Raw genomic sequence first — 61462 nt, forward strand, 5'->3', positions numbered from 1 at the left:
TCGCCCAGTCTGGACTCAAACTCCCGGCCTCAAGTGATCCTGCCTCAGCCTCGCAAAGTGCTGAGATTACAGGCATGAATTGCCACACCTGGACCTTTTTTTCTCTTTTAAACTAGAGCTGTTTCAGCAGGATACAGACTAAAATTAAAAATCAGCCCGGCACAGTGGTTCACACCTGTAATTCCAACACTTAGGCAGGCCGAGGGTGTTGGATCACTTGAGGTCAGTAGTTCAAGACCAGCCTGGCCAACATGGTGAAACACTGTCTCTACTAAAAATACAAAAGTTAGCCAGGCATGGTGCTGGGCATCTATAATCCTCAGCTACTAGGGAGTGTGAGGCAGAAGAATCTCTTGAACCTGGGAGGTGAAGGTTGCAGTGAGCTGAGATCACACCACTGCACTTCAGCCTGGGTGACAGAGCAAGACTGTCTCAAAAAAATATTCCAGAACTATTTATAACTTTTCTGTTTTAACATCTGACCATCCAGCCAATAATTTGGTCATCTTGTAGTTGTCTCTACCACATTATTTGAGATAACCACTTAGCCTTTGTTTGTTTGTTTGTTTTTGAGATGGAGTCTTGTTCTGTTTCCCAGGCTGGAGTGCAATGGCACAATCTCGGCTCACTGCAACCTCTGCCTCCCAGGTTCGAGCGATTCTTCTGCCTCAGCCTTCCGAGTAGCTGGGATTACAGGCATCTGCCACCATGCCTGGCTAATTTTTATATTTTTAGTAGAGAGAGGATTTCACCATGTTGTCCAGGCTGGTCTCGAACTCCTGACCTTGTGATCCACCCACCTCGGTCTCCCAAAGTGCTGGGATTGCAGGCGTGAGCCACCATGCCTGGCCTAGCCTTTTGACATTTAAAAATTCAACTTTGATTTGACTGGCCTGAGTTATGCCTGAGTTAATGTTTTTTATCTTAAAGAAAACTAACTCAGGAGGTCTTCATTAGCTATATACTCTATCACCAATAGTTCGTGTAATAATGCCACTGATTTCCAAAGAGCAATTCTTGTAAAATTTGTAAGTTTGGAGAAAACTTATTTTTGGAAAATACTCTAAAAATCCCTCAGTAGTGCTTTACCATAGAACACTCAGAACCTCTCAACCCTTTATTACCTGTCTGCCCCATAATTGGAACAAATAATAGTATCAGATATTGTAATGTTAGGCTGTTGCTTCTTGGATCCTGTGATTCCCTAGCGACCCATCCTGGATGTCCTTTAGGTGCACAGTGCTACTACTGTGTGCCATGGACAGTGTCAGGATGCATTCTAAGCTTCCTGAGTGCATCACCATGAGGCCAAATAGACTCTTCTCTCTCCAGTGAAATTCCTTCCTGTCTGTCTTTAGGCAGTCATCTTCATCTATGCATCAGTGGTGTCTCTGTTCACCAGGCTTCATAGAAACTAAAGTACAGCCTGATCTTCCGAAAAAATACTCTTTTGTGGACTCAAGTATAAAATCAATATTTAATTTAGTGACTAAACCTTTTTTTATGGTGGTGGTTTTTTGTTTTTTGAGACTGAGTTTTGCTCTTGTTGCCAGGCTGGAGTGCAGTGGTATGATCTAGGCTCACCACAACCTCCACCTCCAAGGTTTAAGCGATTCTCCTGTCTCAGCCTCCCAAGTAACTGGGATTACAGATGCCCACCACCACGCCTGGCTAATTTTGTATTTGTAGTAGAGACAGGGTTTCTCCATGTTGGTCAGGCTGGTCTTGAACTCCCAACTTCACGTGATCTGCAGGCCTTGGCCTCCCAAAGTGCTGGGATTACCAGCATGAGCCACCGCACCTGGCCAATTAAACCTTTTTAAAACCAACTGAAAAATGTTGAAAATTCACTTCCTTGTGAATTGTCATTGGTGAATAGTGGTTTCAAGGTTTGGGGAATGAATTTTAAAAAGCCACTTTCCTCAAACCTTTAGGGCTCAGTAAGGCTAAAACAAAAACAGGTGCATCCAAGATCTGATTTCAAGGCAAGATTTACTGCTTTACAAACATTATACTTGGTCTTAATAGAAAAATGACACCAGATACATCCAGAATACATTTCACATTGGGATAGCTGCCAGTTCAGCACAAAACATACATTATTAGGAGCAGGGAGGCATGAAAATAAACTATATCTTATTTTTTGGTACATCAGGAACACTTTTGCCTGAAGTAAGCCCTTTAGCACTATTTTTTATTTATTTTTTTAATCCACCCATCTGCACACTGGCCCTTTAGTACTCTTTAAGTGTAAAACTTTAATACTTGGCCTGGGCTTTGACCCTTGTGTTTGATCTAAATGACATTTCAAACTTCAATGTCTTTCGACTAGTGCGCTTACTGTTCTGTACAGAATTTAAAATGTGATAGTTTGAATATAAAATCTGGTTTGATACATGATATAAAAGTTGTATATTTAAATTCAAGAAAATGTTTTTGTGGACTATTTCTACTAAAGAATATTAAATTAAAATAATTTAAAAACGTATGAAGCAGTGATCTGTTAACTGGACAGGTCAATTCTCTGAGCTGTGTAAATCACTGGCACTACAGTTAAATAACCTTCACACTGAGCTCAGGAGCAGCCCACTTAAGAAGATCTTGTAAATAACAAAGTGACACCTTCGAGATTACAGTTGCAACTATGCAAGTCATTCACAGAGTAGCTGCGGCCTCTCTTCTAAAGGAGGACCCATTACATGAAGATAGACCTTTCATGTCTTGTTGCTGATGTCCAAGTCTCTTGTGGTCCAGAAATGCCAGGATGGTTGTTTCAAATGCATTGGTTATGAATTGCACCTTGAATTTGCCCTTCCCTTTTTCGGTTAAACCTTTTCACATAGCTGCTGCTGCTCCTCAGCAGTCCATCCCCTGGTCGGAGGTGGCCTCTCAGGACCTGGAGCAGAGCTGTAGGGAGCTGCCGTCTCTTATGGTAGATGTGGCCCATCACAATATACCTGCTGCCTGGACAAAATAACCAGAACATTAATTCATAGTGTCTTTTAAATGCCATGAAACAGAAAATGTAAGGCCTTTAAGAAATGCCTAAGCTGCAATCTATTATCTTGCTGCACAAGTTGAAATTGATACTGAGTCTACAGGCATCTGGTGGAAACAGCCTAGCGACCTTTAGAAGATAACCAACCAGGCCGGTGTGGTGGCTCACGCCTTTAATCCCAGCACTCCGGGAGGCCGAGGCGGGCAGATCTCTTGAGGTCAGGAGTTTGAGGCCAGCCTGGCCAACATGGTGAAACCCCATCTCTACCAAAAATACAAAAATTAGCAGGGCATGGTGGCGCATGCCTGTAATCCCAGCAACTTGGGAGGCTGAGGCGGGAGAATCGCTTGAACCCGGGAGGCGGAGGTTGCAGTGAGCTGAGATCGCACCCACTGCACTCCAGCCTGGGCGACAGGGCGGAACTCAATCTCAAAAAAAAAAAAAAAAAAAAAAAGCAATATGTAGCGGGACCACATTACAGAACAAAGGTCCTTATCCCAGAGCACATGCCTAGAAAGATGTGGGAGTGGGTATTCCTCCCACCAATCTCACATACACACCCAAAAAAGCAGCTTTTCTAAACTCAGTTCTGTACAGTCCATTCTGGCAATGAGGGTTGGTCGTCCACTCCATTTGTCAACATTTATTGACAGCCCGCTTTGTGCCAACCCCTGCTGTTCTCACCCTTGAGGGTGGGGACTGACAGGGCTTAAGTCACAGAGTGGCCGAAATAATACCTGTCGTCTAAAGCCTACTCATGTCACTGTCCCCCATCCCTCCCAAAAAAGGCTGGGCGACCCACAGCCCGGGCTGTGGCACCCACGTTACAAACGGTGGTATGAAGTACATAGGCAGCGTCATTCAGCTCAGTTTCAATACCAGGTTTAAACTCTGGACACGGCTTATTGCAGCTGGAGGAGTCCAGGGCTAACATGTGGACTCGGAAGAAGAAGCCGTCGGGGGTGAGGTACAGGCGGTTCATCTTGTACAGCCCGTCCCGATCCACCAGCAGGGTCACCAGCCGGATGCCCGCGCCCAGCACGTCCACGTCGTGCACGATCCCGTTCACCGCTGTTTCCAAAAAACAGTTTGGAGAAGAGCATTACCCCGAGCTCCTCTCCCAGTCCCCCGGGAGGTGGTTTTTAGCAACCGCGAAACGGCCCGCACGGGTCGGGCGCCCTGGGATCTCGCAGGCGGGCTTCTCTGGGGCTCGGAAACGCTCGCGGGGCGGCGGCGCGGCGGCCAGGCTCACCGAATTCGCTCTCGCAGAACGCCTCCCGTTCGTCCAGGTCGGATCGGCAGGCGCGCGCGCAGGGCTCGGCGCCGGGCTCCGCGTCCCTCTGCGGCGGGCTGAGGTCGAAGCTGAGGGTGAAGCGCGGCAGCGGCGCGGGCGCGGGCGCCGGGCCTGGGGCCAGCGCGGCGGCGCGCGGCCGGTTGGGATGGGCGTGGCCGGCGGAGCCCTCGGCGGCGCGCGCGGGCGGCCGGGCGGCGGGGAAGCGCAGAGCCCGTGAGCGCGCGCGTCGCGGGGCGTCCTCCAACGCGGGCCCGCGGCGCGGCGACGCGCGGTTCTCGGCTTGCGCGAGGCTCGGACCCGGCGGGCCGGCGGGCGCGCGTGCGGCCTCCCGGAAGCTGGCCTGGTTGTCGGCCGGCGGCGGGGGCTTCCGGCGCCGCGGGTCAGGCCAGGGGCGGGCGGCGGGGGCGTCCTCGGCCGCGCGCGGCCGCCGCGGGGCCTCAGGGAGTGGCTGCGCGCGGGGCCCCGGTGTCTCCTCCGCGCTCGGGAAGCCGCGGGAGTCTGGCTTTCTGCTGTGCGGCGGCGAGGCTGTGGGGAGAGAAGAGGAGAGGCGGGAAGGCGGTGGGGGAGGAGAAGCAGTGAGGGGAGGCCGTCGGGGAAAGCCGAGGAAGCCGAGAAGGGAGAAGAGGGAAGGGGAGGCTGAGACGGGAGGCCGAGAGGGGAAGGGAGGCCAGGAGGGGAGGAGGCCCCTAGTGGGGCAGGGGTGCTGCAGAAGAAGGGCTCTGGGAGGGGGAGAGAAGAGAGGGGACAAGGGAGGCTTCGCGGGCACCTGCAAGAGGAGAGATGGGAGGGAGGCCCGGAGGCCTGAAGTGAAGCCGGGAGAACCCGAACGCAGCGTCGCGGCCGAAGCGGGGCACGCGCTTCCCAGGCCCCAAAGGAAGAAGGATACGAGGGTCTTGCCCTTTAAGATTATAGCTTTTAAAATTACAACCCCCTATTTACTCTAAGACTAAACATGTCTGACAACACTGGTTAGATAACAATTTTTTTTGCCCTTCCTTTAATATATACGTATAAGTATGTGTGCATGTGTGTGTGTATATATATAAAATATATAAACATCCGCCTCTTTGCTATTTACAGTTTGTTGAGAAAGTACCAAGAGCAAACCCCAGGGGGAAAGGTCTCATATTACAGGTTCTCCTAATTGTTTAAGCGCCCCTGACAACAGAACTATTTGGTTTTCCCATCCGTGTTTACACTGTCATCTCGGTCCCTGCAGAATCGAATATTTGTGAGTGGATTTTTATCTGGCTTCTTGGACACCACTTACTGGTAAACCACAGCTAAGGAAGGTTTTGAAAGCTTGGCTGGGAGGCAGAGGCCCCTGGTTAAGTATAAAAGCACACATCGCTTCCATTTTTTTCCCCATTAGATGGTGGAGGAAAGACTCCTAAATGGTATGGCATGAAAACACATTTTTAAAATTATTAATGATTTTCCCTAGTTCTGCAGACAGGTTGGTGGGTAAACTTCAGCCAGCTTGGGAGCTGGGCACCTTTCCATACCAGTTACACAATTTCACCTCCTTGCTTGCCTGGGTCCCAGTGCCCTCCAAACAGGCAAGAATTCGCCTTTATTTTTCTCTCCCCTTTCTTTAAAGAGGTGGATCTGCCCATTTGCAGCTCTGGCAACACTTCATTTAGAGTGATTGGTCTTGCCAAATCGATAATCTGCTTTAAAATCAGCTTTCACCCAGCAATAATAGCTGGTTAGAGTTCATGTTTTTGCAAAGGGGTTGATTCTGACTCATTACGTTGTTAAACGGTTGTGCCATGCACAGCTGAATAAAGTTCTGGTGGATATCCAGTTCCTGACTGTCAACTGTTGACCTCACAACTGCTTCCCCATTGATATCACCATCTGTTGTCATGGGAAAGATTGTCTGATATTTGGGTTAAATGCCACTGAAGTCACTCAATTTCCATGTGGAAAAATAACCCAGAGTAAATTGCCCTGTGAGGTACGGAAACTGTTTTTCCCAGAGATAGCGAAGCCGACAGAACATCCAAATAAAAGCAAAACAAAAACACGATCCCCCAGAGAACCCCTCATTTCTTCATGGGCTGAGTAACTTAATTTCATTTAGTGCATGAATTATGAGTGTGTGCGTGTTAGTTAAATTCCGGCTCAGGTGTCCCAAGGTTGTGCGCTAGGGCTGCGGGGAGAGCAGAGAAGTGCCCGGGGCTGCCGGATTTCGACCCGGCTTCCCCCCAGCCCTCCCCAGCGCCCCCCGCAGCCTCTGCTCACCCAGCCGAGGGGGGCGGACCCCGCGGCGTCCTGCGATCCCGGCCCGGGCAAGGCTCCCGAAAGGCGCGCCACGACCCCTTTTGACACTTTCCCTCCTCTGTGATGGAGCAACTACTTAACATGCAAAGTTTTCCCCAGCCTGCCCGGCTCGCTCGGGATCATTTCAGTAGCTGAATTGGCTTCTTTCCGAAAAGGCTGCCAAGAGACACGAAACCTTGGGGATACACTTTGCTCCTTTCTAAGACTCTTGCGAGCTCTGACCCCCCTCCTCGTCCCGCGTTTCACTGAGCCTCCTTCCCAGCTCCCCACCAGATCCCCGCTCCGCTCCCAGGGCCCCGCACTACACGGATCTTACTTTTTCTCTCCGCCACCGGTGCTTCGGGGGATGATCCGACGATCAAACAGAGGAGCCAGAAAGCTCTAGCTGTCATTTTTGCAGACAGGGTTCCCAGGCTCTAAAAGTGAGCCTGGGCTTTTGCTTGCTTTCTCTCCCCCAACCCCTTCTCCACACCCCCACCCCCGTTCATGCTAATGAGGGGCAGCCTTTGGGGAAACGGGAATCACTCGCTGAGCAGACCATTGGAACAAAACCGAGCCGCAGGGATTTCTCCCTCTTCCTTCCTAAGGGGGACGAGCACATGGCCTGGCAAAGTTGTCCCCGAGAATGTCTGTCCTGCGATCTGCGGGCGAGGATAACATCACAGACTAAAGTTTAAACCTGTGTGCGTTTGCGCGCTGGGGTGGGGGCAGCAGAGGGTGGGGTGACAAGTGCGGAGAATAAGGGTGTTTCGGGACTGAGGGACTGGGTGGGGGAGAACGAATGACGGAAGCTTTTTTCTAGATTAGGTCAACAACAAATAGGAAAATAGTGCTTAAGACAGCGTGGGTTTGTGGAAGGGAGGATATTCCAGATGACAGAGAATGTATCCTGGAATGTGTGTGTTAGGCAATTTCTAGAGAAATCAAGTCACTGCTTCCTAAGTTTAGTAAAACTTTCATTACATATGACAGCTCACTGTAACCTCCGCCTCCCGGGTTCAAGGATTCTTGTGCCTCAGCCTCTCAAGTAGCTGGGATTACAGGCATATGCCACTATGCCAGGCTAATTTTTGTATTTTTAGCAGAGACTGGGTTTCACCGTGTTGGCCAGGCTGGTCTCAAACTCCTGACCTCAAGTGATCCACCCACCTTGGCCTCCCAAAGTGCTGGGATTACAGGTGTGAGCCACCACGCCCGGCCCAGTGGTCTTAATTATTAATCCCAAGGTTGCCTGTTGAGGCCAGGTAGGGTGGCTCATGCCTGTAATCCCAGTACTTTGGGAGCCTGAAACAGGAGGATCTCTTGAGTTCAGGAGTTCAAGACCAGCCTGAGCAACATGGAGAGAAACTGTCTCTACAAAAAACACAAAAATTAGCTAGGCATGGTGGCTCACGTCTATGGTCCTAGCCACTTGGGAGGCTGAGGTGGGAAGATCGCTTGAGCCTAGGAGGTGGAGGTTGCAGTGAGCCGAGATTGTGCCACTGCACTCCAGCCTGAGTGACAGAGTGACAGAGAGAGGCCCTATCTCAAAAAAAAGAAAAAAAAGAAGAAGGAAAAGAAAGAGGAGGAGCTGGGCGCAGTGGCTCATGCCTGTAATCCCAGCATTTTGGGAGGCCAAGGTGGGCGGATCTCGAGGTCAGGAGTTCAAGATCAGCCTGGCCAACATAGTGAAACCCCGTCTCTCCTAAAAATACAAAAAAATTAGTCACGTATGGTGGCACAAGCCTGTAGTCCCAGCTACTCAGGAGACTGAGGCAGGAGAATCGATTGAACCTGGGAGGCAGAAGTTGCAGTGAGCCGAGACTATGCCATTGCACTCCAGCCTGGGCGACACAGTGAGACTTTGTCTCAAGAAGAAAAAAGAAAAAGAGAAAAGAAAAAAAAAGAAAGAAAGAGGAGGAGGAGGAGAAGGAAGAAGAAGAGGAAGAAGAGGAAGAGGAAGAAGAAAAGAAGAAGAAGGAGAAGGAGGAGAAGGAAGGAGGAGGAGGAGAAGAAGAAGAAGAAGGAGGAGGAGGAGGAGGAAGAAGGAAGAAGGAAGAAGGAAGAAGAAGAAAAAGAAAAGAAGAAGAAGAGTGTAGTGGCTCACATCTGTAATCCCAAGGCCGAGGTGGGTGGATCACAAGGTTAGGAGATCCAGACCATCCTGGCTGACACGGTGAAACCTCATCTCCACTAAAAATACAAAAGATTAGCCGGGCATGGTGGCGAGCACCTATAGTCCCAGCTACTCGGGAAGCTGAGGCAGGAAAATGGTGTGAACCTGGAAGGCAGAGCTTACAGTGAGCTGAGATCGTGCCACTGCACTCCAGCCTGGGTGACAGAGTGAGAATGGGTCTCAAAAAAAAAAAAAAAAAAAGGAGAGGAGGAAGAGGAGGAGGAGGAGGAAATAAGTTTGCCTGTTGAGCATTAGATCAAAGAAAAGAAAGTTGCCCGCTGGGTGCTGTGGCTCACACCTGTAATCCCAGCACTTTGGGAGGCCGCAGTGGGCAGATCATGAGGTCAGGAGTTCGAGACCAGCCTGGCCAACATAGTAAAACCCCATCTCTACTAAAAATACAAAAATTAGCCAGTCATGGTGGCAGGCGCCTATAATCCTGGCTACTCGGGAGGCTGAGGAAGAAGAATCACTTGAACCCAGGAGGCAGAAGTTGCAGTGAGCCAAGACTGTGCCACTACACACTCCAGCCTGGACAATAGCACAGGACTCCGTCTCCAAAAAAAAAAAAAAAAAGAAAGAAAGAAAAAGAAAAAAGAAAAGAAAGAAATTTGCCTGTTGAGCATTAAATCAAATTGCAGCAGAAGGAGGTGAGCTAATCTTCCCTCATTCAGGTGTTAGAGGAGTGAATTATATTCTCCATCCAAAAGAGTAAACCTCTACAGCCACTGCAAAGCTCGGGTACACCAGAGTCAGGGTCTCCAGACCCTAGAGAAGACCAGATAAACACTAGTCAATTCATGCCCTTGGGCCCTGTTTATAGCTGTCCTCAGATCCCCTTCTTTCATGTGCTCTTTCTTTAAGTCAAGTGGAATGAAATTCACTAGGCTTAAGATTTCTCAGTTACAACCACATCTCTGACATACCTTCTTACGATTACATTCAGATCACCCAGAACCTACTGGGGGGTGTTCCCGAAACCCTTCTGTTGCAGGAATGTTGAGAATGCCCTGAAACCCACACCCTGAAATGTAGAGGCAGGGAGCAGGCCGGATGGCTCCCAGGGGCTCCCAGAGGTTCCTGGGGTGGCACCAGCTGGAAGAACTTGCCAGAGTCCAGTGCTGGGTCTTGGGCAGTGTCTGGCTTGCAGCCTTAGAAATCACACTAATGGGCCAGACACGTAGCTCACGTCTGTAATCCCAGCACTTTGGGAGGCTGAGGCGGGCAGATCACCTGAGGTCGAATTCGAGACCATCCTGGCCAACATGGTAAAACCCTGTCTCTACTAAAAATACAAAAATTAGCCAGTCGTGGTGGCGGGCGCCTGTAATCCCAGCTACTTGGAAGGCTGAGGCAGGAGAATCGCTTGAACCCGGGAGGCAGAGGTTGCAGTGAGCTGAGATTGCACCACTGCACTCCAGCCTGGGGGACAAGAGCGAGACTTCGTCTCAAAAAAAAAAAAAGAAATCACACTAACGGTGGAAGGTACAAAGAGTTCAAAGAGACTGATCTGTGTAGCCAGAATGCCAGTTTATTAATTTTCAATGAGAAATCATCTCAGAAATGCAAACTCATGTCAGCCTGGGTAGCATTCTCTTTCTATAAACAAGCCACACAGGAAGCCAAGTTATCCTCAGGGTGCTTGGTAATATAAACCAGAGCCTGGGGAGTTTGTCACCTGATTGGAATGTTTACCAGTATTGGTTTCTCACAGCCTAAGTGTTCGTCTCTGCAATAGGTGTGTATACCTGTCAGGAGGAAAAACCCAAGAGACCAACTGGCATTCCCTTCCTTGATAATTTCTGGTATTTTGAGTGTGTGTTTCTGCTTAGCAGGTATTTATTGAGCATCTACTCTGTGTTGTATGATAAAGAATTTGTAGTCCAGGCGCAGTGGCTCACACATGTAATCCCGGCACTTTGGAAGGCTGAGGCGGGCAGATCACTTGAGCTCAGGAATTCAAGACCACCCTGGGCAACATGGCAACATGATGAAACTCTGTCTCTACAAAAAAAAAAAAAAAAAAATTAGTCAGCTGAGGTGGTAATTCTAGAGAATTTGAATTCTCTAGAATGACTCACTGAACTCAGGATAGCATTTTACTTACAATGAGTTGTATTATTATTTTGTTGGTTTGTTCTTTTATGTTTATTTTATCTTATTTTAATAGAGATGGGGGTGGGGGCCAGGTGCAGTGGCTCACACCTGTAATCCCAACACTTTGGGAGGCTGAGGCGGGCAGATCATTTGAGGTTGGGAGTCCAAGACCAGCCTGGCCAACGTGGCAGAACCCCGTCTCTTACTGAAAATACAAAAATTAGCTGGGTGTAGTTGTGCGCACCTGTAATCCCAGCTATTCAAGAGGCTGAGGCAGGAGAATCACTTGAACCCAGGAGGCAGAGGTTGCAGTGAGCCAAGATTATGCCACTGCACTCCAGCCTGGGTGACAAAGCAAGACTCTGTCTCAAAAAAAGAAAAAAAGGATTTATCTTCGTTTTAATGCATATTTCTTTAATGGCTGGTGAAATTTTACATTTTTTTCATAGATTTATTTGCCATTTACATTTCTTCTTTTGTTAATTGGCTGTTCATATGGTTTGTCTATATGTGTTCCAAATATTTCCTGGCAGAATTTTGTTTGTTAAAACCTTTTAGTGATTTTTGCCATAGAACTTTAAAATTATGTATCATAAAGTCCATCAATTATTTTTTATTTTTATTTTTTTGAGGTGGAGTTTCGCTCTTGTTGCCCAGGCTGGAGTGCAATGGTGCCATCTCGGCTCACTGCAACCTCCACCTCTCGGGTTCAAGCGATTCTCCTGCCTCAGCCTTCCCAGTAGCTGGGATTACAGGCATGTTCCACCATGCCCGGCTAATTTTGTATTTTTAGTGGAGACGGGATTTCACCATGTTGGCCAGGCTGGTCTTGAACTCCTGACCTCATGGTCCACCCGACTGAGCCTCTCAAAGTGCTGGGATGACAGGTGTGAGCCACTGCATCCAGCCGAGAAAGACTTTTTTGAAATCAAAATTTTACATATATATGTATTATATCCCCATATTTTTATAATGCTTATATTTAAATCTTGATTCCATCTGGAATTTATTTTGGTATTATAGTCTGATGTAAGAATCTAATTTTATTTTTTTCTTCAGTAACAGACAGTTGTCTAATCCAATTGACAAATAAATCCATCCTTTCCTAAATCTGAAATCTGAGCTATCATCTTTAATATAGACAGTTTTTTTGTTTGTTTGTTTGTTTGTTTTGAGAGGGAGTCTGGTTCTGTAGCCCAGGCTGGATCTCGGCTCACTGCAACCTCCACCTCCCAGGTTCAATCGACTCTCCTGTCTCAGCCTCCCAAGTAGCTGGGATCATAGGTACACACCATCATGCCTGGCTAATTTCTATATTTTCAGTAGAGATGCAGTTTCGCCATGTTGGACAGGCTGATCTCAAATTCCTGGCCGCAAGTGATCCCCTGCCTTAGCCTCCCAAATGCTGGGATTACAGGCGTGACCCACCGCGCCCAGCTAGGGTATTATCGTCTTCTTTGTCTAAGCTCTAAACATTTCTTCTTAGATTTAATTCCCGGGTATTTTATATTTTTGGTGTAATGTGGATAGCATACTTTTTCTTTTTTTTTTTTTTTTTTTTTTTTTTGAGACGGAGTCTTGCTCTGTCACCCAGGCTGGAGTGCAGTGGCCGGATCTCAGCTCACTGCAAGCTCCGCCTCCCGGGTTTACGCCATTCTCCTGCCTCAGCCTCCCGAGTAGCTGGGACTACAGGCGCCCGCCACCGCGCCCGGCTAGTTTTTTGTATTTTTAGTAGAGACGGGGTTTCACCGTGTTAGCCAGGATGGTCTCGATCTCCTGACCTCGTGATCCGCCCGCCTCGGCCTCCCAAAGTGCTGGGATTACAGGCTTGAGCCACCGCGCCCGGCCTGGATAGCATACTTTTTCTTTTATATTTTCTTTTTTTTTTTTTTTTTTTGGAGACAGAGTCTTGCTCTGTCTTGACCTTGTGATCCGCCCACCTCGGCCTCCCAAAGTGCTGGGATTACAGGCATGAGCCACCGCGCCCGGCCTACATGAGTAAATTCTTTAGTGGTAATTTGTGAAATTTTGGTGCACACATCACCCGAGCAGTAAACACTGCACCTAATTAATAGCCTTTTATCCCTCACCCCCTTCCCACCCTTTCCCTCTGAGTCCCCAGATTCCACTGTGTCATTCTTACGCCTTTGCATCCTCATAGCTTAGCTCCCACTTATGACTGAGAACGTATGGTGTTTGGTTTTCCATTCCTGAGTCACTTCACTTGGAATAATAGTCTCCAATCCCATCCACGTTGCGGCAAAATGCCATTAATTCATTCCTTTTTATGGCTGAATAGTATTCCACTGTATATATATACCAGTTTCTTTATCCATTCATTGATTGATGGGCATTTGGGCTGGTTCCGCATTTTTGCAGTTGTGAATTGTGCTACTATAAACATGCATGTGCAAGTATCTTTTTCACATGACTTAGAAAGACTGAAATCTTATCTGGGGTGTGTGTGTTCTCGCCATCTCTCTTTTAGCTCATTCACTCTGGCTACGTGGGGAGGACATTCAAACAGTCTATGGAGAAGTCCACATAGCAAGCCAGTGACGTCTTCAACCAATATTCAGTAAGAAACTGCAGACTGCCAACAACCGATGAGTGACCTTGCATGCATATTTTCTCCCAGCTGAGTCTTCAGATAAGAGTGCAGCTCCAGGCCACTGCTTGATTGAAACATCCGGAGAGACCTGAGCAGAACCACCCAGCTAAGTCCCTCCCAGATACCTGGCCCACAGAAAGTGTGATGTAATAAATGGTTTCTGGCCGGGCGTGGTGGCTCACGCCTGTAATCCCAGCACTTTGGGAGGCCAAGGCGGGCGAATCGCCTGAGGTCAAGAATTCGAACCAGCCTGGCCAACATGGTGAAACCCCGTCTCTACTAAAAATACAAAAATTAGCCGGGCGTGGTGGCAGGTGCCTGTAATCCCAGCTACTTGGGAGGCTGAGGCAGGAGAATCGCTTGAACCTGGAGGCAGAGGTTGCAGTGAGCTGAGAGCATACCACTGCACTCCAGCCTGGGTGACAGAACAAGAGTCTAAAAAAAAAAAAAAAAGGGCAAGGTGGCTTGTGCCTGTAGTCCCAGCTACTCAGGAGGCTAAGGTAGGAGGATCGCTTAAGCCTGGGAGGTTGAGGCTGCAGTGAGACACGATTGCACCATTGCATTCCAGCCTAGGAAACAGAGTGAGATTCTGTCTCTAAATAAATAAACAAACAGGCCGGGCGCGGTGGCTCAAGCCTGTAATCCCAGCACTTTGGGAGGCCGAGACGGGCGGATCACGAGGTCAGGAGATCGAGACCATCCTGGCTGACACGGTGAAACCCCGTCTCTACTAAAAAATACAAAAAACTAGCCGGGCGAGGTGGCTGGCGCCTGTAGTCCCAGCTACTCAGGAGGCTGAGGCAGGAGAATGGCGTGAACCCGGGAGGCAGAGCTTGCAGTGAGCCGAGATCTGGCCACTGCACTCCAGCCTGGGCGGCAGAGCGAGACTCCGTCTCAAAAAATAAAAATAAATAAATAAATAAATAAACAAACAAACAATAAAATAAATGGCCACCCTCGGCTTCCAGTTGAATAAAACCACAATAGTGTTTCCTGGTCTACACATTCCTTCCTTTGGCACTAGGACCTCTGGACCCACTGAGTCCCGGGTCCCTGGCAAGGAAAGCAAAAATTCTTCGTGTGAATTCTTAGGGGCCACTGTGGGAGGAGCCACTCCCACTTCCTCTCCTCGCTTCCTGGACTCATTCTAACATTGTCTAAGTCTAGGAACGGCAGTGCTAGCAGAAGCCCCACAGGCAAGGGAGGAAAATCCACACCCAGAACACGGGTCTGCGGCCATAAGAGGCACTGTCCCCACACCCCAGTCTGGTCACTACAAAAAAGGATGGCCTCTCAAGGTGCGACCTTCATCTTGGAGCAGCGCCCTCTGCTGGTCACCCCTAAGATCTGTGGCCACGCCCATCCCGCTTCTAATCCTCGCCAACAGAGGTAGGGGTTGGTGTGTTTTGTTTGTTTGTTTATTTGTTTGTTTATTTGTGTTGAGACGGAGTCTCGCTCTGTCGCCCAGGCTGGAGGTTCAAGTGATTCTCCTGCCTCAGCCTCCCAAGTAGCTGGAATTACAGGCGCCCGCCACCATGCCTGGAGACTTTCTGTATTTTTAGTAGAGACAGGGTTTCACCGTGTTGGCCAGGCTGGTCTTAAACTCCCGACCTCAAAGGATCCGCCCGCCTCGGCCTCCCAAAGTGCTGGGATTACAGGCGTGAGCCACCGCGCCCAGCCTCTTCACTGTTTTTGTAGCCTTTTTCTCGTTTTATTTGAAGTTTCTAATATCCCCCAGTTTAACTGAAGTGGTCTTTGTGGTTCTGATTCTCATCCCTCTTGTTGTTTTTGTGGGATTTCCAAGAAGAGTAGGAAAAAAAAATGGCATCTTCACTGTCGTTTTAATGTTGGAAGCTGGTAAATGTTAAAAGTATTATAGTATTATAATTTCAAATACTGTGTTAAGGGCAGGCGCGGTCGGTTCATGCCTGTAATCCCAGCCGAGGCATGCGGATCGCTTGAATTCAGGAGTTCAAAACCAGCCTGGGAAACATGGTGAAACCCCATCTCTACAAAAAAAACAAAAATTAGCCAGGCGGAGTGGTGCACACCTGTAGTTCTAGTTACTTCGGAGGCTGAAGTGAGAGAATCACTTAAGCCCAGGAGGTGGAGGTAGCAGTGAACTGAGATCATGCCACTGCACTCCAATGTGGGCCACAGAGCAAGACCCTGTCTTAAAAAAAAAAAAAAAAAATCAATCAATTAATTGGTGACCCTAGTGAACACCTGATACTTTATCTGGCTCAATTAAAATAAAAAAGAGAATTTTATTCAAAAATTTCAGACCACTGAATTTTGCCAAATGATTCCATTTACTAAGGATTCCATCTTTGGTTCTAATGTAATGTATATTCCCTATATTCCCTGTGGAGAAAATGGATTTCTCCAAATAACTGGATCCACAGTCATGTAATGCTAGTGGGGAAAATCACCCCAGCTTAGATACTATCAAATGAATTCCAGCATATGTGGGCTCTCCCATTAGTTGTCTCCTCACCTGCCAGCCTGCCTCTCTTGGCAATGCTAGGGTTCCAGAATCAGGCCCTAAACTCAGCAAGGGCCTCCATGAGGGCCATATTACACCTTAAGCTTCCCAGATGTCTATTTGGAACCACCTTTGACTTACGCCCTTACTTTGCCGCTGAAACTGCATGGGAACAAAGAAGAAATCATAAAAACAGGGACAATTGATGTGGCTCTAAATATTTTAATGTGGCTTATCAATAATGTCGTCATACCATCCCTGTTTGCTAAGCCTTTATGGCAGTTTCTCCACCTTGATACTGTTGACATTTTGGGCTGGATCATCTTTTTTTTTTTTTTTTTTTTTTTGAGACATTGTCTTGCTCTGTCGCCTAGTCTGGAGTACAATGACATGATCTCGGCTCACTGCAACTTCTGCCTCCCAGGTTCAAGTGATCCTCCTGCCTCAGCCTCCCGAGTAGCTGGGATTACAGGCACCCACCACCACACCCGGCTACTTTTTGTATTTTTAGTAGAGATGGGATTTCATCATGTTGATCAGGCTGGTCTTGAACTCCTGATCTCAGGTGATCCACTCGCTTTGGCCTCCCAGAGTGCTGGGATTACAGGTATGAGCCACCATGCTCCGCCGGGATCATCACTTTTTGGGGGGAACTGTCCTGTGTGTTTTAAGATGTTAAGCAGCATCCCGACCTCTGCCCTCTAGATGTTAATAGCAACCCCTCCACTTCCATTGTGACAATTGCAAATCTCCAGATATTGCCAAATGTCACTTGGGGAGAAAAATTGGCCCAGTTGAGAACCACGGGACTAAAGTAAGCAGAATTATCAGTATAAAACAGAAAATTGACCTCTACCATAGCAGAGTTTTTTGTTTGTTTGCTTTTAGAGACAGGGTCTTGCTCTGTCACCCAGACAGGAGTGTGGTGGTGTGATAATAGCTTACTGCAGCCTCAAACTCCTGGGCTCTCAGGAGATTGAGAAGCAGTGAGTCACAATTGTGCCACTATATTCCAGCCTTGGCAACAGATGGAGAACCTGTCTCAGAAAATAAGAAGAAGCGGAAGAGGAAGAAGAGAAAGAGGAAGAGAAGGAAGGGGAGAGGGAGGGGGAGGGGAGGGAGAGGGCAAGGGAGAAGGGGACGGAGACTCTGGGGCTCAAGCCATTCTCCTGCCTGAGCCTCCCAAAGTACTGGGATTACAGGTGTGAGTCACTGAGTGAATTAGGGTTCTCTAGAGGGACAGAACCAATGGAAAAAAATATATATATATATAAATAAAATAATATAATAAACTCATATATGAGTTTATACATGTTATAATATAATAAACTCATATATACAAGTTTATATACGTTATAATAAACTCATATATACGAGTTTATATACGTTATAATAAACTCATATATACGAGTTTATATACGTTATAATAAACTCATATATATGAGTTTATATATGTTATAATAAACTCGTATATATGGGTTTATGTTATAATATAATAAACTCATATATGTGAGTTTATATATATGTTATATAAACTAGCTCACACGATCACAAGCTCCCACAAGAGGCCGTCTGCAGCCTGAGGAGCAAGGAGAGCCAGTCCAAGTTCCAAAACTGCAGAACTTGGAGTCTGATGTTCAAGGGCAGGAAGGATCCAGCATGGGAGAAAGCTGTAGGCTGGGAGGCTAGGCCAGTCTCTCTTCTCACATTTTTCTGCCTGCTTATATTCTAGCTGTGCTGGCAGCTGATTAGCTTGCGCCCCCTGAGGTTAAGGGTGGCTCTGCCTTTCCCGGCCCACTGACTCAAGTGTTGATCTCCTTTGGCAACACCCTTACAGACACACCCAGGATCAACACTTAGTATCCTTCAATCCAATCAAGTTGACACTCAGTATTAACCATCACACTGAGCTGGGCCAAAGCTGAACTACTCGTTAAGCTTTTGTCTGGAACCTTGATTCAGGAGCAAGTGGCCCAAGGACAATGAAAACCATCAGACATGGCCAGGCATGGTGGCTTATGCCTGTAATCCCAGCACTTTGGGAGGCCGAGGAGGACAGATCACTTGAGGTTAGGAATTTGAGACCAGCCTGGCCAACATGGCAAAACCCCATCTTTGCTAAAAATATAAAAATTGGCCGGGCATGGTGGCTCACACCTGTAATCCCAGCACTTTGGGAGGCCAAGGCAAGTGGATCAACTGAAGTCAGGAGTTCGAGACCAGCCTGACCAACATGGTAAAATCCCATCTCTACTAAAAATATAAAAAATTAGTTGGGGATGGTGGTGGGAGCCTGTAGTCTCAGTTACTTGGGAGGCTGAGGCAGGAGAATTGCTTGAACCCAGGAGGTGAAGGTTGCAGTGAGCCAAGATCGTGCCACTGCATTCCAGCCTGGGCAACAGAGCAAGAGTCCATCTCAAACAAACAATCGGAGGCGCTGGCTACAGTGACGGCCATCTGGCTCTGACATTTGCTGTGCTTCCAGCTTCTTGCTTTTCAGGGGCTCTGGTCTTTATTCTTGCAGGTTCCCAAACCTGGTCCTACAGCTCCCCACCTCCTGTCTCTTTAGTGATTTAGTGAGCGCTCTCTCCCCTCTAGCTTTCCAGTGAGTTATAACGTGCTTTGCTTAGGTAGGGCTGGTTTGTTTCCATTATTGACAACAAGAGGGAATTGGTCAAGGAGTCTAAGGAGTTGTCTGGAGAACCAAGAAAAGGATTTCCTGGAAGCCCAGAAAAAGTGTGTTTCCAGAAGAAAGATTCAACAGGAATTTCTAATGTCAGGGCCAACTTAAGCAAGACATGGACTGAAAGGTGTTCCTTAAATTTGTCTATGAAGAGGCCACTGCTGGGGAGGAGTGTGTCAGGTGGCAGCGGAGGGAGGACAGCAAGTGGGGACTCTGGACACGTAGACACCACTCATGATGCAGCCTGGCTGCCCGGAGAGAGGGCAAACAGGAATTGTGAGAAGCACCATAGGCCCGGGGCTGAGCTTGAAGGGGTGGAGAACCTGCAACCTGCAGAATGTTTTTTTTGTTGTTGTTTTTGTGTGTGTGTTTTGAGCTGGAGTCTTGCTCTGTCACCCAGGCTGGAGTGCAATGGTGCGATCTCAGCTCACTGAACCTCCGCCTCCTGGGTTCAAGCGATTCTCCTGCCTCAGCCTCTTGAGTAGCTGGGATTACAGGCACGTGCCACCACACCCGGCTACTTTTTGTATTTTTGGTAGAGATGGGTTTCACCATGTTGGCCAGGCTGGTCTTGAACTCCTGACCTCAGGTGATCTGCCCACCTCGGCCTCACAAAATGCTGGGATTACAGGCTTAAGCCACTGCGCCCAGTCTTGCAGAATGCTTCTGCACTCAGGCAAGAGCCAGCAGAGGGACAAGCTAAAGGCACTCAATCACTATTTGCTGACTCCAGCTCAATGGACTATGGTGAGTGAGGCTAGAAACATCTCCCAGAGAGAAGGAGCTGGGCTCAGAAGGAGGCTGAAGAAGGGGAAGAAGGTGGGAGAGGCAGATGAGCACCGTAGAGGACTGAGCAGCTGTCAGAAGCTCAAGGGGCAGAGAATCCAGGATGAGTTTGTGGTGCCCAGACTTGGGGGCTGCACATTCCAATATCTGTGCATTTGGGGGATCAAGGACACATTGTCACTGTCTGTAATTTCCAGATGCTGGCTGCAGGTGGGGGACAGGAGACCATGCAGTTTATTTTATTTTATTTTATTTTTTTGAGATGGAGTCTCGCTCTGTCGCCCAGGCTGGAGTGCAGTGGTGCAATCTCGGCTCCCTGTAACCTCCACCTCCTGGGTTCAAGTGATTCTTTTTGCCTCAGTCTCCCAAGTAGCTGGGACTACAGGACCACACCACAATGCCCAGCTAATTTTTGTATTATTAGTAGACACGGGGTTTCACCATATTGACCAGGCTGGTCTCGAACTCCTGACCTTGTGATCTGCCCACCTCGGCCTCCCAAAGTGCTGGGATTACAGGCATGAGTTGAGTTACTGCATCTGGCCGTTTTGTTTGTTTTGAGTTAGGGTTTCGGTCAGGCTGGAGTGCAGTGGCATGAACACAGCTCACTGCAGTCTCAATCTCCTAGGTTAAAGGATCCTCTGACCTCAGCATCCTGAGTAGCTGGGACCACAGGTGTGTGCTACTGCATGCGAGGCTGATTTTTTTTTTTAATTGTTTCGTAGAGATGGGGGCGGTTTCACCATGTTTCCCAGGCTGGTCTTGAACTCCTGGTCTCAAGTGATCCTCTCCCCTCAGCTTCCCCAAGTGTTGGAATTACAGGCATGAGACACTTCACCTGGCCGCAGTTCAGATTTTTTGAATACCTACTGCATCCAAGGACCTAATGTGGCCACCAATATTCAACTCTGAGATACCTACCAGGAATTGAACTGGAAATTATTCTTGGTCTTCTGTATTTATTAATGCTTTCTGGTTTAAAAATTCAGCACTAAGTGCTCGCTTCGGCAGCACATATACTAAAATTGGAACGATACAGACTAGATTAGCATGGCCCCTGTGCAAGGATGACATGCAAATTCGTGAAGCGTTCCATGTTAAAAAAAAAAAAAATTCAACACTAATTTCTAATATTAAGGGACAAGGGTATCCATTAAAATTCTCCACTGGTTATTAGTAGTTGGATTTTCTTTTAATACACTTTTTATTTTGGAGTAAATTCAGATTTACAGAAAAGCTGCAAATGTAGGGCAGAGTTCTGGCATATCCCTTAACCCTAATGTTAACATCTTATGTCACTATGTATATTTGTCAAAACTAAGAAATCAACACTGGTTCATTACTAGTAATGAAATTCCGGTCGGTCGCGGTGGCTCAAGCCTGTAATCCCAGCACTTTGGGAGGCCAAGACGGGCTGGATCACAAGGTCAGCAGATCAAGACCTTCCTAGCTAACACGGTGAAACCCCGTCTCTACTTAAAAAAAAAAAACAAAAAACTAGCTGGGCGAGGTGGCGGGCGCCTGTAGTCCCAGCTACGAGAATGGCGTAAACCCGGGAGGCGGAGCTTGCAGTGAGCTGAGATCCGGCCACTGCACTCCAGCCTGGGTGACAGAGCGAGACTCTGTCTCAAAAAAAAAAAAAAAAGATACTCCACGCTGTACAGTATTTGAGTCTACTGATTTTTTTCCACTAATATCCTTTTCTGTTTCAGACTTCAACCCAGGACACAACATTGCATTTAGTGTTTAGTTGTTTTTAAAGAGTAGGGATGAACTCAGTGGATGTTCCTTTTGTACAAGTGTGCAAGAAGAGTTTAAACTTTCCAGGCTAGGCTGGGTGCCGTGGGTCATGCCTGTGATCTCAGCACTTTGGCAGATTGAGGCAGACGGATAACCTGACATCAGGAGTTCGAGACCAGCCTGGGCAACATGGTGAAACCCAGTCTCCACTAAAAATAGAAAAATTAGCCAGGCATGGTGGCACATGCCTGTAATTCCAGCTACTCTGGAGGCTGAGGCATGAGAATCGCTTGAACATGGGAGGTTGAAGTGAGCCCCCATCATGGCACTGCACTCCATCCTAGGCAAAAGAGCAAGACTCTGTCTCAAAAATAAATAAATAAATAAAAATTTCAAGCTAGTCAACTGAACTGATCTGAAAAGCTTAAACTCTGATTATTGTGTGTGTGTTTTTTTTATTTCACTAATTTGCAGATCTCTCTCTCTCTCACACACACACAGGCACAAACAAACGAACTGTCCTAATTACAATTTGTTGTTCATAATACTTTGAAGACAGCAACAATAAATTATGTTTATTATAGTTGTATGGTGTAACTCCACAGTTACTCTGCTATAAACTTTCCTTAGTACTGTCCTGGAAATCTGAGGCCAGCACAGTTGGATCTGCTCACACATCCCTTGGGATAAGAATAGGGAGAAAGTTTCGTAAGTGTGGCTGCCCATTGTGAATCTCGGGTTGAAAAAGTAGACAGAACTCGGAAGGCTGAGGCAGCAGAATCGCTTGAACCTGGGGGACGGAGGTTGCAGTGAGCCAAGATCGTGCCATTGCACTCCAGCCTGGGCTACAATATCGAGATTCCATCTCACACACACACAAAAAAAGTAGAAAAAGAGATGATGCCATATGTTTAGTTGCCAGTTTGTGTTTGGTAAGGTCTTTTTCGTTTAAAAATCAGTAAAAGTTAAGCAAGAATAAATGCTTCCTCCATGTGAGCAATTTTTGTCAATTACATCTCAATAATGCTGGAGAAAAACACTTTTTAAAGTTATTATTATTATTTATTTTCGATAGAGTCTCGCTCTGTCACCAGGCCGGAGTGCAGTGGTGCAATCTCGGCGCTCATTGCAACCTCCACCTCCCAAGTTCAAGTGATTTTCCTGCCTCAGCCTCTCGAGTAGCTGGGACTACAGGCAGGCGCCACCACGCCCAGCTGTTTTTGTATTTTTATGTATTTTTATTTTTATTTTTATTTTTATTTTTTTTGAGACGGAGTCTCACGCTGTTGCCCAGGCTGGAGTGCAGTGGCGCGATCTCGGCTCACTGCAAACTCCGCCTCCCGGGTTCACGCCATTCTCCTGCCTCAGCCTCCTGAGTAGCTGGGACTACAGGCGCCCGCCACCGCGCCCGGCTAATTTTTTGTATTTTTAGTAGAGACGGGGTTTCACTGTGGTCTCGATCTCCTGACCTTGTGATCTGCCCGCCTCGGCCTCCCAAAGTGCTGGGATTACAGGCTTGAGCCACCGCGCCCGGCCTGTTTTTGTATTTTTAGTAGAGACAGGGTTTCACCCTGTTGGCCAGGGTGGTCTCGATTTCTTGACCTCGTGATTCGCCCGACTTGGCCTCCCAAAGTGCTGGGATTACAGGCATGAGCCACCATGCCCGGCCTTATTTATTTATTTATTTATTTATTTATTTTAAGACGGAGTCTGGCTCTGTCACCCAGGCTAGAGTGCAATGGCACCATCTCGGTTCTCGATTTACTGCAACTTCCAGCTCCCGGGTTCAAGCGATTCTCCTGCCTCAGCTTCCAGAGTAGCTAGGATTACAGGCATGGGCCAGAGCGCCTGGCTAATTTTTGTACTTTTAGTAGAGACAGGATTTCACCATGTTGGCCAGGTTGGTCTTGAACTCCTGACCTAAGGTAATCAGCCTGCCTTGGCCTCCCAAAGTGCTGGGATTCCAGTTGCGAGCCATTGCGGCTGGCCTAAAAAAAAAAAAAAAAAAAAATATATATATATATATATATATATATATATATATTTATTTAGAGACGGAGTTTTGCTCTTGTTGCCCAGGCTGAAGTGCAACGTTGCGATCTCAGCTCACTGCAACCTCCGCCTCTCAGGTTCAAGAGATTTTCCTGCCTCAGCCTCCCAATTAGCTGGGACTACAGGCATGCGCCACCACGCCCGGCTAATTTTTCTTATTTAGTATTTCAAATGTTGGTCAGTCTGGTCTCGAACTCTTGACCTCAGGTGAGGCCTCGGCCTCCCGAAGCACTGGGATTACAGGCATGAGCCACGGCCTGGTTTTTAAATTCTTTTTAAAGATTGATACTTCATATCGATTTTGAGTTTTTTTGTTTTTGTTTTTTGAGACAGGGTCTCGCTCTGTTACCCAGGCTGGAGTGCAGTGGCCCAATCGTATAACTCACAGCTAATTTTAAAATTTTTTTCTGTGAGGTTGGGGTTGGGGGTGGTGTCCTCTCCTTATGTCGCCCAGGCTGGTCTCAAACTCCCGGACTCAAGCTATTCTCTCGCCTTGGCCTCCTAAAGAGCTGGAATTACAGGCGTGAGCCACCCCACCCCGAATAACAAGTGATACTGTGTTATATTCGTGTAATATGTAATGATCAAATCAGGATAACTAGGATAGCCGTCACCTCAAGCACTGATCATTTCTTTGTGTTTGGAGCATTTCAAATATTTTCTTCTAGCTACTTTGAAATATACAGTAAATTACCGTTAGCTATAATTACCCTACTGTGCTTCGTAACACTAGGTCTGACCGTATTTTTGTACCCATTCGCTGACAGTGTTTTTAAAACTCTCAAAAGCACCTCTTCATTTGTGATAACGATAGCTGCCGAGAACCGAAAGAACCACGTCGCAATCTGTCCAGTGATCACCCTTTATTCCACCAAAACTAATCACACGCGACCCAGATGGGACTCGAACCCACAATCCCCAGCTCCGGAGGCTGATGCCTTATCCATTAGGCCACTGGGTCACCACAAGATCCGGCTTCTCACACCCTCTCCTTACGTGATGCCATCATCACGCTCCTGCCCCCGCGCATCGCGGTCTCGCGCCCAGCGGCAAGTGATTTGGCAGCCGCCCCCAGCTGCGGCGGCGCGCGCCTGCGCTTTTCTGCGTCGCTGTCCATGCCGGCAGCCTGGACCTCCCGCGCGCCTGCGCCGTGGGCCCGGAGCGGCCGCGAGGGCTCCGGAGCGCCTGCGCCTGACCCTCCGATCCCTGCTGCCGAGTAACTGCATGGCATCCGCGCTGCCGGGTTTGGGTGCTCGCTTTCCTGTTGGGTTCTTCGAGCGTTCTCAACTCTGGTTGTCCATTGGGCTCACCTGGGGAACTTTAAACAAGGTTCCAGTGCCTACCCCATCCCATTCTAGTTCAGTTGACTTGGGCGGACCTGGGCGCCTTCAGTTTACAAAGTTCCCCGGGACCCTCTGCAGGGCAGGCGGCATTGGGAGCCCTGCAGATCGCGAAATCCTCCCGCAGCTTCCTTCTCCCGCCAACCTTCTTGTCCCTTTCTTCTCTTTCTTTCCCGCGTTTATTCAGCAGAGATTAATGTGATAACCTGTTATGTGCTAGGAACTGTTGGACTCCTGGGTGAACAGGCTTTTCCATCCCAGAGAACTTCAAATCTGACCTCTGTCCCTTCGGCCGTTTTCCTCCCCCTGACTCTTCTTTCCCTCTGGAGTAAAGGGGAAATTAACACAACAAGGTCCCTAAGTGCCAAATGGTACGGGTTTGTCTCCCCCTCGCCCCCAACCAACATCCTGAAGTTAACTTTTGAGTAAAGATTTAGAGACTTTCTGGTGCCATGCACAGTATCTGTATGCTTGTTTCATGTAAATATGCTGCATTTGTGATTTTTACAAATACACAATTTTGTTTTATTCTTAGACACGTAACACTTGTTCTTCACAAGTTTGTATAAAATATGGCTAAACCGGCCGGGCGTGGTGGCTCATGCCTATAATCCCAGCACTTTGGGAGGCTGAGGCGGGCGGATCACCTGAGGTCAGGAGTTGGAGACCAGCCTGGCCAACACCTGATGAAACCCAGTCTCTATTAAAAATACAAAAAAAAGGCCGGGCGCGGTGGCTCACGCCTGTAATCCCAGCACTTTGGGAGGCCGAGACGGGCGGATCACAAGGTCAGGAGATCGAGACCACGGTGAAACCCCGTCTCTACTAAAAATACAAAAAATTAGCCGGGCGCGGTTGTGGGCGCCTGTAGTCCCAGCTACTCGGGAGGCTGAGGCAGGAGAATGGCGTGAACCCGGGAGGCGGAGCTTGCAGTGAGCCGAGATCGCGCCACTGCACTCCAGCCTGGGCGACAGAGCGAGACTCCGTCTCAAAAAAAAACAAAAAAAAAAACAAAAAAAAAACAAAAAAACAAATACAAAAAAAATTAGCCGGGCGTGGTGGCGTGCGCCTGTAATCCTAGCTACTAGGGAAGCTGAGGCAGGAGTATCGCTTGAACCCGGGAGGCAGAGGTTGCTGTAAACCGAGATTGCGCCACTGCACTCCAGCCTGGGCGACAGAGCACGACTGTCTCGGGGAAAAAAAGAAAAAAAAAAAGGGTAAGCCAAGTAAAGAAAATCGAAATTGGGCCAGACTCGGTGGCTCACGCCTGTAATCCCAGCATTTTGGGATGCCGAGGCGGACGGATCACTTGAGGTTAAGGAGTTCGAGACCAGCCTGGCCAACAAGGTGAAACTTAATCTCTACTAAAAACGCAAAAATTAGCGGGGCGTGGTGACGAGCGCCTGTAGTCCCAGCTGCTCCGGTGGGTGAGACAGGACAATCCTTGAACCGGGGAGGCGGAAGCTGCAGTGGCAGAGATCCCGTCACTGCACTTCAGCCTGAGTAATAGAGCAAGACAACCTTTACAAAAAAAAAAAAAAAAAAAAAAAAAATGCCGTGCGCGGCGACTCACGCCTGTAATCCCAGCACTTTGGAAAGTCAAAGCGGGCGGATTACGAGGTCAAGAGTTCAAGACCAGCCCGGTCAACACGGTGAAACCCCGTCTCTACCAAGAATACAAAAATTAGCCGGCCGTGGTGGCGCGTGCCTTTAATCCCAGCTACTGGGGAGGCTGAGGCAGGAGTGAGCCGAGACTGCACCACTGCACTCCAGCCTGGAAGGTAGAGCAAAACTCCGTCTGGGGAAAGAAAAAAAAAGAAAATCGAAATTGGCCCTAATTTTTATCAGTCCAAGTTAACCACTACTACAAAATGTATTAACATTTTGGTGCATATCTTTCTAATCTAGGCTGTGTGTGATATGTCACTTAACTCACCTTGGTCTGTGAACTCTGAGGCATTCAGGAAATGCTTTTCATGAAAACAAGTTATTTATTGCGTTGACATTTGCACCGATGGTGAAATAGCAAATTTAAGGCAGTTGAACTAAATTACTAATAGTCATAATCTTTACCTTCGTGCACTGGTAGGGGGAAAAAGCCAGGTTTACTGAAGCATATCCTTGGTGATGCTCTAAGAATAATTAAGTGTATTAAGTTTCAACGCTTGAGTGCGCGGCTTTTTAATATTTTCTTTGACAATAGGAAGTATGAATAAATCACCTCTATGCATACGAAAATACAATAGTTTTTGCTTGAGTAAAACACTTGTGGGATGTTCCAGTTGCACTCCGAACTAGCTGCTTTTCAATGGAACCGAATTTTCATTGAAGGAACAACTGACCGACAAACTAGATTATTCAGAGTCGGGCAGTTTGCAGATGTTTTTTAGAAAATATCTGAGCATGTCGCTTCAAGGAAAGTGAGCATGTCGCTTCAAGGAAGATAATTTAACTGTTTGTGGCTAATGAAACAATTTACACTTTCAAGGGAAGGCCGGGCGTGGTGGCTCACGCCTGTAATCCCAGCACTCTGGGAGGCCGAGGAGGGCGGATCACGAGGTCAAGAGAAGATCGAGACCAGCCTGGCCAACATGGTGAAACCCCCATCTCTACTAAAAATACAAAAATTAGCTAGGCGCGGTGGCACGCTCCTGTAGTCTCAGCTACTTGGGAGGCTGAGGCAGGAGAACTGCTTGTACCTGGGAGGCGGGGCTTGCAGTGAGCCTAGATGGCGCCAGTGCACTCCAACCTGTCCACAGAGCGACAGAGCGAGACTCCGTCTCAAAACAAACAACAACAAAAAACTTTCAAGGGAAAATTTAAAAGCCTGAAGCCTTTAATCCAGCACTGTAAGCTTGATAGCTTTCAAATACCTAAAGACATTTCTGTTTAATGAGTGCAATGTTTTGATGTTGTACAATTCAATGTGTTAACACTTGGAAGATCTGCATACCTTAAAGTCCAATATGTTCCAAATGACCAATACATAATGTTCAATATTCGTGCATGGGTAAAAGTAAAATATGCATCCAAGTGGAGTCCAGACTAATGAGCCACTGTGCATGGCCAGACTAATGGATTTCAATGTAACAGAATACGGAAAGTTTGGTGATATGCTCTAGTTTTCACATTGCAGCATATTTTCTTAATTAATTGACTATTACTTTTTAGCAGTTTTAGGTTTGCAGAAATATTGAGTGGAAAGTACAGAGGGTTCCTGTATATTCCTTCACTTTCCCTCACCAATTTTCCCTGTTATTAACAGCTTGCCTTAGTATGGTATGTTTGTTACAATTGATAAACTAGTACTGATACATTATAATTAACTTTATTAACAATAATATAATAATAATAACATAATACTTAATATTTAATAGTATACATTAGTATTAAAGTCCAGAGTTGACACTATAGGGTTCACTCTTTGTATTGTGCATTCTATGGTTTTTGACAAAAGTATAATGTCATATATCCACTGTTACAGTATCACACAGAATAGTTTCACTGCCTTTAAAATGCTGTAGTCCACCTATTCATTGTCCCCTTCCTCCCCTAAAACCCTTTCCAACCACTACTTCTTTTTTTTTTTTTTTCTTTTTTTGAAATGGGGTCTTGCTCTGTCGCCCTGGCTGGAGTGCAGTGGTCTGATCTCGGCTCACTGCAACTTCCGCCTCCTGGGTTCAAGCAATTCTCCTGCCTCAGCCTCCCGAGTAGCTGGGACTACAGGTACAAGCCACCATGGCTGGCTAATTTTTGTATTTTTTAGTAGAGACGGGGTTTTACTATATTTGCCAGCTGGTCTCGAACTCCTGACCTCGTGATCCGCCCGCCTCGGCCTCCCAAAGTGCTAGTATTACAGGTGTGAGCCACCGCACCCGGCCCCAACTACTAATCTTTTTAGTCTCCATAGTTTTATCTTCTCTAGAATGTCATTTACTGTAGTTGGAATCATACAGTGTGTAACCTTTTCATATTGGCTTCCTTCATTTCGCAATATGCATTTAAGGTTTCTGTGTGTTTTTCTCATGGATTGATAGCTCATTTCTTTTTTGCTTGCTTGTTTGTTTATTTGTTTGTTTTTGAGATGGAGTCTTGCTGTGTCGTCCAGGCTGGAGTGCAGTGGCAAGATCTCGGCTCAGTGCAACCTCCACCTTCTGGGTTCAAGCAATTCTCTCTCCTGCCTCAGACTCCTGAGTAGCAGGGACTACAGGTGTGTGCCACCATGCCTGGCTAAATTTTTTTTTTTTTTTTTTTTTGAGATGGAGTCTCACTCTGTCACCCAGGCTGGAGTGCAGTGGCTATGATCTCGGCTCACTGCAACCTCTACTCCTGGGTTCAAGCAATTCCCCTGGCTCGGCCTCTGGAGTAGCTGGGATTACAGGCATATGCCACTATGCCCAGCTAATTTTTGTATTTTTAGTAGAGATGGGGTTTCTCCATGTTGGCCAGGCTGGTCTCAAACTCCTGACTTCGGGTGATCTGCCCACCTCGGCCTCCCAAAGTGCTGGGATTACAGGCATGAGCCACTGCACCCGGCCTATATTTTGTATTTTCAGTAGAGACGGAGTTTCACTGTTTTGGCCAAGCTGGTCTCAAACTCAAACTCCTGACCTCAAGTGATCTATCTGCCTCGGCCTCACAAAGTGCTGGGATTACAGGTGTGAGCCACTGCGCCCGGTCTGTTTTTTTTGAGACTGGTTCTCACTCTGTTGCCCAGGCTGGAGTGCAGTGATGCAACACGTCTTACTGCAGCCTCCAACTCCCAGGCTCAAGTGATCCTTCCACTTCAGCCTCCCAAGTAGCTGGGATGACAGGTGTGCACCACCATGCCTGGCTAATTGTTATATTTTTTGTAGAGACCAGGTTTTACCATGTTGCCCAGGCTGGTGTCAAACTCCTGGACTCAAACAGTCCGCCCACCTTGGCCTCCCAGAGTGCTGAGATTCTAGGCATGAGCCACCATGCCCAGCCTTCTTTTCTTTTTCTTTTTCTTTCTTTCTTTCTTTTCTTTTTTTTTTTTTTTTTTTGAGACAGTCTCGCTCTGTTGCCCAGGCTGGAGTGCAGTGGCTCAATCTCAGCTCACTGCAACTTCTGCTTCGCAAGTTCAAATGATTCTCCTGCCTCAGCCTCCCTAGTAGCTGGGATTACAGGTGCATGCCACCACGTCTGGCTAATTTTTGTATTTTTTTTGTAGAGACGGGGTTTCTCTGGGCTGGTCCTAAACTCCTGACCTCAGGTGATCCGCCCGCCTTGGTCTCCCAAAGTGCTGATATTACAGGTATGAGCCACTGTGCCTGGTCCAGCCTTCTTTTTTATCATTGAATAATATTCCATTGTATGTTCATATACCAAGGCTGGAGGATCGCTTGAGCCCAGAAGTTCAAGACCAGCCTAGGCAATATCACAAGACTCCATCTCTACAAAAAATAAAAATTTATATTACCTGGGCATGATGGTGCATTCCTGTACACAGCTACTTGGGAGACTGAGGCAGAGGAGCCCAGGAGTTTGAGGTTGCAATTAGCAGTGATCATGCCACTGCACTCCAGCCTGGGCAACAAAGCAAGATCCTGTCATTATATGGATGTACCACAGTTTGTTTATCCATTTCGCTATGGAAGCACATCTTGGTTGGTTCAAATTTTGGCAATTACGAATGAAGCTGCTATAAACATTTGTATGCAGGTGCAGGTTTTTGTGTAGACACGTTTTCAACTCACTTGGATAAATACCACGGATTGCGATTGCTGGATGGTATGACAAGACTATGTTTACCTTTGTAAGAAACTGCCAAACTGTCTTTTGAAGTGGCTGTACCATTTTGCATTCCCACTAGCAATGAATGAGAGTTCCTCTTGTTCCATATCCTCACCAGAATTTGGTGGTGTCAGTGTTTTGCATTTTAGCCATTCTAATAGGCGTGTGGTGGTGTCTCATTATTTTGATTTGACATTCCATAATTTTGCCGTGAGGTGAGTTTCTTGGTTGGAGCAGTGTTGTCTGTCTGGAAATCCATGACAGCATAAAAGACTTGCAGAAAGTGAATGGAAGGGCCAGCGCGGTGGCTCATGTCTGTAATCCCAGCACTTTGGGAGACTGAGGCGGGTGGATCATGAGGTCAGGAGTTCAAGACCAGCCTGGCCAACATGGTGGAACCCTGTTTCTACCAAAGATACAAAAATTTAGCTGGGCGTAGTGGCACATGCCTGTAATCCCAGCTACTCAGGAGGCTGGGGCAGAAGAATTGCTTGAACCCGGAAGGCGGAGGTTGCAGTGAGCCGGGATCATGCCACTGCACCCCAGCCTGGGCGACAGGGCAAGACTCTGTCTCAAAAAAAAAAAAAAGTGAATGGATGCTGGTGCTGGCAGCAGACTGACATATTGGAAAGTAAATATGGCCCAATCCAGATAAAATGTCTCTTCCTCCTGATCTATTATGGAAAGCGTCCAATGTTATCGTCGTGATCACCAGGTAATTGAATGGTGCCTTCAGGGTGTGAAGTCAACCTCAGGGCTGGTTGGGCCCCGGCAGGAATAGTAGCCAGACCACACTCAGTAGTAGGAAGTGAATGATACTGAGCCTATGCATAGCCTCTGTCTCTGCTGCCTTGGCCACGTGGTTCATGATCCCATTAAGCAAGCACTGGCCTGGCAGGGGAAGGAGGATGATGGACATCTACAGAGCAGGCCATCATGGCCACCTGAATATTAATAGCCTGTTCCACGGTGGAGGCCTTTGGGTGAACATCCGTACAATTCTTTTTTTTTTTTTTTTTTTTTTTTTTTTTTTTTTTTTGAGACGGAGTCTCGCTCTGTCGCCCAGGCTGGAGTGCAGTGGCCGGATCTCAGCTCACTGCAAGCTCCGCCTCCCGGGTTCACGCCATTCTCCTGCCTCAGCCTCCTGAGTAGCTGGGACTACAGGCGCCCGCCACCTTGCCTGGCTAGTTTTTTTGTATTTTTTAGTAGAGACGGAGTTTCACCGGGTTAGCCAGGATGGTCTCAATCTCCTGACCTCGTGATCCGCCCGTCTCGGCCTCCCAAAGTGCTGGGATTACAGGCTTGAGCCACCGCGCCCGGCCGAACATCTGTACAATTCAAATATCCACACCCTCTAAGTTCATTCCAAGAGATCCATACGTCTACCCCTTCTCCAAACCACCTTTGTTGTCAATCCTGTCTTCCTCTCACAACTTCCTGACTGGATTGTTTATGACTCTTTTGGTTGCAAGAGGCAGAAGACCCAATTCGAAGTTGGCTTATGAATAAAGGAATTAACCACCTCAAATAAGACGGCTGGGCGCAGTGGCTCATGCATGTAATCCCAGCACTTTGGTAGGTTGAGGTAGGAGGATCAATTGAAGCCAGGGATTTGTGTGACCAGCTTGGGCAACAGAGGGAGACCCTGTTTCTCTACAAAAAAAAAAAAAAAAAAAAAAATTAATTATCCAGGTGTGGTGGTGTGCACCTGTAGTATCAGGTACTTGGGATGCTGCGGTAGGACAGTTGCTTGAACCCAGGAGTTTGGGGCTGCAGTGAGCTATGATTGAGGCGCTGCACTCCAGCCTGGGTGACTGAGCAAGACCCTGTCTCTAAAAAAAATGATAATAATAACAAAAGTCCAGTTCGGGTGCGGTGGGTCGTGCCTGTAATCCCAGCGCTTTGGGAGGCCAAGGCCGGTGGATCACCTGAGGTCAGGAGTTCGAGACCAGCCTGGCCAACTCCAGTAGAGATGGCAAAACTCTGTCTCTACTAAAAATATAAAAATTAGCTATGCGTGATTGCAAGTGCCTGTAATCCCAGCTACTTGGGAGGCTGAGGCAGGAAAATCGCTTGAACCCAGGAGGTGGAGGTTGCAATGAGTCAAGATCATGCCACGCACTCCAGCCTGGGGCAATGGAGTAAAACTCTGTCTTAAAAAAAAAAAAAGGTCCAGAGATAAGTCCGCTTTCAGATGTGTCTTGATTAGGGGTTTAAAAGAAATCAGCTGGGCGTGGTGGCTCACGCCTGTAATCCTAGCACTTTGGGAGGCTGAGGCAGGCGGATCATGAGTTCAGGAGATTGAGACCATCCTGGTTAAGACAGTGAAACCTGTCTCTACTAAAAATACAAAAAAAAAAAAAAAAAAAAAAAATTAGCCGGGCGTGGTGGTGGTCGCCTGTAGTCCCAGTTACTTGGGAGGCTTAGGCAGGAGAATGGTGTGAACCCAGGAGGTGGAGCTTGCAATAAGCCAAGATCACGCCACTGCACTCCAGCCTGGGTGACAGAGCGAGACTCCATCTCAAAATAATAATAATAATGATAATAATAATAATAATAAGTAAATAAAATAAAAATAAATCAGAATCTGGTGTCTCTCTTGAACCTGTTCTGCTTTGTTCTATTGTTGCTCCATTTTCAGACAGGCTCCAGGCTCTTTCCTTACAGTGGTAAAATATTTACAACAGCTCCAGACTTTACATCCATTATCATAATTCCAAGTATAGAGGAAGTACATCTCTCCCCTATTGGTCCAAGTCCCAGGCCTGATTCTTCCCGGTCCCTACTGAGTTACATGCTCTCCATGAAGCCATCCCTGTGACCTAGGGGAAGGGTTATCCTCCTTGGCTTATGCCAGTTAGAGTCCACCCAGGGTATGGAGTCAACCTCATCCAAGCACATGGACTGGGTGCGGGTGAGCGCTGGTTCCTACAGGAAAGTTAGGAATTACTCTTTTAACAGAAGTGTGCATATCTGCTGGGCAACATAAAAGAATTAATGACCCTTATACCAACCAACCAGCCAAACTGGTTTTCACTGTTTGGGAATCAGTGTAGATCTCACCTTGGGATATGTGCCCTTTGAGAAAAATGTGTACCAGCTGCATGCTTCAAGGTTCCCTACCCACTAGGGAGTTTGACTACTTACTTTCCTTCAGAGCTGTGTATTAGTCCATTTTGTATTGTTATAAAGGAATATCTGAGGCTAGGTAATTTATATTTTTTTAAAAAGCGGGATTGGGGGGGGTTGGTCACTCATGGTTCTGCAGGCTGTACAAGAAGTATGGTGCCAGTATCTGTTTCTGGTGAGGGCTTCAAGAAGGTTCGAGATGGAGTCTCACCCTGTCACCCAGGCTAAAGGGCAGCGGCACAATCTCAGCTCACTGCAACCTCTGCCTCTCAGGTTCAAGCGATTTTCCTGCCTCAGCCTCCTGAGTCGCTGGGATTATAATCACACGTCACCATTCCTGGCTAATTTTTGTATTTTTAGTAGAGGCGGGGTTTCACTGTGTTGCCCAGGCTGGTCTCAAACTCCTGACATCAAGTGACCCACCCACCTTGGCCTCCCAAAGTGCTGGGATTGCAGGCATGAGTCACCCCGCCTGGCAGGTTACATTTTTATTTGGTGATCAGTAAGGTGGTCAAGAGCTCTTTCTCAAAACGAGGACAGTTCCTTACTGAAGGGTCTCCATATGTGGCACTGATCTCTGCAGTTTCCCCGAGGATGCAGTTTTGCTTCTGAGTTACTCTTTTTGTGGGGAAGGGAGCACCAGTGACTTTCATTTAGCCAAGCCTGCCACCGTAGCCCTGACGCAGAGGGTAAGAAAGCCAGCGTGGGGGTTCTACCAGCAGCTGGGAACATCCGTCCCACCTGCAGACTCAGGAACAGGCAAGTAAACCCAGGATGGGTTTGGAGACTCTTCAGCTGACACAGGGACCCAGGTTCCTTCCATGTTGCAGCCCTATCACCTTCTTCATAGGGCTTCCAACGTGACCAGCTTGTCTGCTTCAAGCCAGGGAAAGGAGAGAGAGAGACACCATTTTGTAAGTGCTAACCCATTAGACAAATGCATTACTTTCGCATCAACTAGACTTACGGCCTCACCTCGATCCAAGGAAAGTGAAAAGTAGAGTCACTGGCTAGGCAGCCATCTGCCAGCAACAAGGAGACCAAATGGAAGGTGAAACGTGAGTTTTGGTGGATAACTAGGGATTGCTGACACACTAAATTAAATCAGAAAGGGCTGTATTTGGCTGAGCACAGTGGCTCGCACCTGTAATCTCAGCACTTTGGGAGGCTGGGGTGGGCAGATCTCTTGAACCCAGGAATTCTAGACCAGCTTGGGCAACATGGCAAAATCCCATCTCTACAAAACATACAAAAATTAGCTGGGCGTGGTGGTGCATGCCTGTAGTCTCAGCTACTTGGGAGGCCGATGTACGAGAATCACTTCAGCCCAGGAGGTTGAGGCTGCAGGGAGCTCTGATTGTGCCATTGCACTCCAGCCTGGATGACAGAGCAAGACCCTGTCTCAAAAAGAAGAAAAAAGTGAGAAAGTGGTGTATTTGAGGGATGTTGTATAGTTTACAGAACTGAAACATGAGTTTACAAGACGGCCTAGAAAGACAGAAACCAAAGGACCTCAGCTTCAGTAGCTAGTGGCCCTGTGTCTTTCAGCCAACTCAGCTCCAGCCCCTTTCTTTCTTTCTTTGTGTGTTTTCACTCAACATTCATAGTTTCAAGGAAGAGAATCTGAATGGATTTAAAAAAATTTTTTTTTTGAGACAGCATCTCACTCTACCACCCAGGCTGGAATGCAATAGTGCAACCTCGGCTCACTGCAGCCTCCACCTCCCAGGCTCAAGTCATCCTCTCACCTCAGCCTCCCAAGTAGCGGGGACTACAGGCACACGCCACCATGCTTGGCTAAATTTTTTTTTTTTTTTTTTTTTTTGGAGATAGAGTCTCACTTTGTTGCTCAGGCTGGAGTGCAGTGGCGCATCTCAGCTCACTGCAACCTCTGCCCCTGGGTTCGAGCGAATCTTGTGCCTCAGCCTCCTGAGTAGCTGGGACTATAGGCACGAGCCACCGCACCTGGCTAATTTTTGTATTTTCAGTAGAGACAGGGTTTCACCACGTTGGCTGGGCTGGTCTTGAACTCCTGACCTCAAGTGATCCACCTGCCTCGGCCTCCCAAAGTGTTGAGATTACAGGCGTTAGCCACCACTGGCCTTGGCTAATTTTTAAATTTTTATTTTTGTAGAGACGGTGGTTTGGGGGAGGGCATCTTGCTATGTTGCCCAGGATGGTGAATGAATATTACGTACTGAACGTTTGCATCCCCCTCAAAAACTCGTATGTTGAAAACCTAACTCCCAGTATGATAGTATTTGGAGATGGGGCCTTCGGGAGGTTGAAATGAGTTCATGAGGGTGGGGCCCTCATGATGAGATTATTGTCCTTATAAGAAGAGACACCAGGCAAGCCGCAGTGGCTCATGCCCGTAATCCCAGCACTTTGGGAGGCTGAGGTGGGTGGATCATGAGGTCAGGAGTTCAAGACCAGCCCGGCTAACATGGTGAAATCCCATCTCTACTAAAAATACAAAAACGAGCCGGATGTGGTGGCATGCAAGTAATCCCACTTACTTGGGAGGCTGAGGCAGGATAATCGCTTGAAACCAGGAAACGGAGGTTGCAGTGAGCCAGGATTGTGCCATTGCACTCCAGCCTGGGTGACAGGGTGAGACTGTCTTAAAAAAAAAAAAAGGCCGGGCGCGGTGGCTCAAGCCTGTAATCCCAGCACTTTGGGAGGCCGAGATGGGCGGATCACGAGGTCAGGAGATCGAGACCATCCTGGCTAACACGGTGAAACCCCGTCTCTACTAAAAAATACAAAAAAATTAGCCGGGCGAGGTGGCGGGCACCTGTAGTCCCAGCTACTCGGGAGGCTGAGGCAGGAGAATGGTGTGAACCTGGGAGGCGGAGTTTGCCGTGAGCTGAGATCCGGCCACTGCACCCCGGGCAACAGAGCGAGACTCCGTCTCAAAAAAAAAAAAAAAAGAAAAAAAAAGAAGAGACAGGCCGGGCGCGGTGGCTCACGCCTGTAATCCCAGCACTTTGGGAGGCCGAGGCGGGCGGATCACAAGGTCAGGAGATCGAGACCACGGTGAAACCCCGTCTCTACTAAAAATACAAAAAATTAGCGGGGCGCGGTTGTGGGCGTCTGTAGTCCCAGCTACTCGGGAGGCTGAGGCAGGAGAATGGCGTGAACCCGGGAGGCGGAGCTTGCAGTGAGCCGAGATCGCGCCACTGCACTCCAGCCTGGGCGACAGAGCGAGACTCCGTCTCAAAAAAAAAAAAAAGAAGAGACACCAGAGAGCTTTCACTATCCCTCCTCTGTGCTGAAATGAAGAGATCGTGCTAGCACACAATGAGACGATGGTTATCTGGACTCCAAACAGGGGGCCCTTCCTGGAAACTGACCACTCTGGCACCCTTATTTCAGATTTTGTGATCCAGAAATGTGAGAAAAATAAATGTTTGTTATTGAAGCCTTCCAGCCTGTAGTACTTTGTTATGGTAACCTAAGCAGACTATGCCAGTGGACTAATACATCAGCTAAAACTTGGTTGTAAATGATAGGTGTTTTCCTTTTTTTTTTTTTTTTTTTTGTGACGGAGTCTTACACGGTCACCTGGGTTGTAGTGCAGTGGCGTCATCTTGGCTCACCGCAACCTCTACCTCCCAGGTTTAAGCGATTCTTGTACCTCAGCCTCCCGAGTAGCTGGGACCACACAGGTGTGTGCTACCACGCCTGCCTAATTTTTTGTATTTTTAGTAGAGACAGGGTTTTACCACATTGGACAGGCTAGTCTTTTGTATTTTTAGTAAAGACAGGGTTTTGCCACGTTGGATAGGCTAGTCTTTTTTTTCCGAAATGGAGTTTTGCTATTGTTGCCCAGGCTGGAGCGCAATGGCGCGATCTCGGCTCACTGCAACCTCTGCGTCCCAGGTTCAAGCGATTCTCCTGCCTCAGCCTCCCAAGTAGCTGGGGTTACAGGCAACCGCCACCACGCCCAGCTAATTTTTTGTATTTTTAGTAGAGACGAAGTTTCCCTATGTTGGCCAGGCTGGTCTCGAACTCCTGACCTCAGGTGATCTGCCCATCTCATCCTTCCAAAGTGCTAGGATTACAGGTGTGAGCCACCGTGCCCGACTATATCGTATCTTTCAAAGGCAATTTTGGGCATTATACTTCTGTTTCAGGTTGTTTTTAGGTGCAAGTACAGAATAGCGGTTCAGAATACAGATCCTGGAACCAGGATCTGTTATGGCTGAATCCTGTCTTTGCCATGTACTGGCTGTGTGACCCTGGACAAGTTACATAAACACTTGTGATTCAGTGCTCTCTTTTGTGAAATAGAGCAAATAACAGTACTACCTCACAGTTGTGAAGATCAAGTGTATTAATACATGGTAAACACTCAACACTTCTGGACACATAGTAGTCAGTATTTTCAAGCAAAAGAAACTCAACTTGGCTTGGTATGGTGGCTCAGGCCTGTAATCCCAGCACTTTGGGAGGCGAAGGTGGGTGGATTGCTTGAGCTCAGGAGTTCAAGACCAGCTTGGGCAAAATAGTGAAACCCTGTCTTTACAAAAAATACAAAAATTAGCTGGACGTGGTGGTATGTACCTGTAGTCCCAGCTATTTGGGAGGCTGAGGTGGGAGGATGGCTTCAGCTCAGGAGGCAGAGGTCGCAGTTAGCCAAGATCGTGCCACTCCACTCCAGCCTGGGTGACAGAGCCAGACCCTGTATCAAAGACAAGAAAAAAAAAGAAAAAAAAAAAAGAGAAGAAACTCAACTTGACAATACAAAAGAAATGTGTATCGGATCTCATAATTGCAAACCTTCAGAGATAGAGCGGGTCAGACCTCTCAAGGTTTCCCTACAGTTTTCTTATTCAGATTTCTAGGACTCACATCCCTCAGTTCAGAAGAACAGAGGCTGCTTTCCTACCTCCAACCAGTAAACAAAAGGCACGGGCTGTCCAACTGGATGAATTTAGGTCATGTGCCTGCCCCTGAACCATTCTCAGTAGCTGAGAGAATGCCTCACAGTGATTGGTTTAGGGGTGAATTCCTTCCACATTCTTGCATTTAGGGGGATGGGATTATGCTGATTAAGAGTAGGTGCAACCCTTTATGAACTCTGGCTGCTATACAATGAATGAGGCTGGCATTAATGACTGCAAGAATGGACAAATTTGGTGTTTGAATTTATTTATAGTAAGAAATAAACCATGACAACTTTTCTAAAATGTAATCTTTTAGAACACAAAAAAATTGCAGAAACAAAAATGGCCCATAATCCTGATGCTCTGTTGACCATCTTTGTTTTGTTTCTTCGTTTGAGCATATGGCAAAAAATGCAAAATTCAGAAATGTGTAACGAGCATAGAATGTTACTGGAACAATTGACAAAACTTGAACACAGACTACATACTAAACAACAGCATGAAATTTCAGTTTTTCTGAATTTGACGACTGCAGTGTGGTTATGTAAGAGAATGTCTTTTCTTAGGAGATACACCGTGAAACAGAGGAAAAAGGACATGATTCTGAAACTCTCAAATGTTTCAAAAAGTAACATATTGAAATCACACATAGGTACACATGTGCATAGGTATACATATATATGTATAGAGACAGCAGTAGCAAATGTGTTAACATTTGGCAAATCTGGATAAGGATTTGCAATTCTGCTGCATTTGAAATTATTTAAAAATACAAAACTTGAGTGTTTGGAGAAACAGGAATAAGAAATATTTTGTTACTATATTTGCGGCTTCTATACAGTCTTTTACGACGCAATTGAAAAAAAAAACTAAACTAAAAAATATAACATAAATCTTCCCTCCCATAGTGGCCAGAAACCCCTGCCAAGTTCTTCGGATATCGTAACAGGAAAAAAATGCAAAGCAATATGTCTTTCTATAAAGATTACTTATTTACTAATTATCATTTTTTAATTTTCATGAAGATCAACAACAAAGTTTTTTTAAAATAATGACTTTGAGAATCATTTTGCGGTATTTGTTTAAGGCTCTCGCCCAGGAAAACGCCCAGGGACCATGCGCGCTTCAACCCAGTGGAAACACGAAAGGCCCAGGGACCGCCCCTTCGCGTTGCTTGACGGGATCTGGAGTCCTCCCGCTCCGCCCTGCCAGGCGCTCGGGAACCGCCCGTCTGCTCCCTCATCTCGCGATGCCATCCTCCTTTTTTTTTTTTTTTCCCCCCTCCCACTCGCCCCTAAGCCCTATGACTCCCTCCCCTCTCAACGTGTTTTTCAAATCCACCAATGGGCACACAGCTTGGGCTCGAACCAGCCAATCGGAATGCGGAGTCACCGGGAAATTTAAATCGCGCCGGCCGGCTGCACGAGCCACACGGTCTTTGAGCTGAGTCGAGGTGGACCCTTTGAGCGCAGCCGTCCCACAGCCGCTGATTCCCCGCATCGCCTCCCGTGGAAGCCCGGGCCCGCTTCTCAGGTACAGACTCAGGCGGCGGCTCGGCCCGAGCGCTAACGGTTTGCCCGCGGGCGGCGTTCGCCTTTGGGTGGGGGGAAGGAGGCCCCGGGTCCACGCCGAGCCTGGCTCAGCCTCCCGCGTTGTCTAGGCCTCGGGGGCGACTGGTTCATTGACCAGGCGGCTGAGTTTCGCGGGGTCTGCGGGTTTAGGGCGCCGACGCTCTTCAAACGGCAGCGGAGACCATAACGCGTCGCGGCCGGGAGAATCGGAGCGAGCCAGGCCTGAGGGCGAATGTCCCGGGAGGGCTCGTGGCGGCCCTGGCCTCGCTTCCCCCTTTCTTGTTGCATCTTCCCCGACGTAGGGGCAGGGGCAGGGGCTGGGGGTGGCAGTTGGGAGCACTGTCTCTGACACTTTGGCCCCGGGGTGGCTGTGCCACCAAGTCGTAGGCGAGCGTAATGAAAGCAAAGATAGCAAATTGTAAGGAGGGCTTTGACTTTTGTCGTCTTCTGAATGACGCACAGCTGATGTCGTCCTAATTAAGTGCATTCGCTCCTAGTCTCTGGAAATGCAAATCAAATATGCGACATGCGGCACTGCATTTTTAATGTTGACCATAATGTAATGATGAAGCAAATTTTTTTTAGTTTTCGAATCTGCACCTATTTTGGCCAAGTAAAGACAGTAAAGTAGTGCGAGCCTCCTGAGAATCTGAATTTATTGCCCTGGCACATAATTTTTAGCTGTAAGTTAACTTGGTTCCCCTGCTTTGCCTTGGATTAACTATTAGGGACTCTGGAGTATCGAGCCAGGCTGTCAGAAACGGTGGACACACGTGGCTAGTCCAAATTGAAATACGCTGTAAGCTTAAAGTACACAAAAGACTTCAAAGATAGAGTATGGAAAAAGAATGTAAAAGATGTCAGTTATTTTATATATTGAAATATATATGTTGAAATACTATTTGGATATGTTGGGTTAAGTAAAATAAATTATTGAAATTAGTTTCACTTGTTTCTTTTCGCCTTTTAAAAAGTATGGCTACTAGGAAGTTTCAATTTATATAGCTTGCATTCTATTTCTGATGGACAGCCCTCTCCAGGAAGTCTCAGCGCTTCAGAGGGAAGGGGGACAGTTCCCGTTTGGGTAAAGCTATTTCATAGTGCTGAAAGCATGATGATCCCCCCTCTAGTATACAGGTGTGGATTCAGTAGATGCTTGATAATTCAATTCTTATTTGGTACTATTATTGACAAAGGAAAATGATAAAGGAAATATTTTTTCTCCTCGCCCATCTTTTAGCTTTCTCCCTTTGTCTCATAACCATGTCCACCAATGAGAATGCTAATACACCAGCTGCCCGTCTTCACAGATTCAAGAACAAGGGAAAAGACAGTACAGTGAGTACCTTCTGTTGCTTTCCTGTGGTGGTGTTTAAATGGGAGGACATTTGGAAAGGGGTGAAAACTTAGGGATCTTTTTAAAAATACCCTCACTTAGCAACAAAAACTGATGTGATAGGTGAAACGGCATGTTATCTTTTCTCAAGGAAATGAGGCGTCGCAGAATAGAGGTCAATGTGGAGCTGAGGAAAGCTAAGAAGGATGACCAGATGCTGAAGAGGAGAAACGTAAGCTCATTTCCTGATGATGCTACTTCTCCGCTGCAGGAAAACCGCAACAACCAGGTAAAAAATGTATTTTGGTTTATGAGTTACGTGAAATCCAGAAAATCAGTAGGAACTTTTCTTAGAAATTCAAGTAAACTTAACATTTTTAGCCTTAGGTTGTAACTATCTGTGAAGATCTTTTTCTCTGTTCCCAATTAGTAATTGTCTTCTTTCCTGCCTTCCATAATCCACTGAAGCTGATTTAGGATCTTCCTTTAGCTCTGACCTTCCTTCAGACTTCCCTGCATTTCTAGCTGCTAACTGGGTACCTTGACCTGACCACTGTGTCCAGAGCCAACCAGTTTCTGGTTTATTCTTTTTTTTTTTTTTTTCCCTAGACGGGGTCTTGCTTTGTTGCTCAGGCTGGAGTGCAGTGGCACAATCTTGGCTCACAGCAACCTCTGCCTCCTGGGTTCAAGCAATTCTCCTGCCACAGCCTCCTGAGTAGCTGGGATTACGGGCACGCACCACCATGCTTGACTAGTTTTTGTATTTTTGTTTTGTTTTGTTTTTTTGAGTTTCCCTCTGTCGCCCAGGCTGGAGTACAGTGGTGTGATCTCAGCTCACTGCAAGCTCTACCTCCCAGGTTCACGCCATTCTCTTGCCTCAGCCTCCCAAGTAGCTGGGACTACAGGCACCTACCACCCTGCCCAGCTAATTTTTTTCTATTTTTAGTAGAGACGGGGTTTCATCATGTTAGCCAGGAAGGTCTCTGATCTCCTGACCTCGTGATCCACCCGCCTCGGCCTCCCAAAGTGCTGGGATCACAGGTGTGAGCCACTGCCCGGTCTGTTTTTGTATTTTTAGTAGAGGCAGAATTTCACCATGTTGGCCATGCTAGTCTTGAACTCCTGACCTCGTGATATGCCTGCCTTGGCCTCCCAAAGTGCTGGGATTACAGGCGTGAGCCACCAGGCCCTGCCCGTTTTTGGTTTATTTCTGCCTTTTTTGGTATTCTCTCTTTTTTTGTATTTGTCACCAGCTTTGTTCAGGACTTTCCTTCTGAAATATTTACGGTAGCCTCCTAAGTTATCATTTCCTCCTTTCTGTGCCATATATTATTTTCCTGAAATTTTTCCTAAAGTACTGCCTTAGACATGTGTTTTCTCTCCTCAAAATCCATCCTCCAAATTGCTTGAACCTGGTAGGTGCAGGTTGCAGTGAGCCAAGATCGTCCCATTGCACTCCAGCCTGGGCAACAATCAAGGAAAAAAATAAAAATAAAAAAATTCATATTCCAGCTGGGCATGGTGGTTCATGCCTGTTCATGCCAACACTTTGGGAAGCTGAAATGGGAGGATCACTGGAGGCCAGGAGTTTGAGCCCAGCCTAGGCAACGTAGCAAGACCTTGTCTCTATAAAAAATAAAGTTAGCTGGGCATGGTGGCATTGGCCTTTAGTCCTAGGTATTCAGGGGGCTGAGACAGAAGGATCACTTGCCAGGATTTTGAGGTTGCAGCGAGCTATGATTGCACTACTGTACTCTGTGCTGGGTGACAGTGAGACACTATCTGTAAAAATAAAAATCCCTGCTCCATGAAGGCCTTCCATAAAGTAGACCTATCTTAGATTTTCAAATTTATCTTTCATCTGGGCACTTTCCTACATCTTTTTCTCACAATATGCGTCCTTTTTTTTTTTTTTTTCTTAAGATGAAGCCTTGCTTTGTTGCCCAGGCAGGAGTGCAAGGCACCATCTTGGCTCACCACAACATCCGCCTCCTGGGTTCAAGCGATACTCGTGCCTCAACCTCTGGAGTAGTTGGGATTACAGGCATGTGCTACCATGCCCAGCTAATTTTTGTTTTTTTCCAGTAGAGACGGGGTTTCGCAATGTTGGTCAGGCTGGTCTCGAACCCTGACCTCAGGTGATCTGCCTGCCTTGGCCTCCCAAAGTTCTGAGATTACAGGTGTGAGCCACCACGCCCAGCCACATTATGCTTCCTTTAGCACTCCACATTTATCTTTTTTTTTTTTAATTGAATACTACCTATGTTCTATATCTAGGGTACTAATACTCAAAGCTCATCTTCTCCTTATAGCACTCCTTAGTCTAGCAGGAAAGACACTTCTTTCTCAGGATTCTCTAGCACCTGGTTCTGCACCCAAAATGGGGAGTAAATGCTGTGTAGCCCATCTATTTACCACTTGTTTTACGCTGTTTGTCTCCTTGTCACATTTCCTCTGTGAGGCGTCAGGCTCCTGGAGAGACAGGGATACTGTCTTTTTAAATTACGGGTAGCACTGGTTCTCAAACCTTTCTACTGTGATTCACAACATAAATATATATATATATTTTTTGGTGGGGGTCGGGGAATGGGTCTTGAGCTGTTACCCAGGCTGGAGTGCAGTGGTGCGATCTCCGGCTGACTGCAGCCTCCATCTCCTGGGTTCAAGTGACCCTCCTGCCTCAACCTCCCAAGTAGCTAGGATTACAGGGGATCACCACCATGTCTAGCTAATTTTTGCATTTTTAGTAGACCTGGGGATTCACCATGTTTCCCAATCTGGTCTTGAACTCCTGACCTCAGGTGATCTACCCACCTCGGCCTCCCAAAGTGCTGGGATTACAGGCATGAGCCACTTCGCCCAGCTGAACATAAAACATTTATATTTGCAACAACACTCAACCATGGAAATACACAGATTATAAAATTAGATATGAGAATCCTCGGCCAGGCGTGGTGGGTCACACCTGTAATCCTAGCACTTTGGGAGGCCCAGGCGGGCGGATCACCTGAGGTTGGCAGTTCAAGACCAGCCTGAGCAACATGGAGAAACCCTGTCTCTACTAAAAATACAAAAAAAATTAGTTGGGCATGGTGGCGCATGCCTGTAATCCCAGGTACTCGGGAGGCTGAGGCAGGAGAATCGCTTGAACCCAGGAGGCGGAGGTTGTGGTGAGCCAAGATCGTGGCACTGCACTCTAGCCTGGGGAACGAGTGAAACTCCATCTCAAAAAAAGAAAATCCTCAGAACGTTGCCTATAACTTCATGTCTTTCTCCCTCAAAGTATATCTGAATGCAAGTTATTGAGACTAATGTAGAAATAATCTTTGGTCTTGTATGGCGACAGGCAGACACCACCATGCCTGGATTTTTTTTTTTTTTTGTCGTGGGGAGGTCGTCTCACCCGAGCTCAAACCATCCTCCCTCCTGAGCCTTCCAAAGTGCTAGGCTTACAGGTGTGAGCCACCATGCTTGGCCTTCTAGTTCATTTTTTAAATGGTTCAAAGCTGCCTTTTTTAGCGACAGAACACTTGGATACTCCATAACTTGAGACTCTAGTGAGTCATGACACCGAGTTTGGAAACTGTTCTACATATAAAATAATGAATATTTAACAGGAAAAATTAAATGTAGGGTTAAATATGTAGTAGCTGGCTATAAGCCTAATGATGTTTACACAAGTAAGTGTGGATTTTATTGTTTGTATTTAAGCTTAATGATAATGTGCAAAATTTCACTTTTCTTCTAGGGTACTGTAAATTGGTCTGTTGATGACATTGTCAAAGGCATAAATAGCAGCAATGTGGAAAATCAGCTCCAAGCTACTCAAGCTGCCAGGTAAGTCTTGTCTGCAATAGCATGGGTAGCCCAAGAAATTCAGGTTTTTAGATTTTTTTTTTTTTTGGGTGGGGGCAGGAAGGGACAGATAGTGTGTAAGGAAAGATTAGGCCAGCCAGCCATATGCCAAATAGTATTTTTTATTTATTAATTTTTTTGAGAGAGGGGCCTTGCTATTTTGCCCAGGCTGGTCTCGAATGCCTGGGTTCAAGCAATCCTCTCACCTCAGCCTCCTGAAGTGCTGGGATCATAGGTGTGTGCCATTGCACCTGCCCATAAAATTTTTACCAAAGTAATGTTTCAGGTCACTGGCGGGGAAAGGAAGAAATAAATAGTAAGTGGGATTGAGACATGCATTTAGAATGATAGATCCATTTAGGAGATCAGTATAATTTGACCTTTACCTCCCACCATACACAGATATTTATGATATGATAGAAAGGATTAATAAGTTCTGTAGCTTGAGAGTGTGCGGAAGAACAAATTTCAATGGTAAATTATCATTAAAAAGTTCTAGGCTGGACACTGTGGCTCATGCCTATAATCCCAGCCCTTTGGGAGGCTAGGGGGCGGGTTACTTGGGCCCAGGAGTTTGAGACCAGCCTGGGCAATATGGTGAGACCCCGTTTCTACAAAAAAAATTATTAGTTGGGTGTGGTGGCACATGCCTGTAATCTTAGGTACTCCGGAGACCCAGGCACGATAATTGCTTGAACCCAGGAGGCGGAGGTTGCAGTGAGCTGAGATCTTGCTACTGCACTTCAGCCTGGTGACAGAGCAAGACTCTGTCTCAAAAAATAAATAAAATTACCCGGGTGTGGTGGTGCGCACTTGTTGTCCCAGCTACTAAAGAGTCTGAGGTGGGAGGATCACTTGAGCCCAGGAGGTGGAGGCTGCAGTGAGCTGTGATCATGGCACTGCACTCTAGCCTGGGTGGAGTGAGGTCGTCTCAGAAAAACAAAATGTAGCCAGGCGCGGTGGCTCAAGCCTGTAATCCCAGCACTTTGGGAGGCCGAGACGGGTGGATCACGAGGTCAGGAGATCGAGACCATCCTGGCTAACACGGTGAAACCCTGTCTCTACTAAAAAATACAAAAAACTAGCCGGGCGAGGTGGCGGGCGCCTGTAGTCCCAGCTACTTGGGAGGCTGAGGCAAGAGAATGGTGTGAACCTGGGAGGTGGAGCTTGCAGTGAGCTGAGATCCGGCCACTGCACTCCAGCCTGGGCAACAGAGCGAGACTCCGTCTCAAAAAGAAAAATGTGCTTAACCACAACTATCAGGGAGAACAAATTCAGTTAACAATGGGAATCTAACCCTGTCAGAACGTCAAAAGTTTTTTTAAAAAGTGACAAGATTTGTAGATTTCTGCAGGGATGGAGAGGAGGGTAATCTACATTAATTTTTGGAAAAATGGTAGTTAATGATACCGCATATATAGCACCATATAGGTAATCTGTTCAGCTTCTCTTAGATTCCAGAATGTCTCAGCATTTAGTGATTTACTTAAAAGGTTGTCTGAAGTTCTAAACTGTTGAATTGCATTTTAAATTGGTTTTTACACAAACTCCTTTTGTTAACCACTTTCAACTTTTATTTCTCTTTTTGTTCCCCTTTAGGAAACTACTTTCTAGAGAAAAACAGCCCCCCATAGACAGCATAATCCGGGCTGGTTTGATTCCAAAATTTGTGTCCTTCTTGGGCAGAACTGATTGTAGTCCCATTCAGTTTGAGTCTGCTTGGGCACTCACTAACATTGCTTCTGGGACATCAGAACAGACCAAGGCTGTGGTAGATGGAGGTGCCATCCCAGCATTCATCTCTCTGTTGGCATCTCCCCATGCTCACATCAGTGAACAAGCCGTCTGGGCTCTAGGAAACATTGCAGGTACTTGGACTTGAAGTTCTTTTGACTGAATGTATCTAAGCGTAATGAGTTCAAAGAAAGGCCTTATAAATAGTAACGACTTCGTCAAGTTTTGAGCTTGCTTTCAAGCCGTTATTAGGAATGAAAGTGTCGTCTTTACAAAGGCAGCAGAGGGGCATCTAAGTACGTTTGGGAGTTTTTGCTGGTGCATCAGTCACTGAACATTGGTGGTGTTGGACAAGATAATAAAATTAATCTTGCTTTTTTTTTCAGGTGACGGCTCAGTGTTCCGAGACTTGGTTATTAAGTATGGTGCAGTTGACCCACTGTTGGCTCTCCTTGCGGTTCCTGATATGTCATCTTTAGCAGTAAGTTACTAACATGAATAAAGTTACTCACTTCTTCATTCTAATTTCCCCCATCTTCTCAAAAGACAGAACCTCTCATTGCCTATTTTTTTCCCCCTAGTGTGGCTACTTACGTAATCTTACCTGGACACTTTCAAATCTTTGCCGCAACAAGAATCCTGCACCCCCAATAGATGCTGTTGAGCAGATTCTTCCTACCTTAGTTCGGCTCCTGCATCATGATGATCCAGAAGTATTAGCAGATACCTGCTGGGCTATTTCCTACCTTACTGACGGTCCGAATGAACGAATTGACATGGTCGTGAAAACAGGAGTTGTGCCCCAACTTGTGAAGCTTCTAGGAGCTTCTGAATTGCCAATTGTGGTAAGTTATTTACTTGTAGATTAGGACATAAGTATAAAAAGCATGATCAGGGCTGGGTATGGTGGCTCACGCCTGTATAATCCCAGCACTTTGGGAGACCAAGGCGGGTGGATCCCCTGAGGTCAGGAGTTAGAGACCAGCCTGGCCAACATGATGAAAGCCCATCTCTACTAAAAATACAAAGAAATTATCTGGATGTGGTGGCACGCGTCTGTAATCCCAACTACTTGGGAGGCTAAGGCAGGAGAATTGCTTGAATCCGGGAGGCAGAGGCTGCAGTGAGTCGAGATCGTGCCATTGCACTCCAGTCTGGGTGACAAGAGCAAGACTCCTGTCTCTCAAAAAAAAAAAGCATTATCAGTTGATACTAATATTGAAATATTACCTATTTCATACCCATGATGGGCCTCTTGTTAAAACTTTTAGGGTACAGAATTTCTGAAGTGCTGGGAAAAAACCAGCATCAACATTTTTTTTTTTTTTCAGACTCCTGCCCTAAGAGCCATAGGGAATATTGTCACTGGTACAGATGAACAGACTCAGGTTGTAATTGATGCAGGAGCGCTCGCTGTCTTTCCCAGCCTGCTCACCAACCCCAAAACTAACATTCAGAAGGAAGCTACATGGACAATGTCAAACATCACAGCTGGCCGTCAGGACCAGATACAGCAAGTTGTGAATCATGGATTAGTCCCATTCCTTGTCAGTGTTCTCTCTAAGGTAATGAAGTCTTAGGATTTAATCAAGTCATTTTTAGTATTTATAGAAAGCTCTGCTTGATAAGCTTCTTCACGTGCAAGAATCTTGGGTTCTACTTGGAGTCCTTTGCTGAAAAATACCCAGTAACCCCTTTCACTTACAGTTGGATAGAACCTTGGTACTTTGAGTCATTGTTTTTGTGAAAAAGTACTCCTGGAAACTTATTCTTGCAACTTTCTGAAATAAAACCATTTCCTTATGTTTAATAGGCAGATTTTAAGACACAAAAGGAAGCTGTATGGGCCGTGACCAACTACACTAGTGGTGGAACAGTTGAGCAGATTGTGTACCTTGTTCACTGTGGCATAATAGAACCGTTGATGAACCTCTTAACTGCAAAAGATACCAAGATTATTCTGGTTATCTTGGATGCCATTTCAAATATCTTTCAGGTAAGACCTATCAAGGTGGCTTTGTTTGAATTTGAACTTGATAATAATCAGTTTACTATTTAGACCTGGGGGAGGGCAACTGTTGTAAGTTTAGTCACTAGTAAGCCACAGATTCAGACAGCCTGTTTAGGTGGGCCACACCTTTGATTAAAAATGTGGCAGGCATTATCAAAGATGAAAGAGATGACAAGTGGATGATGGGACCTGAATCGAAGTCGGGCGTTTATGTGAACTCATCACATCTGTTTACTTACTTGATTTAATGTCCCAATTTCATACTGAATTTTGGTGAAATTAAATTTGAATGACTTGGCCAGTCATGGTGTCTCATGCCTGTATCACAGCACTTTGAGAGTCCAAGGTAGGTGGATCACCTGAGGTCAAGAGTCCGAGACCAGCCTGGCCAACATGGTGAAACCCCGTCTCTGCTAAAAATACAAAAATTAGCCATGTGTGGTGGCAGGCACCTATAATCCCAGCTACTTGGGAGGCTGAGGCAGGAGAATCGCTTGAACCCTGGGCCAGGGGTGGAGGTTGCAGTGAGCCAAGATCATGTCACTTCACTCCAGCCTGGCCGGAAGAGTGAAACTATCTCAGAAAAAAAAAATTTGAATAACTTATATTTTTCTTCTGGTTGTATCCCTAATTGATCCAAGCATACCAGCATATGGCACTTTGTCATAGTGATTGGTGGTAGGTAAGTCCTACTCATCAACTTTAGATTCTAGAGATTTTTACATATAGAAGTTGAGTCTACAGGCTGGGCACAGTGGCTCACACCTGTAATCCCAGCATTTTGGGAGGCTGAGGTGGGCAGAGCACGAGGTCAGGAGTTTGAGACCAGCCTGGCCAACATAGTGAAACCCCGTCTCTACTAAAAATACAAAAAATTAGCCGGGTGTGGTGGCAGGCGCCTGTAATTCCAGCTACTTAGGAGGCTGAGGCAGGAGAAACGCTTGAACCCGGGAAGCGGAAGTCACAGTGAGCTGAGTTTGCGTCATTGCACTCCATCTTGGGCAACAAGAGTGAAACTCTTGTCTAAAAAAAAAAAAAGTTGAGCCTACAATAATGGATGCTGGCGTATTTGTCACTGTGTATAAATAATTTGTCAATATGTGGCCAGTATTTCTTCTTCACCTCATCTAATCCCCTAAGTTACTTTGAAGCAAATCTGTTATTTCATCTATAGATATTTATGTATCTCTTTAAAGTTGAAAATTTAAAGGAAAACTAACCTACATACCATTCCGTATGTCCAGTAAATCCTTAATACCAACACACATTCTGGTCAGACATTTAGTTTAGCACTCCATAGGCCATCTTTGCCTTTGACACCTTGACTACACCTTGTGATGATAAAGGATTTTTTACAGAACAATAAGCCCCTGTTCCCATAGCAGACCAGTTGAACTGGAATGTAGTGTGTTTTAAAAATTGCCCACGTGATTTTGATACATAGAAAAGGTTGAGAGCTATTGATTGTAAGATCTTTGGCTCCAGTTGAAGTAGTGCTAAAAGCAGGTATAGATCCAATCACATTGAATTTCAACAAAATATAAAATGGACTGTGATAGTGATAGGTTTGTTGAAGGGACTGTTAGGTGATTATTTCTGCCTGACATGTATCTATATTCAAATTATCGATGTTGTTTTGTTCATTAAAACATTCAGAGTATACACCAGTAAACTTGGAATTTTTTTTTTTAGGCTGCTGAAAAACTAGGTGAAACTGAGAAACTTAGTATAATGATTGAAGAATGTGGCGGCTTAGACAAAATTGAAGCTCTACAAAACCATGAAAATGAGTCTGTGTATAAGGCTTCGTTAAGCTTAATTGAGAAGTATTTCTCTGTAGAGGTGAGTAATGGATGGTAATATTAATAACAACTTGGAAACATCTAAAGTCAAGGCCATGAGCCTTTTTTTCCCCTCATACTTTTTAAAATAAGTCTCATATCTTTGTTAAATGTAGTAAAATATCAGTGTGCATAGGACATAATGTACTTATTTGCCCCTCTAGTTTGGCTTGATGGTAATAAAATCTTTTTAAACTGAGATTTTAAAAGTCCCCAGATTAGTTTCAAATGAACAGCCTTGAGAATCTTAGAATATCTGGAGGGTAAGTTAGTGGGTGTCATTGTAGGAGGTGATAGAGAAGGAGGCCAAACCCACCACTATGCTCTGGGCCTAATACAGTCTTTTCCTATTGAAAAGTGGCAGTTGGGGAAGAAAAAAATCTGTTTCTGTCACTGTAGTAGCATTTCTTATCCCCAGTCCCTGCAACTCCCCAGGCACTCATGAATTGGCAAAGTTTCAGAGACCCTCCCTCCCCTATGTCAAATACTAGAATATCATACAGGATTAAAGGTATAATATGCAGATCAAGACCTAGAGATTAAATACAGACTTCTAGGTAGGCTGCTGCTTGAAATACTTACATTCTTTTTATAATATATTTCCAGGAAGAGGAAGATCAAAACGTTGTGCCGGAAACTACCTCTGAAGGCTACACCTTCCAAGTTCAGGATGGGGCTCCTGGGACCTTTACCTTTTAGATCACGTAGCTGAGGCATACATTTGTTGTGTACCATGTTTGGTATTTTGTCTTATTGTTTCTCTACTAAGAACTCTTTTTAAATGTGGTTTGTTATTGTAGCACTTTTTACACTGAAACTATACTTGAACAGTTCCAACTGTACATACTGTATGAAGCTTGTCCTCTGACGAGGTTTCTTATTTCTATGTGGAATTTCATATCTTGCAGCATCCTGTAAATAAACATTAAAGTCCACCCTTTTCTTTACTTCACCATGCCTGTGTGTGGCTTTCTAATTTGGAGCCTTTAATGTCGCTGGTGAAAGGTAACCCATCCAAACTGGTGTGATGAACCAGAGTAGTCCTGGCTGCAGTTTTTACAGAAGAATGAGTAACATTTTCCAGAAACCCTCAGCCAGTGTCTCCTTAAGTCTCCTTGGCCAGGGAGATGGGCTAAACACCTTAAATTTAATCATAAATCTCTCCTGGAGCTACAAGCGGAATTCATTCCTCCCAAACTTCAAGGCTGAATGGGATTCCAAGGTCAATCATGGCTGCACATGGGCCTCACCTGGGAAAGTACCCAGTTCTGTTTAGTTGATGAGGGCCGTGAGGGTCCACCTTGGGTCTTTTTAAAAAATGCAATTCCCAAGGGCTCCTCCTGTACAGTGTAGGTTGATAGACACTATTCTTTTTGAGATGGAGTCTCTGTCACTCAGGCGAAACCCTGTCTCTAGTAAAAATACAAAAAATTAGCTGGGATTACAGGCATGGTGCCGGGAGCCTGTCATCCCAGCTACTTGGGAGGCTGAGGCAGGAGAATAGCTTGAACTCAGGAGGTGGAGGTGGCAGTGAGCCAAGATTGCGCCTCTGCACTCCAGCCTTGGTGACAGTAGTAAGCCTCCGTCTCAAAAAAAAAAAAAAACCACTGATAAATAATGTATCTTTACCTATAACTTTCATTTTTGTATTTGTTTTTGTTGTAAGCAAGGGAGGAAACGTAATATTCCTAAACCTATTTGGCAATTAACAGTAAAAACTGCTAACACTTATTTTGCTTGTTGAAATAATCTTAAAAGGGTAACATTAAAAGATTGGATATCAGTGTTAAACATTTCACAAAGTATTGATTCATTGCTATATTGCATTTTGGCTAAAAATAAGCTACTTGATTATTTTTAGAACAAAGGAAATCAACATTCTGTTTCCTAATGTTGATTTTTTTTCTCTCATCTGTGGCTGCATCATCACTGAAGAAAAAGCTCAGGATAATTTTTTGTTATTGTAAATCCTCGTTGTTAAGTAAGATTTTTATTTCAGCATTTGGCTTCTTTAATTGCATAACAGCAGTAACAGCAAAGTCAGTTTTGTTCATATGAGCCATTGGAAACCTTGTCAGATACAGGACCCAAGTTTAGAAGGCCATTAAGGCCTGGCTGCCCCTTACCCCTCTCCACCCTTGCTGGAGCTTGCCAAAACCCGGTGGACTGATTTTGGAAAGCCCTTGAAACATGTCATTTCATTAATGGTGCTTTCTTTTGGGATTGGGCTGTTGACCTAATTTGTGATGAAGGAAACCTGGCCAAATCATGCAGCCTCCCTCTAACTCCCCATGGGAAAGTGTTAGAGAAAAGTGTTTCAGCAACATCACCCATTTAAGTTTCATAACCCCAGCTAATAAAGATGATAAGAAACACCCAAGCTATCAACTAGGGTTTTTTGAGGGCAGAAGTACAATTTAATTTTGAGCACTTGAATGTTAAACGACATGTTTTTGGCATAGTTTGAAAGCTAATTCTAGTGTCTGTAAACACCCAGTTCCTCCTAAATATTTGGGACAGTTTCATAACACTGTAGGAGGTGTATGCATCGAACCCTCTTAAACTGATCAGTTCGTGCATTCCAGGCTTTTCACAATTGTCAATGTCTTTTCCCATCCTAGTTGTGGGAGGTAGCATGATGCAGTCAAATGGACTAGTATTTAAGAGCCAGATCTGTCTGAATTCAAATCCTGCCTCTTTATTATGTCAGTGAAAGACGTTTTGGTGGGGCAGCTAAGTGCCTGGCATAAGAAAAGTATAGATACTAATTCCTACATAATAGATATATCCCAGATAAGTATTACAGCTACTCCAAACTTTTTGTTGTTGGGAATAGCCATAGTAACTGAAGAAACAAAGTCTTGCTATGTTGCCCAGGCTGGTCTCAAATTCCTGGCCTCAAGCTATCCTCCTGCCTCAGCTTCCCAAAGGGCTGGGATTAGAGGCATGAGCCACTGCACCCGGCTGCCTCCAACCTTTTAACACCAAAGATTTCTGTTTGTTCTTACATAGACCCTTGTTTTGATATATTTTACCGTCTAGGCTAAGTTTATTAGTACTCTTCTCTTTTTTTCCCCTTGTCAGTCAGATACAAGTAAACATAAGATCACCATACTGGATTGTTTATATACTTAATGATAGGATTCTACCGAAAAGTCAAATGTTTTGTCAGCCTTTAAGGTCTTTTAGGGGCTTGGCATAGCTCTCTGAACAGTGGAACTGGCTCAAGGAGGGCCCACTGTGACTAAGTTCCTAGACTGGAACTTAGTTAGCCTTTGCAGTATCCCAGTGAGAGGTCCAGCTGTCTTCCTGTGCCCACTGGTTCCCTTTCTCTTAATTCTATTGGACAGAATAATTGGAGCACCTCCTCACCTAACTTCTTACTGGCCATAAGAACAGGACCGAACCACCCAAGTCCAACTTGGTGATGGAAGCTTGTCAGTATCAATACCTGATAGGCCCCTAATACTAGTGTTAATGAAGTTTCTTAAATGAGGGAACACTTGACTGTTTTTCTACTATGAAGAAACTCATGTTTAGAACTTGAACAAGTTTAGGCAGAAATATTGGAAGCTTATCCATAAAAACAAGGGAATATGAGGAAAGATTGGATAAATAAGAAAACTTTGAATAAATTCAAAATTAAAGTTAATGGTCAAAGTATGACACCCAGAAGGCATCTCCTGATTGTGGCTGCAAAAAATACATATTTTAAAAGCAAAACTGTTGAAATACAGGAGAAATGTAGAAAAACATGTATAAATAAGATGGTCTTTTTTTCTTTTTTTTTTTTTTAAATGGAGTTTCGCTCTCGTTACCCAGGCTGGAGTGCAATGGTGTGATCTTGGCTCACTGCAACCTCCGCCTCCCAGGTTCAGGAGATTCTCCTGCCTCAGCCTCCCGAGTAGCTGGGACTACAGGCACATGCTGCCACGCCCAGCTAATTTTTTGTATTTTAGTAGAGACGGGGTCTCACTGTTGTTGCCCAGGCTGGTCTCGAATTCCTGAGCTCAGGCAATCCACCCGCCCAGGCCTCCCAAAGTGCTAGGATTACAGGTGTGAGCCACCGCACCTGGCCTTTTTTTTTTTTTTTTGACAGAGTCTTGCTCTTGTTGCCCATCCTGGAGTGCAATGGTGTGATCTCAGCTCATTGGAACCTCCACCTCCTGGGTTGAAGTGATTCTCCTGCCTAAGCTTCCTGAGTAGCTGGGATTACAGGCATGCACCACTGTGTCCAGCTAATTTTTGTATTTTTAGAGATGGGGTTTCACCATGTTGGCCAGGCTGGCCTCGAACTCCTGACCTTGTGATCTGCCCACCGCAGCCTCCCAAAGTGCTGGGATTATAGGCATGAGCCACTGCACCCAGCCGCTTTTTTTTTTTTTTTTTTTAAATGTCACTCCCTGAGCCTAAGTAGTTTAAGACATCAGATCAATGAATGTAACTGCCATTTGACTAAAGAACTCCAGTTGAACAGTTTAGCTGCTGTCCCTAAAAGATGGCATTTGGTTGACATTCGTTCCAAAAGCATGATAAAATACTAAAAATCTGTGGTGTCTTTGTCCCCGGAAAGAGAAGATGGCAAGGGTTTATATTTCTCGTTCGGCCAGGAGTGCAGTTTCCCTGCAAGCCCCCGAGGGTGGGTGGTAACAATGGGATGTGTTTGGCTCCTTATCCTCCTGCTGACAGCCAGGTCTCAGAGAGGCAGGTCCCACACTTCCCAAGCTCTGGATCCCAGCTCGGCCGCCGCGGGAGGAAAGGCTTCTAACTGGTTAGGAAGCACAGAACTTGCCTGGCCTTCGCCAGCATAATCCGATCTGTCATTCTCTGTAGGAACCGGCTCTGCTCTAGGCCTTGTTCTTTGCTCCGGAGGTAACAATTGCCATTTTTCTTTGGTATTTCAGCTGTAGTGATCACACTCGCCCTTCTCATAGGAAACCATGGGAATCAGCCCAAGTCACAGCTGGATCCCAGATGGCTCTTGATCCTGTGACCCCACCAACATTCCGATGCTGATTTGCTTGGGAGGTTCAAGCTTGGCTTGCCGGGGCACCATGCTCCTGGATCCCCACCCTGGGAGATTTATAGGCAGGCCTTGGAGAGGACAAATCTCTAGAGGTGGGATGGGGCCAAGCAGTTTCCTTTTGTTGCATGTTCTAGAATTCTGCCTAAAACAGAAGAGGCTGACCTCATTCTTGCCCCACCCGAAGACCGAGCGGGAATAACTAACTAGCAAGCTATTACTGACATTGCTAAATTACCTAACAAAGAAAGTTCTTCATTCTGTCTCCGTCTCTCTTGATGTATACTAATATATGTGTATGTATACTATATATATGACAATTCTTCATATAAATGTGCATACACAAGAGGAATTCTTTTCCCGTGTGTGTTCTTGCTGTAGGATGCTGAGTTTGACATAAACATGATCTAAGAAGATTGTATTCTCCACTCCCAGGCTGAAAGTATCCAACCTGTTCAGGTAGAAATGGCCAGTAGAGCTCAAATAGTTTCTCGTTGCAAAGAAATTCTTTGGTGTCCATTTCCTGGAGATACTGTGGAGGATGCTAGCAGGTTTCTAACATACTTCAGCTGTTCAGGAAATACTTTACATAATTTCCTGCTCTAGAGAATAGGAGGAGGGCCTGAAAGTTGGAATGCGTTACTCTCTTTCTTTACGGTCTCAAATGTGGTTCACAAGGACCTTTCGCTATTCACACACACGCTCTGAGGCGCTCTTTTCTGGTTCTACCAGCCTTTTTATGCGGGAATGTTCTTTTTTTTTTTTTTTGAGACGGAGTCTCGCTCTGTCGCCCAGGCTGGAGTGCAGTGGCCGGATCTCAGCTCACTGCAAGCTCCGCCTCCCGGGTTCACGCCATTCTCCTGCCTCAGCCTCCCGAGTAGCTGGGACTACAGGCGCCCGCCACCGCGCCCGGCTAGTTTTTTGTATTTTTTAGTAGAGACGGGGTTTCACCGTGTTAGCCAGGATGGTCTCGATCTCCTGACCTCGTGATCCACCCGTCTCGGCCTCCCAAAGTGCTGGGATTACAGGCTTGAGCCACCGCGCCCGGCCGGGAATGTTCTTTTTTTAAGTGTGGCGAGAATCCTAGTAACTTGGACTTCCCATAGCATACTGGCCTGAGCTTCCTAAGGAACTTTACAAACATGAGCTAATTAAGCTTGGAAAGCCCCATGCCAGTCCTCCCGGCTGTTATTGAAATGAGGCCAGCTCTGGGGTGGACCAGCTGCAGTTTTTGCCCGGCACAGCAACAATTCAAACCGTGGAGAGGAAGGGAAGCTGGCTGCCTAATGCAATTGAAACTGCAAGGGAGAAGCAAGTTAGGCAACACGTAATTAATTGCCTCCTCGGTTTGCTTCAGCCTAACAGTGGGGCTCAGATACTGGTATTTTAACTGGGTCAGTTAGGCCTTTGTCCAAGATTTCAGGCAATGGCCCAAAAATGGACAAGTCTAAGATTTTGTTTTTTTTTAAATTGAGATGGAGTTTTGCCTTTGTTGCCCAGGCTGGGTGCAATGGCGTGATCTCAGCTCACTGCAACCTCCGCCTCCCAGGTTCAAGTGATTCTCCTGCCTCAGCCTCCCAAGTAGCTGGGATTACAGGCACGCACCACCACACCCGGCTAATTTTGTATTTTTAGGAGAGTCAGGATTTCATCATGTTGGTCAGGCTGGTCTCGAACTCCTGACCTCAAATGATCCACCCACCTCGGCCTCCCAAAGTGCTGGAATGACAGGCATGAGCCACCGAGCCTGGCCTAAGAGTTTGCTTTTATCTAAAGCAGTGATTCTCAATCGAGGGAGATATTGCCCCCAAGATGACATTTGACAAAATCTGGAGACTTTTTTTTTTTTTTTGAGATGGAGTTCTGCTCTTATTGCCCAGGCTGGAGTATAATGGCATGGTCTCAGCTCACTGCAACCTCCGCCTCGTGGGTTCAAGTGATTCTCCTGCCTCAGCCTCCCGAGTAGCTGGGGTTACAGGCGCCTGCCACCATGTCTGGCTAATTTTTGTATTTTTAGTAGAGATGGGGTTTTGCCATGTTGGCCAGGCTGGTCTTGAACTCCTGACCTCGGGTGATCCGCCTACCTCGGCCTCCCAAAGTGCTGGGATTACAGGTGTGAGCCACTGTGCCCGGCCTGGAGATGTTTTTGGTTGTCAACCTCGCGGGGGAGGGGGATGCTACGGTTATCTAGTGGATAGCGACCAGGGATGCTGCTGAACACCCCATAATGCACAGAACAACCCCCACAATAGATAATTTTCTGGTCTAAGATGTCAACAGTGTGGGGGTTAAAAACCCTGATTTCAAGCTTCAAAGTGACCCAGCGTTGGCTTGTCTCCTCTGTGTTAGCCCTAAATCTTAGCCTGGTGACCTTTCAGCCCCCTCAAATCTAGGATCTAAGCTCATGGCAGCACCCTGAGCCTCTCGTGGGTTCCTGAGCTCAGCCCTCCCATCGATGCCTCTGTGAGTGATGATATTGTCCTGAGCTTCTGGGTGGTGAAGACTCGCCTCTCACTGTGCCATATGTTCCTGGGAAATTGGACGCCTCTGCACCTTATGAGTGGGCTTTCTGGAAGAGGAACCACTTGTGTAGTTCCCAGTTGGGCCCCAGAGCTTTGAGGTCCTGTGTTTCTTGCAGTGAATATAGTGGGGACATTCCCGTTTCTCTGAAGAGCCCATTCAGAGAACAGCTATTTACTTCCTGCCTCCTCTGGGCCCAGCTGCCAGGGAGACCCCAGGTTTCAGCAAGAGGAAATTCAGGGAAATTCAGCCGATGGAAAGATACCAGGGAATTTAATTTCAGCCTTTCCTTTTGTAAACTTAAAAGACATTCTCTTGTGAGAAAACCTGGGAAACCTTCACTTCAGCCAGGAAGACTTCTCAAGCAATCCTCCAGTCTCGGCCTCCCAAAGTGTTGGGATTACAGGTGTGAGTCACTGCACTCCGATCCAATTTACTTTTTGTTGTTGTTGGGACAAAGTGTCGCTCCGTTGCCCAGGCTGGGGTGCAGTGTTGCGATCTAGGCTCATTGCAACTTCTGCCTCCTGGGTTCAAGCCATTCTCTTGTGCCTCAGCCTCCTGAGTAGTTGACAGGTGTGTGCCACCAGGCTGGCTGATTTTTGTGTTTTTAGTAGAGATGAGGTTTCACCATGTTGGTCAGGCTGATCTGGATCTCCTGACCTCAGGTGATCCACCTGCCTCAGCCTTCCAAAGTGCTGGAATTACAGGTGTTAGCCACCACGCCCAGCCAACAATTTACTTTTAAAAGGTAGAAGTAAAGCTGGTGACAATGAAAAGGGCATGTCTTTGCCCTTTTCTGTCTAAGAGATTAAAACATGGACAACATGCAATAACCTTCAACTCTGGTCTCCCTGCCTTCTCTTCCTCTGTTGTCCCACACCAGTCCTCACAACCACCACGGGGGGTGTGTGCTTTATGAACCTTGTTTGCCCTTACAACAACTTATTCTCCTAATTCCTCCCTTTCTATTGTCTTTATTTTATTAAGGCACAACTTATTTAATTTTTTTTTTCTTTGAGACGAGTCTCGCTCTGTCACCCATGTTGGAGTGCAGTGGCACCATATCAGCGCACTGCAGCCTCTGCCTCCCAGGTTCAAGCAATTCTCCTGCCTCAGCCTCCCAAGTAGCTGGGACTACAGGCACCTGCCACCATGCCTGGCTAATTTTTGCATTTTTAGTAGAGACAGGATTTCGCCATGTTGGCCAGGCTGGTCTCGAACTCCTGACTTCAGGTGATCTGCCTGCCTCGGCTTCCCAAAGTGTTGAGATTACAGGCATGAGACACTGCCCTGGCCTTAAGGTGCAATTTATATTTAGTAATGAGTGTGAAGTGCTCTAATCTGAAGTGTGCTACTCAACACTTCTTTTTTTTTTCAGGCAAGGTCTCACTCTGTCATCCAGGCTGTAGTTCAGTGGTGCAATCTTGGCTCACTGCAATCTCTGCCTCCCGGCTTCAAGTGATTCTCGTGCCTCAGCCTCCTGAGTATCTGGGATTATAGGCCCAAGTCACAATGCCCAGCTAGTTTTTGTATTTTTAGTAGAGATGGGGTTTTGCTATATTGCTCAGACTGGTCTTGAACTCCTGGACTCAAGTGACCCTCCTGCCTCAGCCTCCCAAAGTCCTGAGATTACAGGAGTGAGCCACTGTGCCTGGCCACTCAATGCATTTTTGGACACCCAGGTAACCACCATCCAGATAAAGACATGGAACATTTTGGCCAGGTGCGGTGGCTCACTCCTGTAATCCCAGCACTTTGGGAGGCCAAAGCAGGAGGATTGCTTGAGTCTAGGAGTTCAAGACCAGCCTGGGCAACATGACAAAACCCCATCTCTACAAAATACAAAAATTAGCCAGGCGTGGTGGTGTGCACCTGTAGTCCCAGCTACTTGGGAGGCTGAGGTGGGAGGATTGCTTGAGCCAGGGAGATCAAGGCTTCAGTGAGCTGAGATTGCATCACTGGACTCCAGCCTGGGTGATAGAGTGAGACTGTCTCAAAAAAAAAAAAAAAAGGGAAAAAAAGAAAACTAACGTGCCTCCTCTATCTAAAACACCAATATGAAGAACAATGGTATTTCTAAAACTTCAGATCTAGGTGTCAAAATGAATTCACCCCAAAGTGCACCAAGCATCGTCAAATTCTCTTCACTAGATTCAATCCCCAGGGCTCCTAAGTGGCTTCCAACCTGTGCTGTGGACGGACAGTGAGTGAATGCTTTTGGTTTTACATAGGAAGGGTGAGGGCCAGGCGTGGTGGCTCAGGCCTGTAATCCCAGCACTTTGGGAGGCTGAGGTGGGCAGATCACCCGAGGTCAGGAGTTCGAGACCAGCCTGACCAACATGGCAAAACCTCATCTCTACTAAAAATACAAAAATTAGCCAGACATGGTGGCAGGCGCCTGTAATCCCAGCTACTTGGGAGACTGAGGCAGGAGAATTGCTTGAACCTGTGAGGCAGAGGTTACAGGGAGCTGAGACCATGCCATTGCACTCTAGCCTGGGCAACAAGAGCGAAACTCCGTCTCAAAAAACAAACAAACACACAAAAAATAGGAAAGGTGAGAACAAATGTTTTTCCTTCTAATAGTTTAGAAAGACAGAAACTAGAAGTTATTGGTTAAAACACACACACACATCAACAAAGTATTTTTTTCTCGTGGTGGGTCAAGATTTTATGCATGTCAAAAGTATGAACACAGGGCATAGGGTTTGCTATGAAAAGCAACAGGGGGAGACTGAGTTCCGTGTGTTGTGGGCGAGGGAGGTACAGTATTTGTGAAAGCTGCTGAAGACTCCCTCCTGCCTGGAAGGCCGCCACAGGGAGGCAGTAGAGCTTAGTGGTAAATAGCGCTGGCTCTGGAATCAGATGTGAATTTCAATCCAGCTCTGACACCTAATAGCTGTGTGACCTCCAGCAAGTTGCTTAACTGCTCTGTGCCTCACTTTCCGACTCAGCAAAATGAGGATGAAACTAGTATCTAACTCCTAGAGGTGCTTTAAAGGTGATTTGAATACCCAGCTCACCAAGTAAGCTCTCAGTCAGTGTTAGTTTACAAAGCAGGAGTTTAAGGGGGCAACTCATTTCAGATAGATAGATAGATAGATAGATAGATAGATAGATAGATAGATAGATAGATGTTGGATAAATAGTTTTTTTGGGGAGCATATTTTTCCAGCTATGCAAAATGGTTTAACCCAAAATCTAAACAGTTGCTCAAAGAGCCTTTTTCCGGCCTCCACCTGCAATCATGTCCCTTTCTGATCACA

At 46.4% G+C, this 61462-nt stretch overlaps 2 protein-coding genes and 2 non-coding genes across 5 annotated transcripts; 2 read left to right on the top strand and 2 right to left on the bottom strand.

The window, feature by feature from the left end:
• Nucleotides 1-1975: 1975 nt before the first annotated feature.
• Nucleotides 1976-7241, bottom strand: C16H17orf58 (chromosome 16 C17orf58 homolog). Of its 2 annotated transcripts, XM_028835773.2 has the most exons (4): nucleotides 6895-7241; nucleotides 4251-4817; nucleotides 3878-4069; nucleotides 1976-2964 (listed from the first exon to the last, which is right to left on the bottom strand). In XM_028835773.2, exons 1-4 carry the CDS (start codon nucleotides 6968-6970, stop codon nucleotides 2774-2776), a joined length of 1026 nt encoding a protein of 341 aa, XP_028691606.2. In that variant the 5' UTR covers nucleotides 6971-7241; the 3' UTR covers nucleotides 1976-2773.
• Nucleotides 7242-20390: 13149 nt separating this feature from the next.
• On the top strand, nucleotides 20391-20497 carry LOC114673371 (U6 spliceosomal RNA). The gene has a single exon (XR_003724075.1). It is a non-coding gene; the product is annotated as a U6 spliceosomal RNA (small nuclear RNA).
• Nucleotides 20498-24075: 3578 nt separating this feature from the next.
• TRNAR-CCG (transfer RNA arginine (anticodon CCG)) lies at nucleotides 24076-24148 on the bottom strand. The gene has a single exon. It is a non-coding gene; the product is annotated as a tRNA-Arg (tRNA).
• Nucleotides 24149-39734: 15586 nt separating this feature from the next.
• On the top strand, nucleotides 39735-51589 carry KPNA2 (karyopherin subunit alpha 2). Its single transcript, NM_001266111.2, is given in 11 exon segments — nucleotides 39735-39838; nucleotides 41117-41214; nucleotides 41364-41501; nucleotides 44961-45049; nucleotides 46667-46935; nucleotides 47188-47282; nucleotides 47383-47646; nucleotides 48133-48366; nucleotides 48615-48797; nucleotides 50505-50654; nucleotides 51260-51589. Coding segments are annotated over 10 exon segments (1590 nt in total). The 5' UTR covers nucleotides 39735-39838; nucleotides 41117-41139; the 3' UTR covers nucleotides 51353-51589.
• Nucleotides 51590-61462: the final 9873 nt, after the last annotated feature.

Source organism: Macaca mulatta, chromosome 16 (assembly GCF_049350105.2).
Source record: "Macaca mulatta isolate MMU2019108-1 chromosome 16, T2T-MMU8v2.0, whole genome shotgun sequence".
NCBI lineage: Eukaryota > Metazoa > Chordata > Mammalia > Primates > Cercopithecidae > Macaca > Macaca mulatta.

Excerpts from the sequence above, each read along its gene's own strand:
- C16H17orf58 (XM_028835773.2), bottom strand. The coding sequence starts at position 6,970 with ATGACAGCTAGAGCTTTCTGGCTCCTCTGTTTGATCGTCGGATCATCC. Across the intron at positions 4,818-6,894 it reads ACCGGTGGCGGAGAGAAAAA|CCTCGCCGCCGCACAGCAGA; the intron begins GTAAGATCCGTG and ends CTCTCCCCACAG. Across the intron at positions 4,070-4,250 it reads GTTCTGCGAGAGCGAATTCG|CGGTGAACGGGATCGTGCAC; the intron begins GTGAGCCTGGCC and ends TTTTGGAAACAG.